This window comes from Schistocerca serialis, chromosome 10, assembly GCF_023864345.2.
Source record: "Schistocerca serialis cubense isolate TAMUIC-IGC-003099 chromosome 10, iqSchSeri2.2, whole genome shotgun sequence".
Taxonomy (NCBI): Eukaryota; Metazoa; Arthropoda; class Insecta; order Orthoptera; family Acrididae; genus Schistocerca; species Schistocerca serialis.
Genome location: NC_064647.1, coordinates 150,938,238 through 151,010,326, shown reverse-complemented (window position 1 = coordinate 151,010,326; position 72,089 = coordinate 150,938,238).

Here is a 72,089-nt window from a genome sequence, read left to right as displayed (position 1 = left end):
GGTGCACGTTTCGAGCCGCCGTTTGCGTGAATGACGGGACTTGTGGAGACGGCCGTCGACCTCGAGTACCAAAAACGTGGTTCATCCGGCGAAGCGAGACGTTTCCGTTCATGCAAGGTCCAATCTCGACGACCCAGCGAGCACTGCAATCTCAATTGACGATATCGTTAGCCCAACATGCGAACACGTAGGGGTCATCTGCTGTGGAGCTCCATGCTCAACAACGTACGATGGACGGTGTGCTCCGAAACACTTGTGCATGCACCAGCACTGTGCTCTTTCGGCAGAGATGCACAGGTTACCATCTATCTTACTTCACAAAGCAGACAAGTCTCCAAACTCGTTTTGTGAAGAGTCGTGGACGTCCAACCATTCAGCGCCTAGTGGTAGTTTCACTGTCCTCCTACCTCTTTCCGTAGATGCTCACGACAGTAGCACGTGAACATTCGACTAGGTTCGCCGCTTTCGAGGTACTCATTCACAGGCCCCGTGTAATAATAACCCTCCCTTTCTCGGGTACATTTCCCAATCTGCAGCCCATATCTTGGCTAGGGTGATCTCCCGTCCGTGTCTGTTCCGCTTATGCACTTTTGCCTCGGCGTCACGTGCCCGAAACGTCACCAAGCGACATCCACTGTCGCGGTGGGCAGTGGTCACAATATTTTGCTTATCAGTGTATAAGAAAAAGCAGCACGACTAATAACAGAATAAGCACAACAAAGCAACTCACACGTGACATGGAATGCTAACATAAATAATAGCACAAGCCAAAGGCCAAAACACATAAAATTGCCAAAATCTGCATCTATTACCAGAAAACTCCAAACAAAGAAAAATGACAGATCTTGGACAAGTGAAATTAGAACCACAAGAGTGATAAGGTGTGACGAGTTCTGTCGTGTAAGACTTCGAATAAAAGTATTTTACAACTGTGGCGGATTTGTTTACAATGAAATTCAGTTTTTCCAGAAATAAAGTTTGTAAGCACCTTTCTCTGGCCTCCAAAATGTAGATGTTTGATGCTCCATAAGGCGATTCCAGGTTGAAGATCGATACAGAGACGTCGGAACGCCAGAATACTGTAGTGAACTAAAGAAATACCTTCAGACGATCTTCGCTTTGTGCAGGAACAGACAAGTGACCTTCAGTTCCCTCTGCACTGCTTCAGACATTGGTCGAGTCCATGCCACGTCTTGTTGTGGCACTTCTGCGTGCTTGCGGGGGTCCTACATGATATTAGGCAGCTGTACCAGTTTCTTTGGATCTCTTGTGTACATTATTGACATAAACGTCTGATCGTCGTTATTCCTTGACATCGTGGGTGTCGCAGAAGACTCATTGTCGCCTTTGGCTACTTTGCCAGTCAGGACTCAGGACTGTCTTGGAACGACACGGAGATCACACGAAATACCTCATGCAAAAAATAAAATACGCAAAACAGTACTTGTACCCTAATAAGTCTTCTTACCTAATAATTAAACCTTTGTATTCTGAACGATTATTGTAGATAAAGAAAAATGCTTATAATGGCACTAACAACGGTTGACAGCCGCGCGGAGTGGCCGCGCGGTTCGTGGCGTAACGTCACGGATTGCGCGGCCCCTCCCGCCGGAGGTTCGAGTCCTCCCTCGCGCGTGGGTGTGTGTATTGTCCTTACAGTAAGTTACTTTAAGTTAGTTTAAGAAGTGTGTAAGTCAGGGACCGATGACCTCAGCAGTTTGGCCCCTTAGGAATTCACACATTTGAATATTTGAACTTTCAACAAATCTAAAATGTTGCGCACAAGTCGTCGCAAACCGCACTTATTGTGGTACTGGCGCAGCATTCGCTGCTTGGTTCGCGTAGACGTATGACGCGCAGAGATTTATTTTTTTATTTAAAAATGTTGTTCGCATACTATAAGACCTTCTAAGCTTTTCATACTAATGAAGTCCATAGACGCACGATTTCTTCCGAATGTACTTTTGACCAAAAAGCGATTCTGGAGTCAAAAGTTTTTTTTAATCATGCCTTTTGCATTCTTGAGGAGATATTTCCCTAGCAACTTTCGTCCCTTAACAAATACATCTTTTATCTAACAGAGAAGTGAAATACCAATTTTCATAGATGTATTTTTAAAAATGCTGTAATAGTTCTTTAGTAACGATTTACTTTCAAAAAAATTTTCACCCACTATTTTACCCCCTTAGTGGTTGAATTTCTAAAAATTTGTGTCTGACTGAGACACTAAATGCCAGTTTCTGTAGTTGTAGCTTAAAAATTGCCTTCATAGCGACATACTTTCAAACAGCCATTCATCCTCTTTTACACCTCTTTAGGAAGGGAATTTCGGATAGTCCTTTCTTAAACGACGTCTAAAGTATAAGATCCACATCCTCTCCAAATTTCAGATTTCAGTTCTTAGCCGTTTCAGCTGGGCAGTGATGAGTCACTGAATCAGTCTGGCCCTATATGAATTTCCAAAAGCAATGAAACACATATTTTTTCATCTCCAAAGTATAAGCCAAACATAAATGTTCATAGATTTAGCTTCAAAATGCATTCATAATAGAATATTTTCATAAAATCTCATCCCCTATTTCACCCCTTAGGTGACGAATTCCCAAAGAGAGTGAAATATGAATTTTTTTATTTGTAGCTGAGAAGTCAAACACCAATGTTCACAGCTGTAGCGTTAAACATACTTTGTTAGTTATAATAATAATGTTGTTGTTGTGGTCTTAATTTCAGAGACTGGTTTGATGCAGCTCTCCATGCCACCCTATCCTGTGCAAGCTTCTTCATCTCCCAGTACCTACTGCAGCCTACATCCTTCTGAATCTCCTTAGTGTATTCATCTCTTGGTCTCCCTCTACGATTTTTACCCTCCACGCTGCCCTCCAGTACTAAATTGGTGATCCCTTAGTTCCTCAGAACATGTCCTACCAACCGGTTCCTCCTTCCAGTCAAGTTGAGCCACAAATTCCTCTTCCCCCCCAATTCTGTTCAATACCTACTCATTAGTTACGTGATCTACCCATCTAATCTTCATTATTCTTCTGCACCACCACATTTCGAAAGCTTCTATTCTCTTCTTGTCAAAATCAGCTATCGTCCATGTTTCACTTTCGTCATGGGTACACTCCATACAAATACTTTCAGAAAAGACTTCCTAACACTTAAATCTATTCTCGATGTCAACAAACTTCTTTTCTTCAGAAACGCTTCCTTGCCATCGCCAGTCTACATTTTATATCCTCTTTACTTCGATCGCCATTGGTTATTTTGCTGCCCAAATAGCAAAACTCAGCTATTACTTTAAGCGTCTCACTTCCTAACCTAATTCCCTCAGCACCACCTGATTTAAATCGACTACATTCCATAATACTCGTTTCGCTTTTGTTGATGTTCATCTTATATCCTCCTTTCAAGACTGTCCATTCCGTTCAACTCTTCTTCCAGGTCCTTTGCTGTCTGTGACAGAATTATGATGTCATCGGCAAACCCCAAAGTTTTTACTTCTACTCCATGGATTTTAATTCCTACTCCAAACTTTTCTTTTGTTTCCTTTACTGCTTGCTCAATATTCAGTATGAATAACATTGGGGATAGGCTAAAACCCTGTCTCACTCCCTTCCCAGCCACTGCTTCCCTTTCATGCCCCTCGACTCAATCGCCATCTGCTTTCTGTAGAAATTGAAAATAGCCTTTCGCTCCCTGTGTTTGACTCCTGCCACCTTCAGAATTTGAAACAGAGTATTCCAATCAACATTTTCAAAAGTTTTCTCTAAGTCTACAAATGAAAGAAAGGAGGGTTTGCCTTTCCTTAATCTATCTACTAAGATAATTCGTAGGGTCAGTATTGTGTCACGTGTTCCAACATTTCAACGTAACCCAAATTCATCTTCCTCAAGGTTGGCTTCCACCAGTTTTTCCATTCGTCTGTAAAGAATTCGTGTTAGTATTTTGCTGCCGTGACTTATTAAACCGATAGTTCGGTAATTTTCACACCTGTCAACACCCGCTTTCTTTGGGATTGGAATTATATATTCTTCTTGAAGTCTGAGGGTAGTTCGCCTGTCTCATATATCTTGCTCACCAGATGGTAAAGTTTTGTCATGGCTGGCTCTCCCAAGACTATCAGTGGTTCTGATGGAACGTTGTCTACTCACGGAGACCTTTTTTGACTTAGGTCCTTCAGTGCTCTGTCAAACTCTTCATAGTCATATCTCCCATCTCATCTTCAACTACGTCCTCTTCCATTTCCATAATATTGCCCTCAAGTACATGACCCTTGTATAGATCCTCCATATACTCCTTCCACCTTTCTGCTTTCCCTTCTTTGTTTAGTACAGGTTTTCCAGCTGAGCTCTTGAGATTCATACAAGTGGTTCTCTTTCCTCCAATGCTCTCTTTAATTTTCCTGTAGGCTGTATCTATCTTATGGCTCTGAGCACTATGGGACTTAACAGCTGTGGTCATCAATCCCCTAGAACTTAGAACTACTTAAACCTAACTAACCTAAGGACATCACACACATCCTTGCTCGAGGCAGGATTCGAACCTGCGACCGTAGCAGTCGCGCGGTTCCGGACTGCGCGCGTAGAACCGCGAGACCACCGCGGCCGGCGTATCTATCTTACCCCTAGTGATATACGCCTCTAAATTCTTACACTTGTCCTCTAGCCATCCTTGCTTAGCCATTTTGCACTTCCTGTACATCTCGTTTTTGAGACATTTCTATTCCTTTTTTGCCTGTTTGATTTACGGCAGTTTACATTTTCTCCTTTCATCAATTAAATTCAATATCTCTTTTGTTTCCCAAGGATTTCTACTAGCCCTCGTCTTTTTACCTACTTGATCCTCTACTGCCTTCACTATTTAATCTCTCAAAGCTGCCCATTCTTCTTCTACTGTATTTCTTTCCCCCGTTCTTGTTAACTGTTCCCCAATGCTCTCACTGAAACTCTCTACAACCTCTGGCTCTTTCAGTTTATCCATGTCCCCTCTCCTTAAATTCCCAACTTTTTGCTGTTTCTTCAGCATTAATCGACAGGTCATAACCAACAGATTGTGGTCCGAGTCCATACTGCCCCTGAAAATGTGTTACAATTTAAAACCTGGTTCCTAAATCTCTGTCTTACCATTATATAATCTATCTGAAACGTTCCAGTGTCTCCAGGCCTCTTCCACGTATACAACCTTCTTTCATGATTCTTTACAATGTATTGTCTAAAAGAGCTTTTACCCACTATTTCACTGCATGGGGTCAAATTTCGAAAATGCTGAAACCCATATTTCTTTATTTCTGACCGAGAAACCAAATTGCCAGTTTCGTAGGTCTAGCTTTAAAATTGTCGTAATAGCGACATATTTTGGAAAAGCCTTTCATTCCTATTACACACTCTTAGAGGTGTAATTTCGTAAAATCCCTTCGTAAACCACGCTTACGGTATAAGATCAGCACCTTATCCAAGTTTCAAATTTCTGTCCTTAGCGGTTTGGGCTGGGCGATGATGAATCAATCAATCAGTCAGTCATTCAGTCAGGACACCGCCTTCTATATTTATTTTATTGTGAGATTACAGTGTAGCCGAACGAGCAATGAAACAAGTGACGTTCATCAAATACCGGGGACTAAGCATCCGAGCGATCTGTAGTTTAATGGCCTCATTAGGCTAATCAGATGTAAGAGACATACCAGACTGACATACGCTGGATGAATCCTTAGGTAGCGTTGTCCTCCCACGATGGAGGTACCTTACTAAAAACTCGCTCCACAGGGACATGAACACCGCTTGTTAATCTGACAGCTGTAACAGAACAGATTGACAGAGGAAGTAGAAAGTTGTCAACAAGAGCTGCATGTTTCATCAGTCTGTTGGTCACAAACAATTTGATATGCATGGCCTCCAAAGCTGCTGAAGGTCATGACCTCTGGCAGCTGGTAGAACTTGCTTTTAATTGACCACAATAGTGGATTCACGGCTTAGAGCCCCACCTACAGGTGCAATTTAAGAATCGAAATATACTTATAAACTGAATAGCAATTATTTGTGCTATTGTAGAAAGAATATTTGAAGACTAGTAGTCACAAGAATTATTATATTAATCCATCATAGGTTAGCCAAGACTTTCAGTCAAGATATTCCTATTCTGAGAAAACTGGTAATATTTGAAAAATTAGAGGAACGAAGGATGATTGAGAAGATGGTCGGTGTAATATCCTCTAATAATGTTGCCAGACAGATCAGATCGATTTATTGACCATTTATTAGATGTGCTATAAGAAAAAGGAAACGGCGGAAATAGTGCAAGACCATGGTTGAGTCTGCGAAGAACATTGTAACTGGCAGATGTGCAGACAGCAGGGAACACCTGGGGAGAGCGGGAGTGGTGGGGGCTATGGGCAGGCACTGTAGGGGAAATGCCGAGCGCTGGAGGGGAAGTCCCACTCTATACGGAAGCCTACATTCACATTTCTGTAAATACGACAGTTCAAAAAAAATTTTCACCTCTGCTTTGGTTAGTATCAAAAAGAAGTCCATCAAAAATGCAGTCATTAATTTTCACCTACCTTCTTAACCATTTGCAACTTTCATAGAAGCGTCATGAGTGGCGAAATTTGAGTGAAACGTACACATTTCTCTTGTTTTATGACAAAATTTGCTTCTTTTGCAGAAACACAGCGCAATTTACGCAGTTTCATGTCACTAACATGTTGTGCAGATGTAGTTGTGTGAGAATTCTGAAAGAGTGGTGTATTAAGTTTATGAAGAACAGAGGAAAATTAAGGTCAGTATCCTACAAAAAATCACATCTTCAGTACAAAATAAATAGATATGTTTTTCACTTATGTTCCAAAACGTTAAGCACTCCTCGATTCACTGGCTATTGACGGCCCTTAAAAATCATGTTGTTTCATCAAGAAAAGTCTCTAGTTACTGTATAACGAGTCAGATAATGAAACTTTGTATAATAACCACGTGAAAAAATACTCTCCTCTTTGCATGCTATCACCTACCAAAATCTCATTTCGATATCTCAAACCGTTTATGACATATCAGGAGCGTTGCAGATATTTCACTCTGGCTTTATCGCTGGCGTCGTGCGATCGGAAATGAGTGTGCCACGTGAGATAAATTTTCTCGAGATCAGTGACAGATAGAGACCTCCACCCAAGTCTAAAGAAGAATTTAACATGTTAGCTAAATGTCACACGCAGCATCATATTATGTAATCTGCACTAAATGCAAACTCATAGCGACCCCTATTTTTCACTGAAAACTTTTTCGAATTTCGAGCAGGGCCTTACTTTCACGTAAACTTCGCAATAATTATGACCATTAACGAAATGATAGGTACGTAATCATGAACCTAAAAGATAAAGAAACAGGTAAAACAGAAATGAATATGAAACTTCCTGGCAGATTAAAACTGTGTGCCGGACCGAGACTCGAGCTTGGGACTTTTGCCTTTCGCAGGCAAGTGCTCTACCAACTGAGCTATCCAAGCACGACTCACGCCCCGTCCTCACAGCTTTACTTCCGCCAGTACCTCACCTCCTACCTTCCAAACTTTACAGAAGCTCTTCTGCGAACCTTGCAGAACTAGCACTCCTGAAAGAAAGGATATTGCGGAGACATGGCTTAGCCACAGCCTGGGGGATGTTTCCAGAATGAGATTTTCACTCTGCAGCGGAGTGTGCGCTGATATGAAATGAATAGTTTCTCTAAATTCGTGTGATTAAGATTGTACGGCGTGAGCCTCGGTCCTGTCATCGCCGACCGATCGAGAGGTGGCAGACACTGCTAACCTCCCGTTCCGAACGAACGAATGAATTCGCCAGCGTATTCGGCGAAAGCTGGTTATTGCGCATCGTCAGCAGTATTCTGCACGGACAAGCACACCTCTTGACAACTGCTAAGGATCAATTGACCCTTGCTAACGAACAACTCCGAAGTGCTACGAAAATACCGGCATCTGCTACAGAACACCAAATCGATGATAAAAAAGAGATATACACGGGTAGCGATGCCTGTGCACGAACGCTATTCGGCAGCTAATGCAGTACAATTTTTGACGAAAGTTGTTGTGGAACCAATTAGTCCGACGTTGTTTATGATACAGCAGCATATATGCAAGACATCATTTGAGTACTTGCGATCGTGTAACAGCAGCTGGAAGGCTTAAAGCCGGTCAAAGTGTCACTAATGTGGCCACAGTAATGGGTGTGTCCAAAAGTGTCACCTCGCAAATAAACAACGCTGCTGAAGGCGTGTAAGTAGGCTGTCTAGGTTTTTATGTTGGTAACGTCACGTAGCGCTCTGTATGAAAATCACTTGCTGTGTTGTGTGCAATCTGTGGCTGGTTGGCATTGTTGCAATATTCTCTATTGTAGTCTTGGGCACTTGGATGTGAACAGCGCATAGCTTTGTGCAGTTGAATGTGAGCCGCCAGCAGTGGTGGATGTGCGGAGAGAGATGGCAGAGTTTTGAAAGCGGCAGATCTGGACGTGTGTCCGTCAGAGAAAGGAAATTTGTAAGACTGGATGTTATGAACTGATATATATATGACTTTTGAACACTATTAAGGTAAATACATTGTTTGTTCTCCATCAAAATCTTTCATTTGCTAAATATGCCTATCAGTAGTTAGTGCCCACAGTAGTTTGAATCTTTTATTTAGCTGGCAGTATTAGTGCTCGCTATATTGCAGTGGTTCGAGTAACCAAGATTTTTGTGAGGTAAGTGATTCATGAAAGGTATAGGTTATTGTTAGTCATGGCCATTCTTTTGTAGGGATTATTGAAAGTCAGATTTCATTGCGCTAAGAATATTGTGTCAGTTTAGTGTTGATCAGAAAATGTAAAGACAGAAATGTCTGAGTACGTTCAGTTTTGCTCAGCTGTTTGAAAATCAAATCACGTAGAGGTTCAAAATGGCTCTGAGCACTATGGGACTTAACTTCTGAGGTCATCGGTCCTCTAGAACTTAGAACTACATAAACCTAACTAACCTAAGGACATCACACACATCTATGCCCGAGGCAGGATTCGAAACTGCGACCGTAGCGGTCGCGCGGTTCCAGACTGTAGCGCCCAGAACCACTCGGCCACTCCGGCCGGCAAATAACGTAGAGGTTTTCCAGTACTGTCATTTATAAATTTTTCTAAGGGGATGTTTCAGGCGGAGGCGGCCGGTGTGGCCGAGCTGTACTAGGCGCTTCAGTCTGGAACCGCGCGACCACTACGGTCGCAGGTTCGAATCCTGCCTCGAGCATGGATGTGTGTGATGTCCTTAGGTTAGTTAGGTTTAAGCAGTTCTAAGTTCCAGCGGACTGATGACCTCAGATGTTAAGTGTCATAGTGCCGAGAACCATTTTTGCTGAAGGCGGAAATACTATGTAAAGCCATGGCGGTGGTCGTAGAAGACAAGATGATCGATACGTAGCCCTAGAGTGAAAAGGAACAGACATCTCAGTTCTAGCAAGATCGCTGCAGATTTTGCAACAGCTATCGATCGATACACTCTCTCTGCCAGAACCATTCAGCAGCGATTAAATCAGGGTCATTTTCTATGCTCCAAAGCTTGTTAAACGTATCCCAGTTCAACGACGCCACCATCGAGAAACAGTTTGTTGATGTGGGGAGCATGTTGCTTTGGATCAGCAACAGTGGTACAGAGCGTTCTCCGATGACTCCCGTTCCACTGTGCCAATTGATTCTGGCCACTCGTTAACGTGTAGAGAGAGGGAAATATGTTACAGACCACGGAGTGTAAATGAACGTTATCAGTATGGCCGAGGCGTTATGATGTGGGCAGGCATTACACACATTGCCTGAACACCGTTCCATATTTTTGCGTGAGGTGCCGTTACAGTACAGCTGTGTTGCAGCGACCTTATTGTGGGTCAAGGCCGTTGTTTAGGGGTGCGATAGGCCCTTGAATTTCCGTTGCTTGCCCACAAGGACCGCTGAGGTATCGGACACTTTGAAATGTGAAGATACTGAAAGTATGAAATGGTCTTCGAACTCCCCGGACCTGAATCCCATAGGGAACGCCTGGAATGCGCTAGGCAGAGATGTTCGAAAATGAACACATCCTCCCCAAACCACGTAAAATCTGAAAACCGCCTTGAGGGAGGAGTGGGACAACATCTTCCAGAGAGTCGAGAGCCGTCGATAAATTGGTATCCAGCATGAATGACGGGTCCAAAATGTGCATTAGTGCCAGAAGAGGGCATATTCCTCACTGAAATTTCGGTATGGACCTTTATGTTGTGAGACTGACCTGTGTCAAGCGTGATCGTTATTTATCAGTGTTATCCTGCTTTTCCATGTGGTGAAATCTGTACCATTTTTCCTTGTAAATATCGCACTACACCTGTATTACGTATGTACCGCGTTTCATGTCGTCCACCATTACCTGTTATTATCCCTGTTAAACTACGTCTCTAATCGTTAGCAAGTGTCAAGCTTTCTTACATATCAAACCAGACACGGAACGTAGAGCTTGCTCAAATTGGTCCTGCCTTCACTGACCATTAGAAAATACTGGTTGGTATGGTAAAAGATAGCTATCAAGTGGACGTGGTGTCACAATGTGGGTGATTAAGATTCTTTCTTGTATATTGTTAACACATTATGTGGTGTCACCGCCAGACACCACACTTGCTAGGTTGTAGCTTAAATCGGCCGCGGTCCATTTAGTACATGTCGGACCCGCGTGTCGCCACTGTGATCGCAGACCTAGCGCCACCACAAGGCAGGTCTCGAGATACGGACGAGCACTCGACCCCAGTTGTACGGACGACATTGCTAGCGACAATACGGACGAAGCCTTCCTCTCATTTGCCGAGAGACAGTTAGAATAGCCTTCTGCTAAGTCCATGGCTACGACCTAGCAAGGCGCCAATTGTAACAGTGCATGTATCTTACGAGTCTCATTTGTATAGTCAAGAGAGATGTACCACAAGGAGTGAATAAAGTTAAGTATATTCCAAACCTACGTATTTTCTTGATAGCAGTCATAACGTATCTTGTTCCAGACTCGACGCCAGTCGGCGTGTGTGTACGCGTGCCTTTCTTTCGGCTCCCTTCTCAGTGTGGCGTAGCTAGCTTGTTACGCCACAACAGATTGGCGACGAGGCTTAAAGGATCGTGTTCTTTCTACTTGCTTTGCTCTGATTTATTTCTGTCATGACTTCGCCACGATCTCCAGATGTACTGTCCGAATTTTATCGCTTGCAGAATCAGCAGACGCAGGCGTTATTGGATGCCCTTGGACAGCTCGTCCAGGGTCAACGTGCCATTCAAACCGATGCGGCAGCCGCCGCTTCACCGCTACCGCAGCCACAACATGCAGTTGCACCGCCGTTTCGCAGTTTTAATGCGGCGCACGAATCGTGGCCAGAATGGTCCCGACAGTTTGGCTTTCATCTAGCCGCCTACAGAATTCAAGGTAATGAGCGGCAGCCGTTTTTGCTTTCTTGTGTCGGTGTGTCCACCTACCGTGTGATAGTGAAATTGTTTCCCCGACGCGACGTAGCAACTCTGTCCTACGAGGAAATTTTGTCGGCATTGGATGCCTATTTCAAAGAAACAGTTAATGTGGTTGCAAAACGGTATACGTTTTTTCGTACAAAACGTACGGCCGGTCAAACTAATAGGGAGTGGGTTGCAACTTTGCAAGGCCTTACTAGGGACTGTGCCTTTGAATGTGACTGTGGCCTTTCTTATTCAGATACAATGGTGCGTGATGCAATTGCACAGAACGTTTCGGATGTTCGCATACGGGAGCAAATTTTGAAACTAGTTAATCCCTCCCTTCAACAAGTGATAGACATATTGGATAGACAAGACACACTTGACTGTGCTCAGGAATCTTTTGAAACTTCGCCAGCCGTGTGTAACATTAACCGGCCCGCTGGACGCGCTGCGCGGCCCGGTAACCGGGCCTCGCGCAATTCGACTCAGCTGCCGCCGCGCTCTAAGCCAGGTGTGCCGCGCCAGCACACAAATGCAGTGAAATCATGCCCGCGGTGTGCTACTAGACATTCGCGTGAACATTGCCCATCACGCCAAGCTATTTGCTTTTTCTGCAATAGGAAAGGACATGTTCAAAGTGTTTGCCAGAAAAAGCTCCGTTCAGACAATCACAACCATTCCAGGCCCTTTGCTTCGCGCCGGACTCGAACCAAGGACACTCAGGCTCGTGGACCTTCGCCCATGGACATTCACGTCGTTACTTCCACCCCGTCCAGTGACACTTTCTCTAACAGTGACTGTGTTCGTCCCGCAAAAACTGTGCGTCGACGTCGCCGGAAATCACGTCAATTAGCAAGTGATTCTGTACCAGTGTCTGTTCAAATTGCACGCGACAGTCGCTCTTGTCGTCAGCAGGACAATAAACTTTTTGTAGATTTGGACTTTCATGGCAAGGTCATACCATTCCAGCTCGATACCGGAGCTGCTATTTCATTGCTCAATCACGACACGTACAAACAACTGGGCAAACCTCCGTTGCGTTCCGCAAATGTTAAGCTAACCACATATTCAGGACAGAACATTCCTGTGTTAGGACAGTGCAGCCTTCTTGCAACATACAAGGGACAAACAAAACTTGTGTCATTTTACGTTCTTCGTTCTTCTACTGCAGTGAACTTGTTTGGTTTAGATTTATTTCAGTTGTTAAACATGTCTATTGTAAATCAGGTCCTCTCAGTGAATCAGACTGTGCCTGCAGACAGTGTTTCTCGGCTATGTGACGAATTTGCAGACATTTTTGCACCGGGCTTAGGCTGCGCTAAAAACTATGAAGCACATTTGGAACTGAAAGTAAACGCGCAACCGAAATTTTTCAGAGCGCGCAATGTTCCCCACGCATTGCGTGATGAGGTCGCAAGAACATTAAACGATCTCGAATCACAGGGTGTAATTGAACGTGTGCAAGCTTCTCTCTGGGCCTCACCCTTAGTCATTTTGCCAAAACCTTCCCGAAAATTGAGACTTTGCGTGGACTTCAAGGCCACAGTGAATCCACAACTAGTGACTGCTACTTTTCCTTTGTCCCGCCCGGAAGATCTTTTTGCTAAACTGTGCCCGGGAATAAATTTTTCAAAGTTGGACCTAGCCGATGCGTACTTGCAAATACCGGTGGACGACGAATCCCAGCGCGTATTGGTGGTTAACACGCATCTTGGATTGTACCGATTCAAAAGACTGCCATTCGGGTGTGCATCCGCCCCTGCATTGTTTCAGCAATATTTACAAACTATTTGTGCGTCGGTACCTACTGCGGCAAACTATCTGGACGATATAGTGATCTCCGGACAGACAGAAGAAGATCATCTTGCGTACCTACGAACATTGTTTCAGGTCTTGCGACGAAATGGTCTTCGCTTGCGGAAGGACAAATGTGTGTTTTTTGCTCGTGACTTACCATACCTGGGACATGTCATTAATGCCCAAGGCATACATCCGAGTCCAGAGCACCTCCGTGCCATACAAGAATTGCCTTCGCCACAAACTATGAAGCAGCTACAGAGTGTGTTGGGTAAAATTAACTATTATCATAAATTTGTGCGCAATACCTCTTCCATTTCAGCTCCGCTTCATCGCTTACGCCGTAAAGCTGTTCCGTTCGTCTGGACGACGGAATGCGAACGCGCCTTTCGCCAGTTGAAATCGGCGTTGCTTTCTCATACTTGCCTTACGCCTTTCGATCCCCAGAAACCCCTTTTGTTGATGGTAGATGCATCGGATTTCGGGATCGGTGCTGTGCTTGCGCACAAAGTTGGCTCCCATGATCGCCCTATTGCCTTTGCGTCCAAATTGCTCTCGTCTGCGCAAAGAAATTATTCCCAGATAGAGAAAGAAGCTTTGGCTCTCGTGTTTGGTGTTACTAAGTTCCATGATTTCTTGTATGGTCGTCACTTCACCATCATCACAGACCACAAACCTTTGACATCGCTTTTTCATCCGACCAAGCCTGTACCTCCACGTACAGTGCAGAAATTCATTCGCTGGTCTATTTTCCTCTCGCAGTACTGCTACGATATCTTGTATCGGTCCACTGCTAGGCACGGAAACGCCGATGCGTTGTCCCGTTGCCTGTTGCTGAGGATAAAGCATTCGATTCTTCCGAACTTGCTTGCATGTTCATTGATTCGGAAACCGATGAAGTGGTCGAATCGTTTCCGATTGATTTTCGTCGTGTAGCTACAGCCACAGCTGCTGACCCTGTCCTTGCTACCGTTTTGCATTTTGTTGCTACGCAATGGCCTTTGTCAAAGTCTCAGATCGAGGATCCGTTAGTTCGCAGATTTTTTGCTCACAGGGAGAGACTTTTTGTTCGACGTGGTGTTTTGTTGTTGCGTTCTGATAATGATCAGTCCAGAGTAGTGGTCCCACGTTCGTTACAGTCCTCTGTTTTACGGCTTCTTCACCAAGGGCATTGGGGTATAGTGCGAACGAAACAACTTGCTCGTCAGCACTGTACTTGGTTCGGAATAGATGCTGCGATTACGAATATGTGTTCTTCTTGCATGGCGTGTGCCGAACAACAATCCGCACCGCCGCGGAAAGTCTTTGCGTGGCCAAAAGCCACTTCTCCTTGGCAACGCTTGCACATTGATTTTGCTGGTCCGTTCTGGAATGCTAGATGGTTGGTTGTGGTAGATGCCTTCAGTAATTTTCCTTTTGTTGTCCGGATGTCTTCCACGACGTCCTCCGCCACCATCCAATTGTTGTCTGCTATCTTTTGCATTGAAGGTCTACCGCAGACTATTGTTTCCGACAATGGCCCACAATTCATGTCCGCAGAATTTCAGTCATTCTGCCAGGCCAATGGTATTCAACATCTGACATCCGCGCCGTTTTCGCCTCAGTCAAACGGTGCCGCTGAACGATTGGTCCGGACTTTCAAGTCACAGATGTTGAAGTTGAAAGAGTCGCATTCTCGGGAGGACGCGTTGTTGCTCTTTTTGTCCTCGTATCGCTCTCAGCCCCGAGATGGTCGCTCGCCGGCTGAGATGCTCCATGGTCGTCCTCATCGAACCTTGATGTCTTTGCTGCATCCGCCGCATCAGGTTCCTGTGCAGCGGCAGACTTCTGCTTTTCCTCCAGGCGACGTTGTATTTTATCGCAACTATCGAGGTTCACGGCGTTGGCTCGCTGGGCGCATTCTTCGCTTCCTCGGCCGCGCGATGTATTTGGTTTTGGGGGCCTCTGGTGAGGTGCGTCGGCATCTCAATCAGCTGCACCTCTGTCGTCGCACGGGTTCTGCCGCTCCCCGTCTGCTTTCAGCGACGGTGCCGTCTGGTCAGCGCCCTGGGGACCCATCTACTGGCTCGCCTCATCCCCAGGTGTTACCGACGATGCCTTCCATTTTGCCCCATGGCGACGTGCCGCCGCAGCCGCCGCCGCCGCCGCCTGTTCTCCCGCCGGCGCCGCCCGCATTCGACGCTTCGCTGCAGCCGCCACGCGCCTCCCCGGGTCACGCGCCGCCGATCGCTTCCCGTGACCAGCTGTCCTCCGCCATGGACCTCTTGCCCGCTCCGGACCACATGGCGTCTTCGCGCGTCGCGTACCCCGACGCAATGGAGGTCGACCCTTCGGCCCCTCCTGTTTCTTTACGGGCGCATACACCGCATGTTGACGTGCACCCTGGACTAGGTTTTCAGGCGTTTCCTCGCTCCCCTCGGACCGAAAGGCCGGGTGCGGGTGACACAGCCTCGCCTGTTGTTAGGCTCCCCACCTCATCGCATACGTCAACATGGGGTCCTCCCCACGGCGGGCGGAAGCCTTATAACACGACCGTTCGCCGATTTGCGGGGGAGGAATGTGGTGTCACCGCCAGACACCACACTTGCTACGTGGTAGCTTAAATCGGCCGCGGTCCATTTAGTACATGTCGGACCTGCGTGTCGCCACTGTGTGATCGCAGACCTAGCGCCACCACAAGGCAGGTCTCGAGATACGGACGAGCACTCGACCCCAGTTGTACGGACGACATTGCTAGCGACAATACGGACGAAGCCTTCCTCTCATTTGCCGAGAGACAGTTAGAATAGCCTTCTGCTAAGTCCATGGCTACGACCTAGCAAGGCGCCAATTGTAACAGTGCATGTATCTTACGAGTCTCATTTGTATAGTCAAGAGAGATGTACCACAAGGAGTGAATAAAGTTAAGTATATTCCAAACCTACGTATTTTCTTGATAGCAGTCATAACGCATCTTGTTCCAGACTTGACGCCAGTCGGCGTGTGTGTATGCGTGCCTTTCTTTCGGCTCCCTTCTCAGTGTGGCGTAGCTAGCTTGTTACGCCACAACACATTAAGCAATCAAAGTTTTTCAAAATATTATGATGCTTTAAGTCCAAGTGACTATTCACGTGCTTTGTTTGCTATCTCTTTGTATGTAAAAAATTCCAATTCGTCAAAAAGATTCAAAACCTAAGATTTTTCTTTTCTATCGAGGATTACGTGATTTTCAACAAGACGTTAATGCAAGTCTCGAATTTGTTAAATTAAATTAAATGTATTCGTCGTTACTAATACGGACAACCGTAAGGTGTACAATGAAATGACGACAATGAAAATTATCCCGGGCCAGGACTCGAACCCGCATTTCTCGTTTGCGCGAGCGATCGCCGTACCATTTTGCAATCCATACACGACTCATAGCCAGACCCAACTGCCAAATGTCGTCAACCTTGCATCTACAATATGTACTGGTACACCCATTGTGTACATTCCCGTATACAGGGGAGACATTTTACTTGAAACTCGCTTGCCCGGAGTCGGTGGATAAATACGATATTTCAGTGCCTGTGTTATTCTGTATTCCATACAAAGCTCCTTTGAACGTACATGCTAGTGGTTGTCCATATTCGCAATTGGAAATATATTCAATGTGTTTCATAGCAGCTGTAGTCGCCGAGGTGCACTTACTTTACATAGTAAGACTGTAACATCTTATTTGCTAAATTAAGATGTGCCCGGGACCTTTCACTCAAGGACCTACCAGTCTGCCCTATATATATTTTTGGGGCAATCTTCATTAGATACAATAAACACCCACTGCATTTGTTACAGGAAGCCCTCTCTTTAAGTTTTCCACTTAGGTTAGAAGAAATCAAATGTATAGGAACATTGTTTCTGGATCTCATATAATAGTCAATTTTCTCCGAGATGGAATCTAAATGTCTGCTAAACAATACCGCTTCATTAGTAGTATAGCACAAACACAACGAACAGCCAAAGAAACTGGTACAACGACCTAATATCGTGTAGGGCCCCCTTGAGCATGCAGAAGTGCAGCAACACGACGTGACATGATCTCAACTAATGTCTGAAGTAGCTCTGGCGGGAACTGACACTGTGAATCCTACATGGCGGTCCATAAATCATTAATAGTATGTGAGGGTGAAAATTTCTTCTAAACAGCACGTTGCAAAGCATCCTAGATATGCTCAATAATGTTTATGTCTGCGGAGTTCGGTGGTCAGCTAAAGTGTTTAAACTCTGAATAGTGTTCGTGGAGCCACTCTGTAGCAATTCTGGACGTGGGGAATGTCCAATTGTCCTGCTGGAATTGCCCATGTGCGTCGGAATGCACAATGGACATGAATGGATGCGGGCAGCATGCTTCCGTACTTGTCACCTATCAGCGTCGTACCTAGACGTATCACTCGTGCCGTATCGCTCCAACTGCACCCGCTCCAAACCGTTACAGAGCTTCGACTAGCTGGAACAGTCCCCTGCTGATATGCAGGATCCTTGGATTCTCTCCATACCCGTACACGTCTATACGCTAAATACAATTTTAAGCGAGACTCGTTCGACCGGGCAACATACTTCCAGTCATCAACAGTCCATTGTCGGTGTTGACGAGCCCAGGCAAGCCATAAAGTTTTGTGTCGTGCAGTCACTAAGTGTACACGAGTGGGCCTTCGGATATGTTTCGTTGACTGGTTCGCACTATCACACTCGTTGATGGCAAAGCCTTGAAATATGCAGCCACTTGCGGAAAGGTTGCACTTCTGTCACGTTCAACGATTCTCGTCAGTTGTCGTTGGTCCAGTTCTTGCAGGATCTTTTTTCGGCCGCGAGGATGTCGGAGATTTGATGTTTTACCGGATTCCCGATATTCACAGTACGTTCGTGAAATGGTCGTACGGGAAAATCCCCACTTCATTGCTACCTCGGAGATGCTGTGTCCCATCGCTCCCGCGCCGACCGTAACACCACGTTCAAACTCACTTAAATCTTGATAACGTGCCATTGTAGCAGAAGTAACCGATCTATCAACTGCGCTGGACACTTGTTGTCTTATACATGGTGTTATAAAAAGGTACGGCCAAACTTTCGGGAAACATTCCTCACACACAAAGAAAGAAAATATGTTATGTCGACATGCGTCCGGAAACGCTTACTTTCCATGTTAGAGCTCATTTTATTACTTCTCTTCAATCACATTAATCATGGAATGGATCACACAGCAACAGAACGTACCAGAGTGACTTCAAACACTTTGTTCCAGGAAATGTTCAAAATGTCCTCCGTTAGCGAGGATACATGCATCCACCCTCCGTCGCATGGAATCCCTGATGCGCTGATGCAGCCCTGGAGAATGGGGTATTGTATCGCAGCCGTCCACAATACGAGCAAGAAGAGTCTCTACGTTTGGTACCAGCGTTGCGTAGACAAGAGCTTTCAAATGCCCCCATAAATGAAAGTCAAGAGGGTAGAGGTCAGGAGACCGTGGAGGCCATGGGATTGGTCCGCCTCTACCAATCCATCGGTCACCGAATCTGTTGTTGAGAAGCGTACGAACCCTTCGACTGAAATGTGTAGAAGCTCCATCGTGCATGAACCACATGTCGTGTCGTACTTGTAAAGGCACATGTTCTAGCAGCACAGGTAGAGTATCCCGTATGAAATCGTGATAACGTGCTCCATTGAGCGTAGGTGGAAGTGAATGGGGCCCAATCAAGACTCACCAACAATGCCTGCCCAAACGTTCACAGAAAATCTGTGTTGATGACGTGATTGCACAATTGCGTGCGGATTCTCGTCAGCCCACACAAGTTGATTGTGAAAATTTACAATTTGATCACGTTGGAATGAAGCCTCATCTGTAAAGAGAACATTTGCACTGAAATGAGGATTGACACATTGTTGGATGAACCATTCGCAGAAGTGTACCCGTGGAGGCCAATCAGCTGCTGATAGTGCCTGCACACGCTGTACATGGTACGGAAACAACTGGTTCTCCCGTAGCACTCTCCATACAGTGACGTGGTCAACGTTACCTTGTACAGCAGCAACTTCTCTGACGCTGACATTAGGGTTACCGTCAACTGCACGAAGAATTGCCTCGTCCACTGCAGGTGTCCTCGTCGTTCTAGGTTTTCCCCAGTCCCGAGTCATAGGCTGGAATGTTCCGCGCTCCCTAAGACGCCTATCAATTGCTTCGAACGTCTTCCTGTCGGGACACCTTCGTTCTGGAAATCTGTCTCGATACAAACGTACCGCGCCACGGCTATTGCCCCGTGCTAATCCGTACATCAAATGGCCATCAGCCAACTCCGCATTTGTAAACATTGCACTGACTGCAAAACCACGTTCGTGATGAACACTAACCTGTTGATGCTACGTACTGATGTACTTGATGCTAGTACTGTAGAGCAATGAGTCGCATGTCAACACAAGCACCGAAGTCAACATAACCTTCCTTCAATTGGGCCAACTGGCGGTGAATCGAGGAAGTACAGTACATTCTGAAGAAACTAAAATGAGCTCTAACATGGAAATTAAGCGTTTCCGGACACATGTCCACATAACATCTTTTCTTTCTTTGTGTGTTAGGAATGTTTCCTGAAAGTTTGGCCGTACCTTTTTGTAACACCCTGTATAGGCGTTGCTGACAGCAGTGCCGATTTCTGCTGTTTACATATCTCTGTATTTGAATACGCATGCCTATACTAGTTTCTTTGGCGCTTCAGTGTGCAGTCAGTCATGTCGATACCCTTACTCCATTTAGAGATTATATTTATTGTTACAGCCCTCGTATCTCTGATACAGTTCACATGTGCCTAAGGTCTTATAATTTTCATCTGCTCACTTTCAGTGCCTGCTTCGACATATTTACGTTAACAACATTCAGGGGAAAAGTTTGTACTGTTGGGCTGTGACGTCACAATACGCAGTATTCAAACTTCGCATGCGAATAAGATTCGATGGTGCATTAATTCGAATACAGACTTCAGTTCGCTGTTCACCAGCAGCACCATTGAAATTTATTGTTTCATCTCATAAGTCATTGTTGTAATTCGCAGCTTAGCCACATTATCGCTGGCATATTACTGCGTAGTCACGAAAGGAAGGTGACCAAAGAAGGGTCCGCAGCTCGTGGTCGTGCGGTAGCTTTCTCGCTTCCCACGTCCGGGTTCCCGGGCTCGATTCCCGGCGGGGTCAGGGATTTTCTCTGCCTCGTGATGACTGGGTGTTGTGTGATGTCCTTAGGTTAGTTAGGTTTAAGTAGTTCTAAATTCTAGGGGACTGATGACCATAGATGTTAAGTCCCATAGTGCTCAGAGCCATTTTTGAACCAAAGAAGGAAATCCTATGAAGCTTATTTATAACTACCGCAAGCAGTAAAGGAAACAAAAGAAAAATTTGGACTAGGAATTAAAATCCATGGAGAAGAAATAAAAACTTTGAAGTTCGCCGATGACATTGCAATTCTGTCAAAGACAGCAAAGGACTTGGAAGAGCAGCTGAACGAAATGGACAGTGTCTTGAAAGGAGGATATAAGATGAACATCAACAAAAGCAAAACGAGGATAATGGAAAGTAGTCGAATTAAGTCGGGTGATGCTGAGGGAATTAGATTAGGAAATGAGACAATATAGTAAAGGAGTTTTTCTATTAGGGGAGCAAAATAACTGATGATGGTCGAAGTAGAGAGGATATAAAATGTAGACTGTCGATGGCAAGGAAAGCGTTTATGAAGAAGAGAAATTTGTTAACATCGAGTATAGATTTAAGTGTCAGGAGGTCGTTTCTGAAAGTATTTGTATGGAGTGTAACCATGTATGGAAGTGAAACGTGGACGATAAATACTTTAGACAAGAAGAGAATAGAAGCTTTCGAAATGTGGTGCTACAGAAGAATGCTGAAGATTAGATGGGTAGATCACATAACTAATGAGGAGGTATTGAATAGAATTGGGGAGAAGAGGAGCTTGTGGCACCACTTGACTAGAAGAAGAGATCGGTTGGTAGGGCAATTTAGTATTGGAGGGCAGCGTGGAGGGTAAAAATCGTAGAGGGAGACCAAGAGATGAATACACTAAGCAGATTCAGAAGGATGTAGGTTGCAGTAGGTACTGGGAGATGAAGAAGCTTGCACAGGATAGAGTAGCATGGAGAGCTGCATCAAACCAGCCTCAGGACTGGAGACCACAACAACAACAACAACAACAACAACAACCGCTATTAGAAAGAAATTCAATAGCGTTCGCTAAGGAAGACATGCTGATGTTGAATGAAAGTTTTTGGAATTTGTCCGTCAAGAGGAAGGAAGGCCAACCTGTGGTTAGTGACACCATATGAAACAAAGAGGTTGCTGTAATTCGTAATACACCGAGTCAAGAGTTTATGGCTACCCGTGGATGGGTTGACCGGTTTATGAAACGGGTGTGCTTATCTCTAGCACGCCGTACAACCGCATGCCAAAAGCTTTCACGGAGTTTAAGGACAAAATTTTAAAAATTTTGAGCGGTTTGTCATCACACTTCGCAAAGAGAAGAATTTTTCGATGGGCTAAAAAGGCAACGTTCACGAGACACGAATCTAGTTTGATATGCCACGTAATAACATGATTGATGAAAAGAGGACGCAAAAAATTACGACCAGAGCATCAGTGTGTAAGAACAGCGCATAACTCTATTGCTGGAAAATACAGCAGATAGCCTCAAACGTCCCCTTCCTCGATCTTCAAGCGGAAAACAAGCCCCGCGACCACCAACAATGAAAAGGTGTTCACTGATGACGTCATTGTTGGAAATGAAGAGCACCGATGGATGTCCGAAACTTGAACCCTTTCGGACTTGAGTTTCTTCTGGAAGAAGGAAGATTTTTGTAATGTGGTAATCCCCTTAGGTGATATTTTAAATGATTCTAGGTGCAAGGTTTATACAAAATGTGACACGTTTATGCATTTGGCTTCATTTTATAGACTAAAATAACTGCTTACTGCTTACCAAACATTCTCTGCTATAATAAATAATAAGATTGTCATTTAGTAATAGCCATGCAAAATAATAATAAAAACAACATTCAGTTATACAGTGGAATAAAGCGAAACAACCATCCGTGTGTTCTGCCGGTCACTGCTACACTGACTGACTGGTATTTTCATAGTGATGCCCAAAGGTTGGCAGCATCTTCGCTTAATGAAGAGACTGAACATTCACAAATGCATGCCTCTGGTTTCCACTGGGAAAAATTACTTCTGTTTCTGCTAAGACGCAGTAAAATTTAATGTACACAGTTTTAGCCAGTGGGTGTGAAATAGTTGATATGTGACTGGCTCCGAAACGTATTGGGACTAAGTACTGATGGGCTTTCCATATTACAATCACCGTTTTATTATACCAAGTAAGAGTGTTATTATTCATAGATGAACGACATCTCTGTTCCAACCGTAGGACGTTATTGTAAATAAACCTTTCGAAGGTAACGTGCAGGGATAGTAGGAAAAATGGGTTTGCAAATCAAACCGTTTACTGACTCCAACAGGAAAAATTAAGCGTCCTACACTGCACATTATTGTACGTTGGGTTTCGGCTACCTGGAAAAGTATCGAAGCACCAATGATAGTACAATTATTTAAGAAATACATTTCTAGTGCTCTGGACTCCAGCGAAGATGATGTGTTCTGGAACGCCACCGAGAACGATGGGGAAAGAGGAATCTGTTTATAATGTAGACTCCTCCGAGAATGACAGTAGTGATGACATTAGTGAATAGTGATGAGTAACTCCTGTAGTTTACGATATTTTTGTTTGCATGTCATGTAGGTAATAAGGTCCGACGTTCGTTTTCAGTAATGACTGTGTGCTTTAATGATGGGTCACTTAAAATTTGTTCTTGTTTTGATACTTCATGTATATATCCATTGTGGTGTAAAATAAATTTACCCTTCCAGTGATGGGCCAACAAACTCTTTTTTTATTGTTTTAATTTTTAAAACTGGAGTGTGCGTAATATGCAATGGCTCATTAGATTCGCGTAAAGACGATATTTCGTGCTCATTACCATCTCGCACGTCATGCCCCAGACCCTATCAGAGTGTGAGTACAGAATTTTGCGGAAATGGGTGATATGGCGCGAAGGAGAGGTGGAAGCTCAAAACGCGTGTCGAAGAATCCTTCAGTCGATGTCCCGGGCGTTCTATACGCATGCGTGTGCTGCAACTTGACATATCATATCGCAGTGTCCGGTGAATATTGCACAATGAGCTGCAATACCACCCATACAAAATTCAAATAGTGCAAAAACTGAATACGGACGACATCCCAAGGAGAGGTTTTGCTGGAACTCGTAAACGACAACGCAGGCCTGTGTGACAGTCTGATCATGAGCAATTGGACCAGTTTTTGTGTGTTAGGCCTTGCTAACAACCAAACCTTTATATACGAGTGCTTCATGAAATGCCACTCCAGTCAGAAAGTGGTATTGCGGTGCGGCGTATCATCGTCCGTAATCATAGGGCCTTAATTTTCTGAAGACTACCGCGCAAACGCCGTTACTGTGAATACAGAACGTTATGTTCATATGCTGCACCATTTCCTAGTGTGACAGCTTACTGACCTTCCTGCAACTGCAAACATGTTCATCTAACAAGACGAGGCCAGGTCCCGTACCTCGCAATATTTCATTAACGCGTTCCAGAACACCTTCCCTCACCATGTCGTCTTCAAGAACGGAGATATTTCCCGGTCTCCAAGATTCTCTGACTGTTTAGCGCGTGATTTCTTCCTATGTGATCATTTGAAATCGTAGTCCTTTGGGTGTGACCCATCCCACACCATCAACCGAAGAATCAAATTCGGGTGGAAGTTAATCGAATTACATTGCAAGTCCTACAAGCTGTGATGTCTACCTTCCGTAAAAGACTTGAAATGTGTGTGAAAGAAGATGGTGGCAACGTACGTCATGTAGTTTTCAAATGATGCACACTTTAAATTGTAAGCATTGTAAATTAATGTTGTATTTCTTTCGTACCGCTGTGATTCAATATATATCGCTGGCAGCAGTTCCAATGTCGCTTGTTTCACTGCCGCACCTGTTTAGAAAACTCTAGCTGCAGGCAGTTGGGGTACACTAATTCCTTCCTAAGGAGGGTGGAGGGGGGATGAAGGGTGAAGGTTGAACGCCTCAGACGTTTAGTTTTTTGAAAATCATAGCCATACGTATTAACACATTACGTCATCCAAATTTTAGATACTTTTCTTGAAGGGTAAAGTATTAAATAATTATATAAGAGCATTTGCTTACCTTCTGAATACAATGAATAGTCAGCAAGACACAGAATATGGATTGCAAGTAATTCACGTAAAGGTGAAATTACTGAGGAACAGCAGAAAAGGAATTCCCTACTTTGGAATAAAACTGACGGTTGACCATGCGTGGATGAAATAAAAAGCAGGCTACAACAGCAGTGAGGGCATTTCTAACCAAAATAAGTGTAATGGTCTGTCAGTTCTTTGCAGAAACGGTAAGTATTAAGCAAGAAGGAATATGATGATAAGATATGTGTTAAGTCTTCAGAAGGCTGCTTCCCTGATACTAAACGACCCCATCAACGACAGGGGAAGATGGAGTCTGGAATGTAAGCAGCAAAAAATTAAAGATATAATTGCAGATGTAGAGTGTAACTGCTTCCCTGAAATGAAGAGGCTGACACAGGGCACAGGAGAGGTGGGGGTAGCCGCATCAACTCAGTAAATCACTGATGATTTGGTTGCCTAACTTTCCATTAACATCAGAATGGAGACGTCCACATATGAAAGAGGAGAGAGATATTTGTGCGATTGTAATTGATCGAGAGGTAATTTACTGTCAGCAATACTTCATGAAAGAATGATGAATTAAGGGAACGATGAGTAAAGTTGAGAATGAGAATAACTTTTAGGAGTGGGAGTTCCAGAGTGTATTATTCAATTGTTCATAATTAAGTAACATTTTAGGTCTATGATGAATTTCGACATTCATTTTAAAAATAAGTGACAGTACGATTCCCAAATGTCATTTGTCCCTTGTCTTCCTCCTTCTATTCTCGTACTGTAAGCGACTCATTTATTCTGCTCATAGCCTATTTGATATAACAGTCTATGTTTTATCAAGAATAATGTTACTACCCTTCAGCAATGCAGGGTAAGGTTTTTTTGTTTTGTTTCAGTGCTAATCACGTTTGAAAGCGGTCAGTTGAGGACCAGTCAATTTGTGCGTCACGTGCGCGTCGTTATGTGCAGATTTACTCGAGATAAAATTTTGCTGTCTAAGTCCCGTTCCATCAATACGAAACATATCCACTCGCAAACAAAGATTCTGAACATGTCTGTTGCTAAAGCAGGTAACATAATTAACTTAAATCGACCGTCTGCAGGATACGTTACTAATAACTGAAATTATCTTGGTTCAAATGGTTCAAATGGCTCTGAGCACTATGGGACTCAACTGCTGAGGTCATTAGTCCCCTAGAACTTAGAACTAGTTAAACCTAACTAACCTAAGGACATCACAAACATCCATGCGCGAGGCAGGATTCGAACCTGCGACCGTAGCGGTCTTGCGGTTCCAGACTGCAGCGCCTTTAACCGCACGGCCACTTCGGCCGGCAATTATCTTGTTATGCTTTCCATTTTCGTCCCTTTAGTGGTCACAATGATGTATGTGACTTCTAAATAATTAGACTTCAGAAGAAGGATACGTAATTTCAGTTTAAATTCCAAAATATGTCATCTTTGTTTGGAATATGTCAGAGTGGTTATACCGCGACAATACCACACACATGCAGATATAAATTATATATCTGTGACATGCAGAAAAAACTTTATGTGGTCATATTGTTACCATCTGTGTTAATTGTTTTTCAAAATAATCAATACTGTGTCGTTACAGTGTAGCTTGTATGAAAAGACAACAAATAGAGGTTACTTCTGGTTTCACAGGTCTCCAATTAAAGTGTTAATATTCACCATATCTGATGCAGGCAGAGTACAACCTTCCTGTTAGTGTCACTGGATCTAGCCTTGAGGTAACATCATACATTCTGATAGCACAAGTGTCTGGTACTGCAGGAAACACAAATGAGCTGGTGTGTATGGATGTGAGAAGCTGACATGTACACTTCACAGCCCACCAATGAATGTCACACGTGCAGGCAACAAACTCATGTATGTCTGTTGACAGCATTTCTTTCCACATAGTAATTACTGACTCTTGTCTCCTCATTAGAGAAGCTAAATATGTTTTCGTAGGTAATACACAAATCAGCTTTTTGTACCTGGAATCGTACTCGTAGTATTGAAACTTTCAGCAATATGGCATTTTCTTAATCATGATGAGAAACCAATGTATATTCAAGGATACACGAAGGAATACTTTCGTTGCAAAACTGAAACAACTGTTGTGGTGTCAAAATATGGTTTTCATGAGGTCCATTGAGACTGGCTAATCTCTTTTCAGTCCCTGCAGCCTCATCACAAGATACTTTGCCACATGATGCAGCGAAAGAATGCTAGTGAAAATCTTCCTGGTGGTAGGACAGATTCATGATATTCTTTCTGCTTTTGTATTGTGCAGCACATCCATCCGGAAGTTGTAAATGTGCTTTGGAGTTGGAGAGTGACATTTTAAGAGACTGTCGAGATTCTGCTGGAACTAATGCATATAACTGTATCACACTAAGGCTATCAAATACTTCAACATAAAACACATGGCGTATTTCATTAGTGTTGTAGTAAGTTGCAAATCGGGGAATTGTAACCCGTGAATTATTCTTGTGAAATGCCTGTACTTCATCCTGTGATTAAGGAATAATTCTCTACGAAATAACGCAAATAGGATATTCATTTACTTCGTGTTCACTTTAGTTATTTTAAAGATATGTGACTACTGCTGGGTGATACATGAGTGTGGTAGGACCTGTTTTATACTAGATACAAACATCTCAATGAAAACGTGTGTTGAGTTTGTCATACTCTATAGAAGTACCCTTCACGTAGTTGACCAACACTTGTACGTAATTTCGTCAATGCAGTTCGTATCAATCACTTGAAACTGATAATCAGTCAGGCTTGTCAAACTCCGACAGTAGGACACGTAATTGAGAAACATGCTAAAACTTCGGGAACACGTGTGACAAATGCTACACAGTGTTTGTGTGATACTAGCATATAATCTCGACACTTCGTTAGTTCTTTCAATTTATACCCTTACACTTACAGTTCGAGTGAGAAACACAAACAAACAACCTGGATCCTACTGACATACGTAAGAACACAGTGCTTTAGCCGCCATTCACCAAATTTTGACAATCTAGTATTTACATATTAGTATGTATCTTTGAAATAGTCTTACAAGTCATTAAGAATATGCAACCCCAGCTGGTTCTACTTATATACTCTAATTCTGTTTTCTGTCACAGACACACAGCCTTTTCTTTCTGAAGTCCCATAGCTCACATTATGCAAAATTTTTCTAAAAATCATGTACACACTGAACACCTTTTTCCACAACATGAGGTACTTCGCTTTTGATTTGGTTTCACTAATACACCGGGTGCTGTTTTGCTGTTTCTTCCATAAAATATGAAGTGAAATATTCTTGTATGGTTTTCCTTATACTCTAGCTCGTGGGAAGTACTTTCGGAATTTGTATTTTGTCATATATACATGCTACATTGTGAACCTTATCTTTCAGCTGAGGTTCGATTTCTCTTTCTCCATTTTTTTCTCCGTCTTCTACTTCTTTTTGTGTCACATAAATATGCTCCAACGTTGAGACAACCGGTCCCAGTTTTTGATGTACTTTTTCTCACGCTGAAGCCTCTTTTTTTTCACCGAAAATTTGCCGGAAGTATAGTATTTAAAGAACCGAGTGCCAGATCGGATGTTATTTCATTTTCACTTAACATCTTCTCTGGAAGTATCTAGCACAGCTGAGGCAACACCGGAAGGGGTCGATGGTTTTGTGATATTCGCTTGCTACATTTGCTGTAAATTTTTCCACCTGGCAATACTTTAGGATACTTGTTTACCTCCTATTCCTGAGCATTCTTCAAATATTTCTGTACTCTTGCATCACCTTCTTCTTGGATTGGATGCTACAATACAATTTTGACTTGAAATCCATTTTTTTTTTAAACATCTGCTACACAGCACCTCACATCCACGTACAATGCAGTTTGAGTAAAGACCACACTCTTGAGACAGTCTAATGATAACTGTTTGAAATAAAACCCTCTGTTTGTCTTTTCACAGCAAGAAACTTTCGACAGATTGTCAGAATAATAATGGCTGGTATTGTTCACTGTTCTGTAAAAAAAAAATATAAAACGCTTGCTGCATTTGGTTAGCACAGAGATGTAGGCGAAGGAATTTTTATTTCTAATGCCTTTAGTTTGCCATCTTGATATTTTTGGAAGGAGAGACAGCATTGGTCGTATTTTTTTTGTTTTTTGTTTGTTTTATTAACCGCAAAATCGATTTTCGGTCACTAAGTGAGTTATGTGATCGCTCTAAGCTTGTTGACACCAGTGCCTACCAATTTAAATTGCATATTACAGCACTGAGGATGGTCACTTAGTGACCGAAAATCGATTTTGCGGTTAATAAAACAAAAAAATACGACCAGTGCTGTCTCTTCTTCCAAGTATACCCATTATCTGGTCGTGGTGCACAGGACACTCCATGGAGTCGCGAATCACTCTTGATATTTTCCATGGATACAGTATCATATTGGGATAATGCAATATATTTCTTTCAAAAAATGTAATATGGGGTGTTTTGAGATAGTAAAGGTCGAGATTTAACTCAATGGCTTTGAAAGTGAAAATTCCTAGAAACCCACCAAGTTGCATATCATTTTACCCAAATTAGTGAGAACATTATGACCGCCGGCCGACTATCAATATATATACGTTCAGGCAACAGCAGCGACGCTTGGCGAGGAATGACTACTACTCAGACACACGAGCAACGCATGTAGTATCGGTGAGCGTGCTGTCCATGAGTAAACTAAGGAAGGTGTGCGATCTATCTGAGTTCGTCCGAGGGCAGATTGTGATAGCCTGGAAGCTCGGCACGAGCATTTTGGAAACAGCAAGATTTGTCTCGTATTCGATGAGTGCTTCAACTCTTGGCGAAACCAAGATGAAATCACTTCCAGACGTCGTGAGTTTGGGCGACCACCCCTCATTACAGATGTCGGACGTCGTAGGCTGGGCAGACTGGTGAAAGAGGACAGGCGGGAACTGCGGTGGACTTAACTCAGACTGTAATGCTGGGCGGAGTGCAGCTGCTTCAGAACACAAAGTGCACCGAACACTCCCAAGGATGCGCCTCCGCAGCTTACGACCCATGCATGTGCCAAATGTAACACCACGACATTGGCAACTACGACTGAAATGGGCACGTGACCATCGGCACTGGACGTTGACGCAGTGAGAGAGCGGTGCACGGTCTGATGAATCCCGATACCATCTCTATCATGCCGAAGGGAGGGCGCGAATCCGTCGTCTTCCAGTGGGACAGCTTCTTGACGCTTCTCCTGCCGGACAGAGACAAGCTGGAGGCGGCTCCATTATGCTTTAGAGACCTTGCAAATGGTCATCCACGGGTCCAGTGGAGCTCGTGCAAGGCACCATGACGGCCAAAAAATAGCCTTCACTGGTTACAGACTCCATGACGATCATCTTTCCAGGCGGCAGTGACGTTGTTAGCAAGATTATGCACGAGATCAAGAGTGTGATGGAGTGGTTCAAGGAACACAGTGGCGAGTTACAGTTGATGTTCTGGCCCCTCAACTTGCCAGATTTCCCATCGGTGACATCTGGGATGAGACTGAAGTGGCGTCAGAGTTCATCGCCCCCCCTCCCCGGAATTTACATCAGTTAGGTGACTTGTGTGTGCGGATGTGGTGCCAACTCTTCTTAGTAGGCTCTGTATGAAAATCACTTTCTGTGCTGTGTGCAGTTTGTGGCTGGTTTGCATTGTTGGAAATGTTGCAATTGTAGTGTTGGGCTGTTGGATGTGAACAGTGCGTAGCGTTGCGCAGTTGGAGGTGAGTCGCCACCAGTGGTGGATGTGGGGAGAGAGATGGCAGAATTTTGAGAGCGGACGATGTTGCTGTGTCTATCAGAAAGAGTAAATTTGTAATACTATATATCATGAACTGATATATATATATATATATATATATATATATATATATATATATATATATATATGATGACTTTTGAATATTATTAAGGTAAATACATTGTTTGTTCTCTATCAAAATCTTTCATTTGCTAACAATGCCTATCAGTAGTTAGTGCCTTCAGTAGTTAGAATCTTTTATTTAGCTGGCGGTATTGGCGCTCGCTGTATTGCAGTAGTTCGAGTAACGAAGATTTTTGTGAGGTAAGTGATTCATGAAAGGTATAGGTTATTGTTAGTCAGGGCCATTCTTTTGTAGGGATTATTAAAAGTCAGATTGCGTTGCGCTAAAAATATTGTGTGTCACTTAAGTGTTGATCGAATAAGTAAAGAGAGAAATGTATGAGTACGTTCAGTACTGCTTAGCTGTTTGAAAATCAAATAATGTAAGGTGTTTACCAGCACAGTAATTCATTAATTTTTCTAAGGGGACGTTTCACTCCCTCCAGTGACCTACCAAGGCCTCATTGATTCCATGCCACGACGAGTCGCCGCTGTTAAAATGGTTCAAATGGCTCTAAGCACTATGGGACATCATCTGAAGTCATCAGTCCCCTAGAACTACTTAAACCTAACTAACCTAAGGACATCACACACATCCATGCCCGAGGCAGGATTCGAAACTGCAACCGTAGCGGTCTCGCGGTTCCGGACTCGCTGCTGTTATCCGTGCCAAAAGTGGACATACTTGCTATTAGGTAGGTGGTCATAATATTCTGGCCGATCAGTGCAAATCTCTGGTCATTAGCCTTCCGGTGATACAAGTTTCATTGCTGCATCACTCTTAGCGCCAGAATTACATTCATTTATATTGAGACAGACGCATGTAAATTGTACACAATTTCCAAATTTTGTAGGCCTGTAACTAACTTCCCAGTTGTCATATACCTCTGCAAATTGGTAGGTTCCCATCTCTTACCTGGATCATTGAATCTGAAAGTAATCCGAATAGGTCGGATTGAGTGCTGTTTTGAATATTGACATAGAATTGACCCTATACCTGTATCTCTGCTCTCTGCAAGCAATTTCTGGACCACTCAGTAATGTCACCAACACCCAGCTCATTCACTTAATTATGATAGAATGGTACTGGCAGTTGCGGATGCTCTCTTTATCTTGATATTTCTTGACTTGTTGGTATTGGATAGTGTTGTTAGTATTGGCTTCTATTTGATCTCAGGGCGTGATAATTGTTAAGTTTCTTTACGAGAAGACGCCGCAGTTTACTGTCTAAGATTCGTCGTAAAACAGGGTTCTTTCTGGAAGTTGATATTTCGTAGTATCTTTTTCTCTTTAACGTTGGTAGATTAATCAATGAATACAGACGATAATTAATTTTACATTCTTGGAAGTAATTTAAATTCACGTCAAAAGTTATTTTTGCAAGTTAGTATAAAGTCATTGTTCATTAATGCTGGCAGCTAGAGATCCTATGGTTATGTTAACTTTCGTTCGATTTGATGGAAAAAACGACGATCGCTGCGCTGCGTAATGTAGCGATGAAAAATAATTAAAGTTTTCACACCTTCAGTTTTGAATTTATTCCTATCCTCTGAAACTCCCTATCTCACTTCCCTCAATTCACTTAAAACAATTAATTATTACTTCTTTCTAATAATAAAACTTTTCCCTTTCACAAAGTTATTTACTTTCAGATAAGGTGCAACGTACTTCAGAAATTAAAATTTTTAATATCTTCACACTAAATATTTTCACAAGTAAAAGGCATGAGCGCTCACACGTGGTAACACAATACAGACATCGTGAGACAAGATGAGCTGAGACAAAATATTAAAATGAAAGAATGACAGAAGGCAGAAAATGAGAACGAGACACAATTGTCTCGATTATTTACAGACTTATACAAAAAAACTGACGTAACTATAACTACTTACGCCTACAAGAAAAATATTAAGGGAATTATTTAAAATCATGGCTTCACATCGACAGTGCTACCCACAACCAAAGGTGAAGTTGATTGAACTCAGAACCTTTGTGGCGCAACATATCGACAGTTGAAGAATGCCGTTTGAAAAATGTCCGAAGTACGGACATGAAGTATGACCAATCGAGCTCGTATCACATTGTTTGAATACCAAAAATAAAGTGGAAACCTTGCACGTTTTACGACAAACCACGATGCTCCATCCCTAACAGTTTCTGAGTTACGGTTTTTTGAAATAATATCGGGACTTTATGGTCACCCTTATTTTTCGAAACATTTTTTGTGTATGATACGCTCGTAGGGCGATTTGCAGCTCACATTCTGTACATCGTTTCCGAGTCACTGCGTACACTATTTTAATGTACCACTGGCCGGTATCTGGAAAGTAAACTGGCTTTAGGCGAATGGAACCAACCGTGGCACAGCACGAAGACTTTTTTTCGTCCCTTTCTGCCTGCGGGGCCAGTGTTTCTCTCCGCTATCACGGAGTATCAGCCCTCACTAATCTCCTTACTCTCATATTTTAGCATAACGTGCAGGTGTGCTGGTTGGAGCTCACGAGGAAAAAAAAAGGAGAGATGAAACAAAAAAAAGGAGAAAAAGAAAAGCGTGGCCCGTTTTTCAGGTCGCAGGTAGAGCGCGGGTTGTACATTTCTTCTGCGGGGAAAAAGCTCGGGGTATTTTGCATACGAGGCCGACGCCGCTAAATTTTGCAGTTCTTGTTTGCGCGAGCGTTTCATTACACACGCCGCTATTGTTCCCGTTTAGTGGGCTGCGGAACGAGAGGCGGAGCGAAGTTAATTATATTGAAGCGCGCATTGAGAATTCAGGGTGCATCATGTACTGGTCTGCACTGAATCCGCGGACACGTTCCCTTATTTCGTAGCTGTATTAAGGTTTCCTCGGGACACACAGCGATTTTTCATAATACAAAAGGTCGCGCAAAGCGCATTCGCCTGCAGGTTAGTTATTTCGACGGGATACCTACCTTGCGAGCTCACATGTTGTCTGTCGTGTGTAGAAGGAGGACGCTCACGTCTGCGTGAGAACCTTCATCTCCCTCGCACACTGCCACACAGCCTTCCAACGGGCGACTTATGAGGGCTTGCTGGAAAGTAGTGCCTCCGAATTTTTTGTTCTGTTCTCAGTATCGGTTGAGGTGTTACGGTTCACGCATATTATTCGCTCTAATTTCTCGCTTCGTTGGCGAAAGTTACAACCCTCTTGCCGCTAGACGGCTCCGAATTGTAGCGTCTAACGCAGCAGTATGCAACGTAAATAGAGGCTAACAGTTATTGAAGTATATGAAATAAGATGGTCATAACTTCTGAACGGTTTTCGTTAGGACGTTCAAAATGGTTCAGATGGCTCTGAGCACTATGGGACTTAACGTCTGAAGTCATCAGTCCCCTAGAACTTAGAACTAGTTACCCCTAAATAACCTAAGGACATCACATACATCCATGCCCGAGGCAGGATTCGAACCTACGACGGTAGCGGTCGGGCGGTTCAGACTGAAGCGCCTAGAACCGTTCGGCCACACCGGCCGGCGTTAGCACTTTCAAACTGCACAGTTGGCCGCGGGGCATGATGAGAATTAATACGAGCATGCATGGTTTGGTTTAGCGAAGAAGCCCACTTCGATTTGGATGGGTTCGTCAGTAAGCAAAATTGGCGTATTTGGGGTACTGAGATTCCGCATTTCGAGGCAGAGAAGTCTCTTCACGCTCAACGGGTGATTTTGTGGCGTGCAATGGACTAATCGTTCCGATATTCCCGGATGGCACGGTGACTACCTAACGGTACGTGAAAGTTTTGGAAAATGTTATCCAAAGCGACCCTGATTTCGACAAGATGTGGTTCACATCGATGGAGGACACTGCTTGGTGTCCTGGAGGAGCACTTTGGGCGCCGGATTCTGGCTCTGGGGTATCCAGAGGTCACCATTGGCAATGTCCTCTATTCGCTGCCATATTCCCCGCATTTGAACACATGCGACCCCTTTTTGCGGGGCTATATTAAAGACAAGGTGTACAGAAATAACAACAAAACCAGCCATTCAGGAGGTCTTCGACACCATCAACGTTCCGACACTTGAGGGGGTCATGCAGAATTTCGCTATTCGTCTGCGCCACATCATCGCCAATGACGTCACGCATATCGAACATATCACAACCAAACCCCGAATATCTGTAGTAATGTTTAATATTGAGTAAAGTGTGTACACGCCTTAGTCTGTAACTAATTTACCTTTTTTCATATAGTTCAATAATTGCCATTCTGTTCATCGGTGCGTTAGAAAATTAGTGGTGCAGCCGTGTTTCTAATCGCAGGAAACGTGTTTCTAATTCAGATCCATAGAATAGTAGAAGCTGGATACATTGACGAATATATTGACGTCAGTAACGTGCGATGTTCAGTTGTTAGTGGTCGTAATGAAGGAACGGTGGTGGTAACCTCAACGTGAGTGGCAGTGCTCGGAGTGGACAACCCATACAGCAACCGACGAGTGAGGCATGCGCGGCTCTCGTTGATGCCATTTGTTCTTTGGCATTTTGTCGCAATCGAGTGGCGTTTTGATCCTCCCTGAGTTACTACCATAACGAGTTGTTGACTTGCCTCCATCAGTGGAAGCAGCAGCGCTTATCGATACAAGTACCGCTGTAGCATCTTTGGTGTGACTGCTATATTTGCGTGTTTGCGTGTGTGTGGCAGACGATCGGTTGGGACAGAGAAGCAAGGAAGTCTCCACAGTGAGAGGTCAGGCCGGACCGCTGGCGGCGTGCACGCACGGTCGGATTGTGAGGCGCTTGCGGCGAGAGCGACAACGTTCGTTGCCCACCGAACCTGGTCACTAAAGTTGAGTGATCAGTTAACCTGTTATGAAACCTCAACTGCTGTGACATCTCTTCCTTTCATTGCTGGTTGTTGCTTCCTGGGCTGTTACATCTAGCAGCAACATATGGTGTGTTGGAGTTGGCGAAATTTTGCAGGCGTATTGCTGTATGGTCTTTAATTATTGAATTGGTAGTTACTTATCAAAGAAGTGCACCAGCAGTATTGTCTGCCTTGAGGCCGTTAACGCTTCAGTTACGTTCCCTGGTCGTTAGAATAGTCTTCCGGCAGTGTGTTTTTCCTTGTCATGTTGATGCTGTCCGGCACAGCGTGTAGTTCGACAGCCTTTTAGTTGTTTCTTCATATTTTTTCTCAAGAGTGGTTGTTGTGCCTTGGCTGTTCTTAGACGCCAACTTGGGAGATGTAGTGCTGCTGGTTTCTTCGTCCTCGGCTCATATTTTCCGTTGTTGTACCATTGGTAGGGTGGAAGGGAATTGATAAGATTGTTGATCAGTCCTTCAGCTGTCCCTGCGTCGGGTTGCCATCCGATTATTTAACCTTACCCTTGGCTGCCTATCTCACCCCCCCCCCCCCTTACGTTAGAGCCGGCCGGGGTGGCCGAGCGGTTTTAGGCGCTTCAGTCTGGAACCGCGCGATCGCTACGGTCGCAGGTTCGAATCCTGCCTCGGGCATGGATGTGTGTGATGTCCTTAGGTTAGTTAGATTCAATTAGTTCTAAGTTCTAGGCGACTGATGACCTCAGAAGTTAAGTCGCATAGTGCTCAGAGCCATTTGAACCTTACGTTAGAGCTACCTGCTCAGGCCGACTCTTGGAACACTTCTGAGCACCACTGTTCTGTTGATTTTAGATTGTGATTTTCATTTTAGTCTGATGCACTGTGCCTTCAGCTGTTCTTACTTTTGGTGTGGTTTTGGGCCTTCAGCTCAGGAGGTATGGCAAGTTTTCTTAACTGCGCCTTCAGCAGTACTGTTTTAATTTGACCCTTTTAAGGCAATGTGCAATTAAGTGGTTCTTAGGAAAATAAAAGTTTGTGTGTTTTGTGCAACTAACAGTAATTGATTACTTCCACCTTCACAACCATAATCCACTCAATCCTGTCTAACCAGATTTCAACGAGACTCATCTGAATCGGGTTGATGAACTCAACTTCAAGAAACAAATAGCAATGACACAGCTCTCTGGTTGGCGAGGAATATCACGAGAGCATGTACAGGGCATCATTGCAAACCCATGGTACAGCAAATTGTGTGCACGATAGTTGCCTCAAATTCTCACTCCTGACCTGAAATAGAGGAAGTGGAACACCTCTCAATTTATTTTGCGCTTTGAGAGTCAGGGTGATGGTTTCCTTAACAACTGCCGCACGGAGTAGGCATCTTGTCACAGTCCGTGCAGCTTTCCCTGTCGGTGGTTCGAATCCTCCCTCGGGCATGGTTCTGTGTATCGTCCTTAGCGTAAGTTAGATTAAGTTAGATTAAGTAGTGTGTAAGCTTAGGGACCGATGACCTTAGCAGTTTGGTCCGGTAAGACCTTACCACAAATTACCAATTTTTCTTAACAACTTGTGACAGGTGATGGATGGAGAGTTCACTATTTTGGCCCCCGAAAAAAGAGACCACCAATGAAATATCTTCAGAAAGGATCACCGACCCCAAAAAAGTTTAAGACCGTGCCATCAGTAGGCAAAGTCATGCTCATAGTATTCTGGGATGTTCAAGGTGTGCTGCATTTGGACTTAGTGCCTAAAGACACCACCATAACCTCTGTAAGGTACTGCGAGACCGTCTGAAAATTGAAAGCACGAATTCTAAGAGTTCATCGCTGTTCTTCAGCGTCACAATGCCAGAAGACACTAGAGCGCTGCGACATCTGAAACAGTCAAACGCCTTGGCTTCACTGTAACCGATCATCCTCCATACCGTCTCGACTTGGCCCCATCCGCATTTCATCTGTTTCCAAAACTTACATAATACCTTCGAGGACTTCACTTTGGTAGTGACGAAGCAGGGCAAGCAGAGGTAAGGCTGTGGATCCGCCAACTAAATTAAATATTCGACAGTGGTCTCCTAATGAAAAAAATATGTTCGACGCCAGGGTAACTATGTTGAGAAATACATATGTGGACATGGTGAGTGAAGACGTAGATTGTTAGTGATGTTCGTGTTATTTAAAAAACTTGAAGAGTTTTCACATTAAAAAATTCGGAAGCATTACTTTTCAGCACACCCTTGCAATTATAGACCTGTAGCAAGTCAGCTGGTAATTCTGAAACATTATACAAACAAAGCCGTAGCCCTCGTCTCTTTAAGGAAACTAGTTCCAGCGTATAAAAGAGCTTCAACTAGAATATACTTTACAAATATAGGACAATAATCATGGAAGCGAGAAAAAGTTTCAAAAAGAAGAATTGAAATTACGTTTCAAGTGGACTGCAAGTTGTGGACTGCCAAAAACTGGATGGGTATAAGGAACATTACGTCATAATTCAGAATAACACCGGCACTGCAGTATCGTATTTAGCCGCCGACATCGGGCAATCGATTTAAAATAACATGTCTCCCCTGTACTGGAATATACTTAATGGATGTACGAGTACAGACTGTATATTCCTGGTTGACGACATTTGGAAGTTACATCTGGGCGTGAGTCGTGCACGGATATTCAGTTGGTATGGCGACCGCTAGCGATAAGCGGGAAATACGTGTTCCATTCCCAGGCCGGCACAAATATGCATTGTCGTCATTCAATTCTATATCTGATAGTTTGTGCATAGTCGCAACCGCGAATACATTTAATGTACTTCATAACGGCTCTAGTCGCCGCAGTGGCTTTTCATTTTGTGCATGCGTGTACGTGGAAAGCTACGAGTGTAAGTCAATTATTATTCGCAATTTAGTTATATTTTTGTTTATTTTGATAATACTGTCGTTTTACGTTGATGACGCATGCTTTGTTTATTTGTTGTTATATTTTTGCAATTTTCAAGCTCCTATGTTAGTTGCGTCCTCGCTGCCGTGCTGTTAATCATGGCTTATCTGCTGTCTATTTGGACGAAAGAAGAGCAACGTTCAGTGGTCCGTTTTTTGTGGTCGAAAGGCGTATCAGGTCCCGAAATTCGTAGAAGACTTTCGGTACAGCACGGATACACTGTTTTGCCACAACGGAGTGTCTACGAATGGATTGAAAAATTCCGAAATGGTCTCACAAGTGTTACGCACGACGAAGGAGCCGGAAGACCGCTTATTGCCACAACTGAAGAAAGCATTGAGCGTTCACGTGAAATGGTTCTCTTAGCCAGACGATAAACTATTGACGAAGTGGCATATCGTCTGCAAATTAGTCACAGTTCTGCCAACGAAATCATCCAAAACAGACTTGGGTTTCATAAAGTTTGTGCAAGATGAGTCGCAAAACAACTCACACTGTTGCATAAACAAACGCGCTTGGACATCTGCAAAAACATTTGGATCGCTACGGTAACGAAGGGGACAACTTCTTAGAGAGGATCGTTACTGGTGACGAAACGTGGGTCCATCATTACGAGCTGGAGAGTAAACGGCAAGACCCAACCGTCCGCAGAAAAACTGATGCTTACGAGGATAATGGAATGTAGTCGAATACAGTCGGGTGATGCTGAGGGAATTGGATTAGGAAATGAGACGCATAAAGTAGTAAAGGAGTTTTGCTATTTGGGGAGCGAAATAACTGATGATGGTCGAAGTAGAGAGGATATAAAATGTAGACTGGCAATGGCAAGGAAAGCGTTTATGAAGAAGAAAAATTTGTTAACATCGAGTATAGATTTAAGTGTCAGAAAGTCGTTTCTGAAAGTATTTGTATGGAGTGTAGCCATGTATGGAAGTGAAACATGGACAATAAATAGTTTGGGCAAGAAGAGAATAAAAGTTTTCGAAATGTAGTGCTACAGAAGAATGCTGAAGATTAGATGGGTAGATCACGTAACTAATGGGGAGGTATTGAACAGAATTGGGGAGAAGAGAAGTTTGTGGCACAACTTGACAAGAAGAAGGGATCGGTTGGTAGGACATGTTCTGGGGCATCAAGGGATCACAAATTTAGTACTGGAGGGCAGCGTGGGGAGTAAAAACCGTAGAGGGATACCAAGATATGAATACACTAAGCACATGCAGAAGGATGTAGGCTGCAGTAGGCACTGGGAGATGAAGAAGCTTGCACAGGATAGAGTAGCATGAAGAGCTGCATCAAACCAGTCTCAGAACTGAAGACCACAACAACAACAACGGTTTTTTGGGATGCACAAGATCCAGTACTGGAACATGTAACACCTCCGATTTTATCCCGAGCTGATCTGATCGAATAGCAGTCCAATATTTATTATTAACGTGACCGTGAACCTAATGAGGCTGGTAATCGGAATTGACTGCTACGGAAGTTGTTACTTTCCAGTTCGTTCTGCTCAATACTATAATTCTGAATGCCTGGTAATGAGGAACACCAACACAGTTTTACTAATTACGAACTTATATTCTTCTCAAAACACAAAAAAGAAGACAGCCACTGCCTTCGCCACACATATCTAAGTACGGCTAATCTCAGCACAGGCTTTCTTCATTTTCCATTATCGTCACACGCTAATCCATCACTGCATCCAACACCGCAATCCGAGGTTAGGCCGGCGCGGTAGACGCGAAACCAAATATCGGCACTAGTAACGTCACTGATCACTTTCGTAATGATACTTCTTCACTTTCCCGGGATTAATCTATTACTTAGGGGTCTAACCACGGCGATGGCGACACCCTTCTCCGTTAAAGCCCTGTATTTCAACAATGGCCTTTGTTGTGTCTAGACAAGACAGCCTAGACACAATGAGAGGAAGCCGAAAGGCACGCGCTAAGTTAAAGCAGGAGGGCGTGAGGTCTGAAACAGGAGACGTAATGAATGCTATAAAGAAAAGTACGTAGCTTCTGGAATACTTTAATCCATCCTTTTGGTACATCTGGAGATTGTGGCGATACAAGTGAGCCTCTTTAGATACATGCAATGTTACTAATGGCGCCTTGCTAGGTCGTAGCCATTGACTTATCTGAAGGCTATTCTAACAATTGGCTCGGCTAATGAGCAATGCTTCGTCCATGTAGTCGCTAGCAAAGTCGTCCGTACAACTGGGGCGAGTGCTAGTCCGTATCTCGAGACCTGCCTTGTGGTGGCGCTCGGTCTGCGATCACACAGTGGCGACACGCGGGTCCGACATGTACTAATGGACCGCGGCCGATTTAAAGCTACCACCTAGCAAGTGTGGTGTCTGGCGGTGACACCACATTCCTCCCCCGCAAATCGGCGAACGGTCGTGTGATAAGGCTTCCGCCCGCCGTGGAGAGGACCCCATGTTGACGTATGCGATGAGGTGGGGAGCCTAACAACAGGCGAGGCTGTGCCACCCGCACCTGGCCATTCGGTCCGAGTGGAGCTAGGAAACGCCTGAAAACCTAGTCCAGGGTGCACGTCAACATGCGGTGTATGCGCCCGTAAAGAGACAGGAGGGGCCGAAGGGTCGACCTCCATTGCGTCGGGGTACCCAACGCGCGACGACGCCATGTGGTCCGGAGCGGGCAAGAGTTCCATGGCGGAGGACGGCTGGTCACGGGAAGCGATCGGCGGCGCGTGACCCGGGGAGGCGCTTGGCGGCTGCAGCGAGGCGTCCACTGCGGGCGGCGCCGGCTGGAGGACAAGCGGCGGCGGCGGAGGCGGCGGCGGCGCGTCGCCATGGGGCAAAATGGAAGGCATCGTCGGTAACACCTGGGGATGAGGCGAGCCAGTAGATGGGTCCCCAGGGCGCTGACCGGACGGCACCGTCGCTGAAAGCAGACGGGGAGCGGCAGAACCCGTGCGACGACAGAGGCGCAGCTGATTGAGATGGCGACGCACCTCACCAGAGGCCCCCAAAACCAAATACATCGCGCGGCAGAGGCAGCGAAGAATGCGCCCTGCGAGCCAACGCCGTGAACCTCGATAGTCGCGATAGAATACAACGTTGCCTGGAGCAAAAGCAGGAGTCTGCCGCTGCACAGGAACCTGATGCGGCAGATGCAGCAAAGACATCAAGGTTCGATGAGGACGACCGTGGAGCAACTCAGCCGGCAAGCGACCATCTCGGGGCTGAGAGCGATACGATGACAAAAAGAGCAACAACGCGTCCTCCCGAGAATGCGACTCTTTCAACTTCAACATCTGTGACTTGAAAGTCCGGACCAATCGTTCAGCGGCACCGTTTGACTGAGGCGAAAACGGCGCGGACGTCAGATGTTGACTACCATTGGCCTTGCAGAAAGACTGAAATTCTGCGGACATGAATTGTGGGCCATTGTCAGAAACAATAGTCTGCGGAAGACCTTCAATGCAAAAGATAGCAGACAACGCTTGGATGGTGGCAGTGGACGTCGTGGAAGACATCCGGACAATAAAAGGAAAATTACTGAAGGCATCTACCAGAACCAACCATCGAGCATTCCAGAATGGACCAGCAAAATCGATGTGCAAGCGTTGCCAAGGGGAAGTGGCTTTTGGCCATGCAAAGACTTTCCGCGGTGGAGCGGATTGTTGTTCGGCACACGCCATGCAAGAAGAACACATATTCGTAATCGCAGCATCGATTCCGTACCAAGTACAGTGCTGACGAGCAAGTTGTTTCGTTCGCACTATACCCAAATGTCCTTGGTGAAGAAGCCGTAAAACAGAGGACTGTAACGAACGTGGGACCACGACTCGGGACTGATCATTATCAGAACGCAACAAAAAAACACCACGTCGAAAAAAAAGTCTCTGCTTGTGAGCAAAAAATCGGCGAACCAACGGATCCTCGATCCGAGACTTTGACAAAGGCCATTGCGTAGCAACAAAACGCAAAACGGTATACTTTCTTTCGTACATAACGTACGGCCGGTCAAACTAATAGGGAGTGGGTTGCAACATTGCAAGGCCTTACAAGGGATTGTGCTTTTGAGTGTGAATGTGGACTCCCTTATTCAGATACTATGGTACGTGATGCAATAGCACAGAACGTTTCTGATGTTCGCATACGGGAACAGATTTTGAAACTAGTTAATCCCATCCTCGTCGCCAAAAATTGTTGTGTCTAGACAAGACAGCCTAGACACAATGAGAGGAAGCCGAAAGGCACGCACTAAGTTAAAGCAGGAGGTCGTGAGGTCTGAAACAGGAGACGTAATGAATGCTATAAAGAAAAGTACGTAGCTTCTGGAATACTTAACTTTAATCCATCCTTTTGGTACATCTGGAGATTGTGGCAATACAAGTGAGACTCTTTAGATACATGCTATGTTACTAATGGCGCCTTGCTAGGTCGTAGCCATTGACTTGGCTGAAGGCTATTCTAACTATTGGCTCGGCTAATGAGCAATGCTTCGTCCATGTAGTCGCTAGCAAAGTCGTCCGTACAACTGGGGCGAGTGCTAGTCCGTATCTCGAGACCTGCCTTGTGGTGGCGCTCGGTCTGCGATCACACAGTGGCGACACGCGGGTCCGACATGTACTAATGGACCGCGGCCGATTTAAAGCTACCACCTAGCAAGTGTGGTGTCTGGCGATGACACCACAGCCTTCACACACATATACCCGCCAACCACACTGGCGCATCTCTCGACACTCGCTCTCTCAACACGTCACAATCGATTGTTCGTCCTATCGACCTGTGCTTAGTGCAATGTTATAGTAAGGGCCTATGGACCCCTTACAAACATTATGGGAAAAGGGGCACAACAATAAAGTGACATGCTTACTGCCAGGCTAAACCCTGCAATTCGAAGCAAATTCCGAGGATTGCTGTCAAAAGATGTTGTATTGTTGCACGACAATGCCCGTCCGCATCCTGCTGCGACGCTGCTGAAACGCTCCAGAAACTCAAATTTGAAGTACTGTATCATCCTCCATAGTCCCGATCTTGCCCATTCGATGACTTGTTTGGTCCACTCAAACAGGCATTAAGGGGCCGTAGATTTGCCTCGGACGAGGCAGTGAAACAAGTGGTGCATTCCTGGCTCGCAGTTCAACCGAGAACCTTCTTTTATTAGGTCATCAGGAAGCTTGTACAACGATGGACCAAGTGCGCTGAAACTCAAGGAGACTATGTCGAAAAATTATATTCTTATAAGTTTCCAATTTGATTACAATAAAATTTTATGTCTACTTTGCGGATAATAATTAGCTTACCCTCGTACATTGCATCGTAATTCGGAATTACTCAGGCACTGAGATATCGTATCGTAACGTACGGAAGAGTATAGTCTGGTTAACCTGCGCTTCGTGTTCTGCAGTGTCCTGTTCTTCACGCCTCTCAACGTTGATGACGTTATGTCTCCTGTACTATGTGTCTTGCAACTACATAACATTTGGCTGGTACATTCAGTGGTAAAGAAAAGTGGAGTAAGATTAGGTAGTGTGGTGAAACCGGCTACCATGTTTCTGATGAAACTGTTTATGCCGTCTGCTGGAGACACACAGAATTAGCCTGCAGTAGAAGAACGAGCGAACATACTGGCGTGCTGTTGCTGTTCGGTGCACTATGTCTTTGGAGATGAGTGTGCTTTACAGTGTAAAATGCCAAATGTTTTTTGTTTTTAACCTATCATTATTTTATAATCGTTAGACTTATAAAAACTCTATTTAATCTTGAATAATTATATCATTACCAAGTATTTATACAAGGGCACATATTAGGGACTGGGTTAATATAGCGTGTTTTAGTTTTGTTTTCAGAATCTCTCCATCTGGGGTAAGGTCGGATACGTTGATTGCGGCAAGACAGGGAATGCCAATTATAAGACAAGAAACAATTAAATGAGAAAATGTTATCAAGGAAGAGAAAGTTGTTTTCTAGAGACGGACGGTAGACATAATCAAAGCAAATCAACCAAAAAGAAACGGGTGTGAAGAACCGGCATAAAAAAGTAGTGTATCAAAAAGTTCTCAGTCCAGCAATGATTCTATAAACGACACGATAAAAACAAATCAGACATTAAGTGCTGGTATGACGTATTTTCAAACTCAGAAGAAGGGGAAGGCTGTATTCAATGCGGACATTGTCTGCAGTGGAGTAGATGAGGAGACTGTCACTTTACATGCGAATTTTGTGAAAACTATTGGCATTTCAATAACAATTTCTGATGTTTTTCTAAATTCGCGTAAAGATAGTACATGATCAATTTTATTAGATCTGACGATCTGTAGATTAAATAACTTAGCTCGAAAGGGCGTTGGAGTATTAACCAGCCGATCTTGCCCCCTTTCCCCTATATGTGGATTCTGTGAGCCCAAGGTGTTAGGATTAGATACAGTTGAAAAGAAGTATTTTTTTAAAACGTTAGGCCTGATACGCTGGCTTTTACTGCATGATAAGCGAAAGTGTCGTAAGCGACAGACTTTCCCCCTTCCATCATTTTGTTCGAAGTACCAGAGAGAAAATATTTCGTAAGGGGCGAAGTTTATGTGCAAAGTTTGTTCCAAGTCGGTAAGTTCTTCAATTCTCAAAGACTGCATGAATAAAGTTGGAGCGTTTCCACACCACCTAACCTCCCTCAATTCATTCATATGGATTCTGACCGTAATAGTTATCTTACTGTGAAATCTCCATCATAAAATTGGACATCTTAATGAGAAGAATATGACAGTATTTTAGATTTTTAAGTTCGACCAGTAATTATATGAAATACTGAAAATCTAATCCCTCCTCCTCTGCATGTTAGTAGATCGGTAAAATGCAACTTTGGTTGTGCACCAGAACCATGAACCACAAATAGGCTTAGTCGCCCAGTAATACACACTGTTCAGTCACATTAACGTGGCCATCTCTCACAAGCCTGAACAACCACCTTTAGCGCTGCGAGACTTGCTAGAATAGAGTCACTGAGGTTCTGGAAGGTATCGACAGTGATGTGGAGCCATGCTGACTCTAGTGCCATCGTCAGCTGCACTAGGTTTCTCGGATGAGGATCCACAGTATACAGGGTGAGTCACCTAACATTGCCGCTGGATATACACTCCTGGAAATGGAAAAAAGAACACATTGACACCGGTGTGTCAGACCCACCATACTTGCTCCGGACACTGCGAGAGGGCTGTACAAGCAATGATCACACGCACGGCACAGCGGACACACCAGGAACCGCGGTGTTGGCCGTCGAATGGCGCTAGCTGCGCAGCATTTGTGCACCGCCGCCGTCAGTGTCAGCCAGTTTGCCGTGGCATACGGAGCTCCATCGCAGTCTTTAACACTGGTAGCATGCCGCGACAGCGTGGACGTGAACCGTATGTGCAGTTGACGGACTTTGAGCGATGGCGTATAGTGGGCATGCGGGAGGCCGGGTGGACGTACCGCCGAATTGCTCAACACGTGGGGCGTGAGGTCTCCACAGTACATCGATGTTGTCGCCAGTGGTCGGCGGAAGGTGCACGTGCCCGTCGACCTGGGACCGGACCACAGCGACGCACGGATGCATGCCAAGACCGTAGGATCCTACGCAGTGCCGTAGGGGACCGCACCGCCACTTCCCAGCAAATTAGGGACACTGTTGCTCCTGGGGTATCGGCGAGGACCATTCGCAACCGTCTCCATGAAGCTGGGCTACGGTCCCGCACACCGTTAGGCCGTCTTCCGCTCACGCCCCAACATCGTGCAGCCCGCCTCCAGTGGTGTCGCGACAGGCGTGAATGGAGGGACGAATGGAGACGTGTCGTCTTCAGCGATGAGAGTCGCTTCTGCCTTGGTGCCAATGATGGTCGTATGCGTGTTTGGCGCCGTGCAGGTGAGCGCCACAATCAGGACTGCATACGACCGAGGCACACAGGGCCAACACCCGGCATCATGGTGTGGGGAGCGATCTCCTACACTGGCCGTACACCACTGGTGATCGTCGAGGGGACACTGAATAGTGCTCGGTACATCCAAACCGTCATCGAACCCATCGTTCTACCATTCCTAGACCGGCAAGGGAACTTGCTGTTCCAACAGGACAATGCACGTCCGCATGTATCCCGTGCCACCCAACGTGCTCTAGAAGGTGTAAGTCAACTACCCTGGCCAGCAAGATCTCCGGATCTGTCCCCCATTGAGCATGTTTGGGACTGGATGAAGCGTCGTCTCACGCGGTCTGCACGTCCAGCACGAACGCTGGTCCAACTGAGGCGCCAGGTGGAAATGGCATGGCAAGCCGTTCCAAAGGACTACATCCAGCATCTCTACGATCGTCTCCATGGGAGAATAGCAGCCTGCATTGCTGCGAAAGGTGGATATACACTGTACTAGTGCCGACATTGTGCATGCTCTGTTGCCTGTGTCTATGTGCCTGTGGTTCTGTCAGTGTGATCATGTGATGTATCTGACCCCAGGAATGTGTCAATAAAGTTTCCCCTTCCTGGGACAATGAATTCACGGTGTTCGTATTTCAATTTCCTGGAGTGTATTTCGTAAACCACGTCAAATACTGACGAATCGATTCCACAGACCGAACGTGAGGAGAGGGGCTAGTGTAATTGGTTAATACAAACCATACAAAAATGCACGGAAGTATGTTTTTTAACACAAACCTACGTTTTTTTTACATGGAACCCCGTTAGTTTTGTTAGCACATCTGAACATATAAACAAATACGTAATCAGTGCCGTTTGTTGCATTGTAAAATGTTAATAACATCCGGAGATATTGTAACCTATAGTTGACGCTTGAGTACCACTCCTCCGTTGTTCAATCGTGTGTATCGGAGAGCACCGAATTACGTAGGTATCCAAAGGGAACGGTCACGGACCTTAGGTACAGAAGAGACTGGAACAACACATTACGTCCACATGCTAACACCTTTTTATTGGTCTTTTTCATTGACGCACATGTACATTACCATGAGGGCTGAGGCACACGTACACACGTGGTTTCCGTTTTCAATTACGGAGTGGAATTGTGTGTGTCCCGACATGTCAGGCCAATAGATGTTCAATGTGGTGGCCATCATTTGCTGCACACAATTACAATCTCTGGCGTAATGAATGTTGTACACGCCGCAGTACATCTGGTGTAATGTCGCCGAGGCTGCCACAATACGTTGTTTCATATTCTCTGGGGTTGTAGGCACATCACGGTACACATTCTCCCTTAACGTGCCCCACAGAAAGAAGTCCAGAGGTGTAAGATCAGGAGAACGGCCTGGCCAATTTATGCGTCCTCCACGTCATGGTAATGTACATGTACGTCAGTGAAAAAGACCAATAAAAAGGTGTTTGCATGTGCACGTAATGTGCTGTTCCAGTCTCTTCTGTGCCTAAGGTCCATCACAGTTGCCTTTGGATCCCTACGCAGTTCGGTGCTCTCCGATACACACGATCGAACAGCGGAGGAGTGGTAGTCAAGCGTCAACCTTAGGTTACAATATCTCCGGATGTAATTAACATTTTACAATGCAACAAACGGCACTGATTACGTATTTGTTTATATGTTCAGATGTGCTAATAAAACTAACGGGGTTCCATTTAAAAAAACGTAGGTTTGTGTTAAAAAACATACTTCCGTGCATTTTTGTATGGTTTGTATTAACCAATTACACTAGCCCCTCCCCTCACGTTCGGTCTGTGGAATCGATTAGTCAGAATTTGATGTGGTTTACGAAATACATCGAGGGGTAACGTTAGGTGACTCACCCTGTATACAGCCCGACCGAAGTAGTCCCACAGATTCTCAATTGGGTTTAAATCCTGAGAGCCTGGTGACCAGGGGACTAAGGTAAAGTCACCCTGGAGCCCTTCGAACCACGCATGTACACTTCGAGCTGTGTGACAGCTCCCACCCTCGTGCAGGTAGGTGCCATCATGCCAAGGAACAACCAACTGCAGATAGAGGTGGAAATGGTCCCCAAGTATAGATGCATACTTGTGTTGACCCACTGTGCCTTACACAAAGACGAGATCAACCAGCGCAGGCCCTCCGGCCTGGGTATTTGCGACGATTATCGCAGGGTGTTTGCCTTCAGATGTTTAACACCGTACACGTCAACGGTCAACTGACGGAGCATCAGAAGAGGCCAACTGTCGCAGCATAGTGGACGTCCAATTGCGGTATGGAGTTCAAATTTCAGCATTCGTCACCAGTGAACTCATTCACACCAACGTTCGCTGAACGGTCATTGACAAGACGCAGTTGGTAGTCTCTAGGTTCATCTGGTCGGTCAGTTGCTCAACAGTTACATGTCTCTTCGCCGGTACACATCTCCAACCTCCATTGCCGTCGTTGAATCCAGTGATCTGTAGGCCGTGGTGCACCAGCGTTGGCTCGGCGCCATTTTATCACATGGTGTGTACTATAACCACGACGGCACGTGAACAGTTAACAAACTTAGCCGTTTCGAAAATGCTTCCACCTTTGGCCCAAATGCCGATGATCATGTCATTCTGGACGTCAGAAACAGTTCCATTTTCGCATTATGTCAATGACTGCACCATTGTCCTCGTCGCCGTGAGACACTTCATATACAGGGTGTTTCAAAAATGACCGGTATATTTGAAACGGCAATACAAACTAAACGAGCAGCGATAGAAATACACCGTTTGTTGCAATATGCTTGGGACAACAGGACATTTTCAGGCAGACAAACTTTCGAAATTACAGTAGTTACAATTGTCAACAACAGATGGCGCTGCGGTCTGGTAAACTCTATAGTACGATATTTTCCACATATCCACCATGCGTAGCAATAATATGACGTAGTCTCTGAATGAAATTACCCGAAACCTTTGACAACGTGTCTGGCGGAATGGCTTCACATGCAGATGAGATGTACTGCTTCAGCTGTGCAATTGTTTCTGGATTCTGGCGGTACACCTGGTCTTTCAAGTGTCCCCACAGAAAGAAGTCACAAGGGTTCATGTCTGGCGAATAGGGAGGCCAATCCACGCCGCCTCCTGTATGTTTCGGATAGCCCAAAGCAATCACACGATCATCGAAATATTCATTCAGGAAATTAAAGACGTCGGCCGTGCGATGTGGCTGGGCACCATTTTGCATAAACCACGAGGTGTTCGCAGTGTCGTCTAAGGCAGTTTGTACCGCCACAAATTCACGAAGAATGTCCAGATAGCGTGATGCAGTAATCGTTTCGGATCTGAAAAATGGGCCAATGATTCCTTTGGAAGAAATGGCGGCCCAGACCAGTACTTTTTGAGGATGCAGGGACGATGGGACTGCAACATGGGGCTTTTCGGTTCCCCATATGCGCCAGTTCTGTTTATTGACGAAGCCGTCCAGGTAAAAATAAGCTTCGTCAGTAAACCAAATGCTGCCCACATGCATATCGCCGTCATCAATACTGTGCACTATATCGTTAGCGAATGTCTCTCGTGCAGCAATGGTAGCGGCGCTGAGGGGTTGCCGCGTTTGAATTTTGTATGGATAGAGGTGTAAACTCTGGCACATGAGACGATACGTGGACGTTGGCGTCATTTGGACCGCAGCTGCAACACGGTGAACGGAAACCAGAGGCCGCTGTTAGATCACCTGCTGCACTAGCTGCGCGTTGCCCTCTGTGGTTGCCGTACGTGGTCGCCCTACCTTTCCAGCACGTTCATCCGTCACGTTCCCAGTCCGTTGAAATTTTTCAAACAGATCCTTTATTGTATCGCTTTTCGGTCCTTTGGTTACATTAAACCTCCGTTGAAAACTTCGTCTTGTTGCAACAACACTGTGTTCTATGCGGTGGAATTCCAACACCAGAAAAATCCTCTGTTCTAAGGAATAAACCATGTTGTCCACAGCACACTTGCACGTTGTGAACAGCACACGCTTACAGCAGAAAGACGGCGTACAGAATGGCGCACCCACAGACTGCGTTGTCTTCTATATCTTTCACATCACATGCAGCGCCATCTGTTGTTGAAAATTGTAACTACTGTAATTTCGAAAGTTTGTCCGCCTGAAAATGTACTGTTGTCCCAAGCATATTGCAACAAACGGTGTATTTCTATCGCTGCTCGTTTAGTTTTTATTGCCGTTTGAAATATACCGGTCATTTTTGAAACACCCTGTACTTTCGACTGACAGTGCTGCCACCTGCCATCTGTGAGTGGTTATTGCACGTTGACGCCGAACATAGGGAATAGTCACATTAATGTGACTGGTCTGGCTAGATTAACCACTACATAAGTGTCTCTGTTGATCCGTCGTGGACTTGTGCAAAGTTCCAATGGGACCAAACTGCTGAGGTAATCGGGCCCTAGGCTTACACACTACATAATCCAACTTAAACTCACTTACACTAAGGACAAAACACACACCTATGCCCGAGGGAGGACTCGAACCTCCGACGGGGTGGGGGAGGGGGGGGGGAAGTGGGGAGCCACCGGAACCCTGGCAAGGTGCCTGAGACCTTGCGGCTACCACACACGGCTGGACAATGAGCTGGTCAAATAATGTCAATATCAATAAAATTCTCCAAGAGCCGTCTAACTTAGATGGTATTTTATTTTATTTTGTTCCTACTCTCAGTTTCGGCATTCCACAATGCCGTCTTCAGGCCCCATATGCACCTCTCAGAAACTCATGTTACTATCAAGTCTTCGAATAAAGCACTTGTGGAACGGTTTGAATTCACGACATCCAGGAATATATGGCACTGTAATACAGCATTGTTTGTTTTGAGAGATACATAAAGAGCTTGAAGATGGCATAGTGGAATGCCGAAACTGGCAGTCAAAATTTAAAAAAGTAACATCTCAGTTACACGTCTGTTGGTGAATTTCATTGATACTGGCAATTAAATGAGAGAGTCGCCACTAGCTTATGATATCTCGGCTGGTTTTCCTGCGAAGGTCTGAACAGAGAAGCTTCTCGTCTAATAACGTCTTGTGATGATGATTGTGAAAGGCATGAGTCAAGCCACCTTTCATATAATTTTGTGTTTCTGCAGAGTGCGTACTCTCTATTTGTCTCATCTTTTTTCCATGTCAGGGAGAAAGAACGCTATGGGAACCGATACTGAGTGTGTTTTATTTTCAGTTTCATCACATTTTATGTTCAGTACACCATGTAACTGTAACCACCTGTCCTAAGCATCGGTGATTGCTAGACAGAACGAATGTGAGTGTAACTGCAATCTCTTGTACTGGTAAACTGAGGAGGGCTGGGGCTTTCTTGCTTCAGCTTTGAACCAGAGCCCTGAGGACGGCAGATGAGTTTAGCTTTTAACGCTGGCCCGAGTCGCCCACTCAGGCGAAGCGTCGGGTCGTTAACTGTGCGTGTTTTTGTAACAGGGCCCCCAGAAATTAGTTACTTCAGCCCCCGAGCGAGGGATGTGTTTGTTCAAATTTTAGGCGTTGAACCAATGTAAAATTGTGTGGACGAGGAAATGCGTCGACTATCCTGTCTTCTGACTGGAGTAGATGTCTGGCACCACTGAAAAAATGGCCTTGGTGAGTGGTCACTTCATCCCCTTCGAGAGACGACAAATAGGCCGCACGAAACATACGTGTTACGTTATTTTTTATTATTTCTGTAGAAAATGATTCTTTCAGTTTCTACATCTTCTGTAATCAAGCTTATTCACTCCATATTGTACCCCCTGATTCTACACTTGCGAAACCTCATAAAATAATGTTTCCTCATTCCGCCATACACCGACTTGTAATTATCTTACCGCCTGGCAGTCAGCTAAATGAATTAAAGCTCATTAAATTGATGGCAATCAAAAATGCGTATGACCAGGCCATAGTCGATCACATATTCATAAAGAAAACCTTTCAAAAATTTTCGACGTTTTGCAACGACCTTTCCTCCACAATGAAAAATACATATGTATTCCCTTCCTAGGATGGTTCAAATGGCTCTGAGCACTATGGGACTTAACATCTTAGGTCATCAGTCCCCTAGGACTTAGAACTACTTAAACCTAACTAACCTAAGGACATCACACACATCCATGCCCGAGGCAGGATTCGAACCTGCGACCGTAGCAATCGCGCGGTTCCGGACTGACGCGCCTAGAACCGCTAAGCCCTTCCTAGGAATTGTTTCTTATAGTAATAACGTGTTCTAGAGAATAAATATAACTGGAATGTCTCTTCCTCTAGTGACAAATGTCTGCAGAGGAAACTTTTGCATACAGTGGAAAATACAACTCCTTTTCCAATTCAGGTGTCTACTAGAACCTGCAACAGTTGCCCATGCTATTACGTTCATCAAACAGGCAGAGCTATGAGGACATAATATAATGACCATCTGCTCGGAACGAAAGGAGCACATATACATAACTGTACGTTGGCTGAGCATCTACTGACCACCAGTCACACTCCGAAAAATTTGGAAGACGCAGCTATTCTTCACAGAGAAGTCAAAGGGCGTAGGATGGACCCTTGGGCAGAATTAGTGCTCTATAAACATCTAGAGCTCAGAGATTGGAATTTACTAAATGACCAGCTACAGCTAGCCTGTAGACAATTTTTCGATGGCTTCAAACCCACACTGTTCACAAAAAAATATTCATGCGACTGTTGGTAGCCTATACAAGTGGTTCATTTTCTAAAAATTTTATTATGCAATTTTTTGTGCATGCAGTTTCCCTTGTCGGTTTTTGTTGTGTTAAGACGTTGATGCCAGCCACTATTGTCACGTGTGCCACTATGCAGGGACTTACGAATTTTTACTCTCTATTTTCATTATGTTCAATAGCATGTTTATACATTGGCACTATTACTTTTCATACAATGATATATGAGTACTGGAGGTCATTATAGTCTATTTAATCTCATTATGCTTGTAAGAACCTAACCTACTTATGCTTAGGCATCATTATCTTCGTCCGATGGCCCTATAACGGTCTTAACATATGCTAGTATATTTTATTTTTTACTCGTGTTTTTCTGCACTTTATTCTACACGCGCTGATTCGTGTGATGTATTTCTGTAAATATGTTACTAATTTCAATGTACTGACGCATACGGGCTGTTTATGTCGGCAAACGTACATGTTGACTAGCGCATGCGCCTCAAGTTTTCTTTCCCTGGCATCAATCCTTTCCATTCTCCCTTGGTCGGCATGTAGCCCTTGACATGGTCTGGTATTTTCTGTGGCTGATTTTGCCGATGTGACAAGCCCTTGATTTTAGGGCCTGAACTTTTACAAATGGCTGTACAGACAGTTGCCGACACGTTTCATGTGGAGATGTTAGATCGCTTCGCTAACAGACTGTTCCTAATGTGAAGTTTCTAAGTACCACTTTTCCTGTGTTGGTATATATCGTGCTGCTTGTGACACGCCTACGCTTGCTCTGGTTAGTGGTTCCTCTATGACACGTAATATTGGTCCATGATGTTTTGATTGTAATTTATGCTGTCGCACTGTATGCAGACTTCCTATCCTTCTGAAGAAGACGAGTTTAAATCCATTGAAACCACTGTTAAGGGTAATGGGAAACCACCATGAATTGCCGCTGTTTGGCTGTCTTACTCACCTGCTATTCGGTAACCGTTGCTCAAGTGCAGCCAAGTTCAAAATATTTTTTTTTTATTTTTTTACTAAACGATCACCAATTTGTAAGAAACCAATGTTACAAAATGAGCAGATAACACTAAAAATTAGAAAACGAATATTAATTCTAACTCGCAGGCATACTATATAAAAGCTGTTAAAGAAACTCCTTGCTTCCATTCAATTTTTACGAAAAAACCAGAGATACCGAAGGAAGGACTTTTTCTTCTTGTGAACTTTACTTAAAATATCTGATTTATCGAATAATTATGATTATACCAGGAATTAATAATGTCTGTGTAAATTATTTCCACCCTTTATCTCTACCATATTAATTTTTCTTAACGAAGTCTAATATTTCAGTCGACTGTACCAGGAATTGCACATACATTGTTTGGAAACAGAACGAGCAAATTCCTCATCGTGTCGTGTCGTTCATATATCGTATTCTTAAAAAGTAGAACTTGCAGATCTATTTTTATTAAGTCCTGTCTAATACGCATGACCACTTTTTACGTGGAAGTCAATACAGTATTTACACTGTCAACGCGCAACAATAGCCACCAGGGCCTGAAACATCGAAAAATCATATTACGTTATGGGCTAAATGAAGATGATTCAGTGTAAAGAAAGAATTTGAGTCATCGTGCCTGTGACGTGTCCTCCCCCAGACAAACCTTTACTCATGCATTGCATACTTTCTGCACGACTTACTTTGATATCTGCCAGATAGGAAGGATACACTACGTCAGTCAGTTGTAGAAGAGTCATCGATCTTTTGTGTGGTTAGTATGATGTGCCGATCCATTTAAACGGAAATTTTGGATGGTAATTATTTCAGATTTCTCGTGTTACGAAATTTCTATAATTTTAACGTAATCTGCAAAGAGAGTTAAGCAGTTCCCTTCAGCAATAATTTTGCTAAAATTTAACTGCTGCTCACCCGATCATGATAAACTTCTTGTGACACCGACTGAATTTCGCAATTCTTTCAGTGTGAGATTGAAGCCAGTTTTGACGACTCAGTTTTCGCTAGAAAAGTGTAAACATTATATAAGGTTATTCTGCAAATGTTTGAGTCTTTGCAGGTGAGCACATGGGCGTCTATGTTGCGTCCTTGAGCCAACCTGCTCCTCGCTGAGTAATGATGATTTATAGAGTTTACCCTTACGGAACAATAGTGTTAGTATTTTGTACATGTTCCATGTTAAACGAAATTTAGGTGTACACTCCACTGTGTGAATAAATGTCCCGTAAGGAGCAATACATTCAGTTAAACATTTCCCTGATGTGCATACCAGCATCCTTTCCTCGTCGTACGATCACTGATCTAGAGGTAGTTGTTACAAAGCAGTCAGTAATGTTAAATCCCTGCTCCATTCATTTGAACCTCATTTTCTTTGTGATAGGGCGTGGAGCTAAAATCTTTATATATCTCTGGGGTTTCACATGGCTGCACCCTGGATATTTTATTTCATTATGTTTCACGCAATTAGTTGCATCTAAAGAATAATGTGGATCGTAGTGCAACCAACTGCACAAAAGAAACCTTATTTATGTATCTGTTTCAGGCACCTAATGCTTTCCTTCAGAAAAATGTGGATCACTGTGCATGTTCTATGATCCCCACTCTTCTGAAGAAAGACCCTAGGTACCTGAAACTGGTAAAGAAAGAAAATTTCTTTTGTACAACTGGTTTCCGATTTTGTTTCAACAAGAAGACATACTGTAGCTAACTAACTCAGCTAAATATGAGTCTAGCTGACATGCAATGCATCAGAATTACGTGTCGATTAGTAAAGAAAATATTCAAAGTCCCACACTAGCGAACTGAGAAAGTTCAAACTCTGTCCAACAAATTCAGAATCCAAATCAACTTCACTCATGAAAAAAACGTTTTGCTGAACTACCAGTAGAATTAATAACAGAATCTTGAGTATTACTGAAAAACTCGATGTTCCTAATGAACTCATGCGAAATACTTCGAACTGTCGCAAACAACGAAGCGAAAAAGTTATATCACCGAAAACTTGGGTGGCTGGATCACCGCTCAGATCAGCATAGATCTTCCTTCTTTAACCTCGTTCCAATCTGTGCGAGCTAGCAAGATGACCATTTGGATTTTTAGCATCGGTCCTCCCCTTACGGAAATAACATGCATATACATCATTTTGTGCTTTCGTCAGCCTTATTCACAACTTTTTGTTGATACTTCATATCAAATATCTGAATGCGGCATGAGCTGCACGACAAAGTTGCAAACAAAACTGATAACTTTGCATTTCAGTTTACATGCAATATTTTAGTTAAAATTTAATCGTAATCAGATTCAGAGCCTTACTAATGTTGAAAAGCACTTCATAATCTACGTGCCATTAATTATTACAACAAATGTGAATAAGGAATCTATGTTATCGAAATCAGAACTGTAGTTTTAAGCTATAGGGAAAACCATGCAAATCAACAAACAGTTAATTGAGAAGCACTATAAAAGTTGTAGACAATTAATTAGAAAGCACAGTAACAATCATAAATCTTATGAACTAAATTTTCGTGTAGTGTATAATTTTGTCCGCCAGTGCATGCTGCCTTGCTAATTACGTATCTGTCGTGTATGAGTATGCTGAATTTTAACTAAAAAATTGTTTAAACTTATCTAACACATTAATTAATTGTGATATGATACATGTGAGTAGTCCAATCAATGCTCATTACTTAGAGCTAAAATCTGGGGACCTTACATCGTTTCTACCATAAACATTGTAATAGTTAGTAACGATTTGTAGAACATCGATTACATATGTTTCCTTGGTGCTGTAACTTCTCACATACATTAATTAATATGCATATCCGCATATTAGTAGAACTGACGATACTCTTCTTAATTTCACATATCATACTCTCCTGTATCTATCGTTCGAGGGAACTGACACAACGAAATCCTGCAGGGCTGTCCATAAATCCGTAAGAGTATGATGGAGTGGAGATCTCTTCGGAACAGCACGTTGCAACGCATCCCAGATATGCTCAATAATGTTCATGTCTGGGGAGTTTGGTGGCCAGCGGAAGTGTTTAAACTCAGAAGAGTGTTCCTGGATGTCCGTCAGGATGCACAATGGACATGAATGGATGCAGGTGATCAGACAGGATGCTGACGTACGTGACGCATATCAGAGTCCTGCCTGGACGTATCTGGGGTCCGATTTCACTCCAATTGCACAAGCCCCACACTTTTAGAGCCTCCACCAGTTTGAACTGTCCCCTGCTGACATGCAGGGTCCATGGACTCATGAGGTTGTCTGAATACCCGTACATGTACATCCGATCGATACAGTTTCAAACGAGACTCGTCCGAGCAGGTAGCATGTTTCCAGTCGTCAATAATCCAATGTCGGCGTTGACGCGCCCAGGCATGCTTTGTGTCGTGCAGTCATTAAGGGTCCAGGAGTGGGCCTTCGGATCCGAGATCCCATATCGACGACGTTTCGTTGAATGATTTGCACGCTGACACTTGTTGATGGCCCAACATTTGAATCTGTAGCAATTTGCGGAAGGGTTGCACTTCTGTCACGTTGAACGATTCTCTTCAGTCGTCGTTGGCCCCGTTACTTGAAGGATCTTGTTCCGGCCGTAGTGGTGTGGGAGATTTTATTATTGTCACGGGATTCCTGATATTCACGGTACACTCGTGAAGTGGTCGTACAGGAAAATCGGCACTTCATCGCTACCTCGGAGGTGCTGTATCCCATCGCTCGTGTGCCGACTACAACACCAGGTTCAAACTCACTTAAATCTTGACAACGTGCCATTGTAGCAGCAGTAACTGATCTAGCAACTGCGCCAGACGCTTGTTGTCCTATATAGGCGTTGCCGACCGCATTTTTTTATATCTCTGTATTTGAATACACATGTCTATACCAGTTTCTTTGACGCTTCAAGTTAGTATGTTGTGTTTAAACCGAACTAAAAATTCTTGAAATTAGCAATAGTTTGCGACAAAAAATTAACAATAAAAGATAATTATCACATACAAAAAAGTAGTAGTCCAAGGAAAGAAATGTACTAAGTAAATTCACGTTGTTCTGCATTAAAACACTGTTTTCTACAAGAAAAGACTGTATAAGTAATCACCCCTTTTCCTCTTCCTCTCATACACACACACACACACACACACACACACACACATTAAACATCCTGAATGGTGATAACTGCAATCCAGTCGTCAATAAACTAAATAGTTAAACGGTTTTAGTAATACGCTAGATGACAAACTGAAACCATGAATTTTGACACAGAGTGATAAAAAAAATGCCTGTGCAACCACCAAAATTTCCGTTAATAAAAGAAATAAGTGTGTCAACACGTCCAGTAAAAAGGAGGCTACAAATACAATAGGCTATCATTCTAGATAATGCGATTTTTGATATATTTTAGTAATGATATATGTAAACAAACACATAATTGAGACGTCTATTTATCACATACAAACACGTACACAAACACACACACACACACACACACACACACACACACACACACACACACATGAGTAGATGTCTGTCTAAATATTTACGAGACAGACCGAAAAAATAACTTTTTGGAAAAGAAAAATTATTTTCATTTTCCTTCAATGTCTGTCATAGTTGCTATAATAGTCACTTCTTTGCGGTGACTAGTTTCGAACAGTCACGTCCATTTTCAAACCATGACAGTTCCCATAAAAATGGAGTATAAAAATTAATATGTACGATTTGTCACCATTAACTATAGCACACATACAACATGGTCAGTTTTGTATTAACATACAGTGTGACTTCTTTCTCATCAGCATCTTGGAACTTCATAGAGGAAACTTAAGCACACGGTGTCCGCATAAAGAGCAATATTTCTTCCATTTTTCGCAGCAAGTAGAGAAAACAAGAAGAGGGTCAATGTCCAAAAGATAATAATATAAAAGATAATATAATATAATATAAATAATATAATATAATATAAAAGATAATATAATATAAAAGATAATGATAAGATATTTTATTATATATTCGTTTCGTCTTAACATTTTCGGTTACAGATGTGCCACTATATAAGTAGTGAATTGTTGCGCCGAAGATCAAGGACAGTACGGAGCCCATACTAAGACACAGCATCGTCCAGCATTCTTCAAAAAACCAATCAGCTACAGGGACTTGCGACTGTCTGCAGAGAGACGCCCGTGAATCTCTCAATCTCTTGTGTTTTGCTTGTGCACCAGGGCACACGTATTTAAGTGATCCACCTCTGAGACTCGTGTGTTTTTGCACAGACCCACAGCCCCTGCCTCTCTCATATTTAGAACCTGCCACTGACTCTTACGTTTCGGCTCTGCTGTTTTTAGCATTAAGTTCGCTGCCTCTGTCTATCTCGTGATTTGCACCTCCACTCTGTTTCTCTTGTATTTCAGCTCTTAAGCTTTCAGCCTAAAGTTGTCAGCCTCGGTCTCTCTTGTATTCTGCAGCTATCTCTGTGGCTCTTGTATTTCAGCTCTTGTGTTTTCAGCCCTAATTTCACTGCCTCTGGGTCTCCTGTAATTTGCACATACCTCTACCTCTCTTGTTTTTCAGCACTCGCATTATCTGCCTATGTTTCTCTTGTATTTTGCAGCTCTGTCTGTGGCTCTTGTATTTCAGCTCTTGTGTTTTCAGCCTAAAGTTCTCTGCTTCTGGGTCTCTTGCAGTTTGCAACGCCAATCTGTTTTTCTTGTCTTTCAGCTCTCGTTTTTGTAACTTTGTCTGTCTCTTTTGTATTTTGCACGTATTCCTGTGTCTCCTGTATTTCGGCTCTCGATTTTTCAACCTTAAGTTATCTGCTTCTGTCTATCCTGTATTTTGCACCTGCCTCCGAGTCTCTTGTATTCCAGCTCTTGTGTTTCCAGTCTGAAGTTGTCTGCCATTGTGTCTCTTGTAATCTGAACCTATCTCTGTGTCTCTTGTATTGTAGCTCTTGTGTATTCAGTGTAAAGATGTCTCCCTCTGTCTCTACTGCCATTTGCGCCTATCTCTGTGTCTCTTGCATTTCAACTCATATACTTATCTCTCGTATTTTGTTGCTCTCTTAGTATCCCCTGCAGTTCAGCTTTTGTGTTTACAGCACTAAGTGTCTGCCTCTGTCTCTTTCGTGACTTCCATCTACCCCTATCTCCATTACACTGTATTTGCTCTTGAAATGTAAGTTTCTTACCATATGGCCACCTTACACTGTCCCCCAGGCGAACGGTGTGTTGTATTACGTCCTTCTTGGAGGGTCATTTTTCAAACACTCTTGTAAACGTAGATGTGTTATTCGAATTTATGATTGGCAGTCGCCTCTGCCAGCCACGTCCTCCCTTAGACCATCATCCCACTCGCCGTCCTGGTCAATAATGACTCTACGGTTCATTCTGGATTATAGATAATGAGTATATTGAAGTTTTTAAACTGCTGTTTATCGTTTCTTCAACGCTATAATTGCCGTTTACGGCCGTTAAAATACTTTATTTGTATTGATTCAGATTTATATTATATGTCATTTTGAATCAAGTATCATAAATGCAGTTATGTATAAATACATTTGGTATTCCCAACGTCAGAAGAGCACAAGTCTTTTCCCAGGTCATTCAGTAGACAGGGATAAACAAGACGATGACGGAACCACGACCATGAGCTTTGACTGCTCAATCACAAATGTAAGAACAATGAAATACATTAAAAACAATACAATTACAATCAAAATTACCGTATTAGACAATCACACAAGGACCGTGGTACTGTCCCCTGCGATATGTTGCCTAGAAATAATATTTAATAGTATGAAGGCGTCAGGTATGAAACACAGAGAGTGAAATGTGATGTGCAATTACTGTCATAAAACTCAAAGGACACGACAAGAAAGAAATTGTTGAAAAAGGAGCGAGATAGCCTATATCCGATATTATTCAATCTGTACACAGTGTAAGAAGTAAAGCAACGGAAGGAAACGTGTGAAAAGAGTATTATAGTGCAGGAAGGAGAAGTGAATATTTAATATATGCTGATGTGCACAATGGAAACCCAAAAATAATTGAGTAGCAGAAGACAAAAATATTTCTAATAGTAATAAATGTAAAATTTTATTCACCTTTTCTCTTGAACTATGATATGAAGGTACAATGGTTGTTCAATAAGCCCCACAATATTTTCTTAGTCGTTCTTGTTGTAAGAGTCAGAATTTGTTTAGAAAATTAATACTCTAGAATTCTATGACGCGCCAGCTTGCGCGGAGAATGGGCAACAGCTCCGTCAACCTGCGAGACTAAGTGTAGACCCGACGCCGAAAGACCTCTTTCAGTGGTATCTCATTTCGCAGGAAGTCTCCGTAGTTATGACGATTCGCTAAGACAGCGTTACGAATTGATAGCTTGTGAATGGGGTGGTATCGCATATTTACGACGTTACAGTGTTGGATATCCGTTTACGTAATGGGATGGGGTTGCAGGCCTTGTTGATTGAGCTCCGCGACAATGTAATTAACGTGAATAAAATTAATATATAATGTATTATTGGTCCTAATTATGGTGTTTACATATCTCGAATATCGTTCCAATTAGCCCTGAATAGCTAAGTATTAGATAGATTTGAGATTCCTGAACGTAGGAATGGAAGAAGAATTAACTTTTCATTAAAGACCTGAGACGCATTTAGTCTTCAGATAATATCTGTTTCCCTCTATTGCAGATAAACTTCATTAATGTATGGAGGAACGCAGTAAAGCAAACCGAAAATCTACTCGCACACTTGAAACTGACTTAAACTCGACGCGCCAAAGATTCCGAAACAGAATGTTTTTGGGCTGAGTTGTGGTAGCTGGTAGCGGCAGATACTGCACCATGTGGTGGGGAGTTTCCGGCAACACTCTGCTTCCAGACGGGCGAGGACGTCAAGCAACGGCAAGGCCTTGTGGACATCGGTATTTTTGACGTGGTCCACGACCTCTTTGCTGTGGCCCAGCGGTTCTAGGCGCTTTAGTCTGGAACCGCGCTGCTGCTACGGTCGCAGGTTCGAATCCTGCCTCTGGCATGGATGTGTGTGAAGTGCTTAGGTTAGTCAGGTTTAAGTAGTTCTAAGTCTAGGGGACTGATGACATCAGCTGTTAAGTCCAATAGCGCTTAGAGCCATTTGAACCATTTTTTGAACGACCTCTTCCAGCCTTTGACTTTATGAGACCAAACAGCAAATGCCTCGCCGACGTGAACATAAAGGGAACTGTGCTTAGCAAGAGCCGTGACCAGGGCGATGTCCTCAAAGTGCGCCGTGAAAATGTTGGCTGCTGGGCTTCCCATCGCGATGCCGTCCATCTTGGTTAACTACACTCCACCACATAAAAAAGAGCGATACCACGAAAGTATACTCAAATAATTTCGCGTCAAATTACTGGAAGAGTTCTGAGAGCATCCTCAGTATAGCTGGCTATTTAAAGGTGTGACGATTCGCCTACGATGACCGTAAGAACATTATTTTAATCCTCATGTACATCATACGGACTGGAGCTTTTATCGATCAATATTGCTGAGCGACCAGGCGAAACAACAAGTGGTGGAGGTATTTGTGCTAATGTTGGTGAAGGACCATTGCAGGCAGGAGTTTATTGTAACGAGCCAGGCAGTATCCAGAGGTGCTGGGGAAGATGAAATTACCTGGCATCCGGCTACAAGACAGCAACGAGACTATATCGGCAGGCAAAGCACGACGGAACGCCACTGCTGATGAAGAAGATACACAAAAACGTCTGACGAAATTGCCGGCTGCTGTGGCCGAGTGGTTATAGGCGCTTCAGTCTGGAACCACGCGACCGCTACGTCGCAGATCGAATCCTGCCTCGAGCATGGATGTGTGTGATGTCCTTAGGTTAGTTAGGTTTAAGTAGTTCTAAGTTCTATGGGACTCATGACCTCAGACGTTAAGTCCCATAGTGCTCAGAGCCATCGGAACCATAATCACCTGATGAAATTGGAATTCCGACCTTATCCACAATCGGTCATTGAAATAAATTCCGTGGCGACAGCTGAAAATTTGTGCCGCACAGGGACTCGAAACCGGATTTCCAGCTTTACGCCAGCGGTCGCGATAAAATTTTCGGCTATACGCTCTTGCTTCGCGTTCAACCCAAATTCCCAACTAGCCGCACACTTCTGACGCAACTTGCTCGTAGCTTGACGCTGATTACCACAGCAGCTCGGTCGAAGACTACCATCTGCACTGAATGGTCATTAATTGCCATCGAGGCCCTTATACCCTCATGTGCAAAAGTCATGAGGTAGCAATGTGCTCAAACAAAGATGGCGGTAATATGGCGTACACAAGGTGTGAAAGGCCGTTACTTTGGCGGACCTGTCATTTGTACTCATGTTATTTATGTAGATAGGTTTCCGAAGTTAATGTGGCCACACGATGTGAGTTAACAGACTTACGAACCGGAATTGTAGTTGGAGCTAGACGCATGGGACATTGCATTTCGGAAATCGTTAGGCAATTCAATATCCCAATGATCCACAGTCACAAGGATGTTCCGGGAATACCAAATTTCTGGTATTACCTCTCATCACGGACCATGCAGTTGCCGACGGGCTTCACTTCATGACCGAGAGCAGCGGCATTTGCTAATGTTTTCAATGCAGACACACAACCAACATCACGTGAAAAAACGGCAGAAACCAATGTGAGAAGTACGATGTACGCATCCATTGAGACAGTGAGGCGAAATTTGGAGTTAATGCGCTATGGAAGGGACGACCGACACGAGTGCCTTTGCTAGTGGCATAACAGCATAACCGTATCCGTGGTCTAGGGTAGCCGGCACGGTAGCTCAGCGTGTTCGGTCAGAGAGCCGGTTGGCCTTTGGCCTCTGTAATAAAAAACTGAGTGGAACGATCAACCACCGAACTTAAACAGGCTGTCTTGCGACGTCCGCAACGACCAAACACAACGATCAATAACGAACAAAATGAAACAAAAAAGAAAAAAAAAAGGTGTAGCGTCTTTGATTCATAATGAAAACGTCTTCGGTCCCGGGTTCGATCCCCGCCACTGCCTAAATTTTGACAAATAATCAGCATTGGCGGCCGAAGACTTCCGGCATAAGAAGTCAGCCTCATTCTGCCAACGACCTCGTCAAAGAGGGCGGAGGAGCGGATAGAGGTTCAGGGCACTCTCTTGTCCTAAAGTTCAATTCTTTATCTTGGCGGCTCGCGCAGGCCCGCCTAGACGCGGGAGATTGCTGCGTTGCCAGTTGCACACGACGCACGCGCCAAGAGAAGCAGCGCCATAGTATAGCATAGTTCGCAAGCTTACGTTTAAGGGGGAGCGCGCGGTTCATGAAGTAAAGCCACCACGGCCGCATTAACCCTTTCGCTGCTACAAAGACGTGCTCCCTGCATTCCGCGCTGTGGGCGATTTTGTCACTGTACTGCTCGCCTGTGCAGACACATTGTGTTCCGACTGCTTTGACACTCTTTATCATTCGATTCCACAAAAACTATTTGGCTCAAAAATTAGATTTTTACTATCTTCTTGACTGATACCTTCCCCTCACACATGACTTAATTTTGTTTCGATGTTCAACGCAGTTATTATGCAGCATTAAATATAGTAAACCATTGCACGAAATTTTGAAGAGTTTGCATAGGTAAAGTCCATAGAGTATACGTTCCGGATGGTCGATTTTAGTTGCCACAATGTTGAGAATGAAATGTGGACAAGATACCTATATATTTCATTTCATTTAAGTACCACATAAGTGTTATATGTAATATTGAGAAATATTCCACCTTTCGCGACTGTAACAAAAGTTTTACTTACACTGGGCACGTTTGGCTTTATTTTAAAGCACTTCAATCAATCAAAAGGAAGTAGACAAAATACATTAAACAAAACTGTGGACTTACAAAAACATTAGGACTTGAATATACCGTCTGTCAGTGAAGTGCTCAGAGCTATGTCAAATATAATTTTGTGTGTGGCACACACAAACAGCATTTATTTGCTAAAACACTGGTGAGCCAACACAAACGTTGAATATTGTGCTACCGCAGCACAAAACTACGAAATTTGACTTGGCAATGGAGGACACAAAATACAGTCCACTTATGATGCTTCAAAAGAGAGACACGCGTCTGGTCTAAATAAGTCGCTTATTACAGTTGCAGAAGAGGGATATATTTCAATACCATTGGTAAAACTGCGACTGTGGAACAAAAACAAGAAATAGAACATGAATACCATTGTGTATGTGCCATACCTTTCACAGATGGAAGTGCTTTAAAATAAAGCCAAACGCGCCGTGTGTAAATAAAACTTTTACTACAGTCGCGAAAGACGGAATATTTCTCAATATTACATACGATTCCTATGTGGTACTTAAATTAATTGAGATATTGTTATACAATAAATATTATATGAAATTTATGTATCTTGTCCACATTTCATTCTCAACATTGTGGCAACAAAAATTGACCATACGGAAAGTATACGCTATGGACTTTTACCTCTGCAAACTCTTCAAAATTTCGTGCAATGGTTTACTACATTTAATGCTGCTCATCAAAACAAAATTAGGTCATTTATGGGGGGAAGGTATCAGTCATGAAGACGTGTAAAAATCAAATTTTTTGGCCAAATAAATTTTGTGAAATCGAATTACAAGTGTGTCAAAGCAGTGGGAACACCATGTGTCTGCACAGGCGAGAAGTGCAGTGGTGACAAAATCGCGCACAGCGCGGAATGTGAGAAGCACGTGTCTGCAGCAGCGAAAAAGTTAATGAAGAGGTAAAGCACTAGAAATTTCATTCAAACGAATAAAATTCGTGAAGTAAGGCACTCCAATTTTGTTTTTAAATAAAGAAAATTTTCCGCACCGCACAAAGTTTGAACTCAAAACCTTTCACTTCGCAGCCCAATACCTTAACAGTTCCGCTACCTCAGCTCATAGAATAGTTTAACTGCTTAAGGAGTCTAACACCTCACGCAACTACTTATAAACACTGTTGGTATGACTATGATTTACTCACGCTTCATCGAAGTACAATAGGAAATAAACAATTACCGCTGTTCTTTATTGCGAAAAAGCAGTTCGTGAGATTGAAACAAACACCTTTCCTTGCTATCGCCTGAATTAGGAGTCTTATTGCTTGTTTGGTTTAATTAATTAATAGAATATGAAACAATTGGTATAAAGAATGCTTTTTCCAAACTTTCTATAAAAGAAAGTCTGCTATCAAGACATTGCTTTTGTTCTGTTACTTTATTTATGATGGAACGTTTCTAAAACTGAAGACACTCGTCCGTGATCTGCACTGCAGTCGAGAACTGGCCACGTCGTTCTCTGTTCATGGGCTGACTGTGTTTTGTGACGTCAAATGCGCAGAACGAACCTAAACTCGGCCGCCAAGATACACTCCTAGAAATGGAAAAAAGAACACATTGACACCGGTGTGTCAGACCCACCATACTTGCTCCGGACACAGCGAGAGGGCTGTACAAGCAATGATCACACGCACGGCACAGCGGACACACCAGGAACCGCGGTGTTGGCCGTCGAATGGCGCTAGCTGCGCAGCATTTGTGCACCGCCGCCGTCAGTGTCAGCCAGTTTGCCGTGGCATACGGAGCTCCGTATGTGCAGTAGACGGACTTTGAGCGAGGGCGTATAGTGGGCATGCGGGAGGCCGGGTGGACGTACCGCCGAATTGTTCAACACGTGGGGCGTGAGGTCTCCACAGTACATCGATGTTGTCGCCAGTGGTCGGCGGAAGGTGCACGTGCCCGTCGACCTGGGACCGGACCGCAGCGACGCACGGATGCACGCCAAGACCGTAGGATCCTACGCAGTGCCGTAGGGGACCGCACCGCCACTTCCCAGCAAATTAGGGACACTGTTGCTCCTGGGGTATCGGCGAGGACCATTCGCAACCGTCTCCATGAAGCTGGGCTACGGTCCCGCACACCGTTAGGCCGTCTTCCGCTCACGCCCCAACATCGTGCAGCCCGCCTCCAGTGGTGTCGCAACAGGCGTGAATGGAGGGACGAATGGAGACGTGTCGTCTTCAGCGATGAGAGTCGCTTCTGCCTTGGTGCCAATGATGGTCGTATGCGTGTTTGGCGCCGTGCAGGTGAGCGCCACAATCAGGACTGCATACGACCGAGGCACACAGGGCCAACACCCGGCATCATGGTGTGGGGAGCGATCTCCTACACTGGCCGTACACCACTGGTGATCGTCGAGGGGACACTGAATAGTGCACGGTACATCCAAACCGTCATCGAACCCATCGTTCTACCATTCCTAGACCGGCAAGGGAACTTGCTGTTCCAACAGGACAATGCACGTCCGCATGTATCCCGTGCCACCCAACGTGCTCTAGAAGGTGTACGTCAACTACCCTGGCTAGCAAGATCTCCGGATCTGTCCCCCATTGAGCATGTTTGGGACTGGATGAAGCGTCGTCTCACGCGGTCTGCACGTCCAGCACGAACGCTGGTCCAACTGAGGCGCCAGGTGGAAATGGCATGGCAAGCCGTTCCACAGGACTACATCCAGCATCTCTACGATCGTCTCCATGGGAGAATAGCAGCCTGCATTGCTGCGAAAGGTGGATATACACTGTACTAGTGCCGACATTGTGCATGCTCTGTTGCCTGTGTCTATGTGCCTGTGGTTCTGTCAGTGTGATCATGTGATGTATCTGACCCCAGGAATGTGTCAATAAAGTTTCCCCTTCATGGGACAATGAATTCACGGTGTTCTTATTTCAATTTCCAGGAGTGTATATGACGCGCACTTTAGGGGTGGGAAATTGCCCCTAAAGGCGGAAGAATCAACAATGATCAACGACATGACGATGCAGAAGGGAATGGAAACCACTGCATAGAAGGCGCGTAATGTGTATCCATAGGACATGTTGCCTGTAATTGAAGAAGTGTCATGATGATCTCTCCATTGGCAAAAGATTCCGGAATAGTCCCCCATTCGGATCTCCGGGAGGGGACTGCCAAGGGGGAGGTCACCATGAGAAAAAGATTGAATAATCGACGAAAGGATAACGTTCTACGAGTCGGGGCGTGGAATGTCAGAAGCTTGAACGTGGTAGGGAAACTAGAAAATCTGAAAAGGGAAATGCAAAGGCTCAATCTAGATATAGTAGGGGTCAGTGAAGTGAAGTGGAAGGAAGACAAGGATTTCTGGTCAGATGAGTATCGGGTAATATCAACAGCAGCAGAAAATGGTATAACAGGTGTAAGATTCGTTATGAATAGGAAGATAGGGCAGAGGGTGTGTTACTGTGAACAGTTCAGTGACTGGGTTGTTCTAATCAGAATCGACAGCAGACCAACACCGACAACGATAGTTCAGGTATACATGCCAACGTCGCAAGCTGAAGATGACCAGATAGAGAAAGTGTATGAGGATATTGAAAGGGTAGTGCAGTATGTAAAGGGGGACGAAAATCTAATAGTCATGGGCGACTGGAATGCAGTTGTAGGGGAAGGAGTAGAAGAAAAGGTTACAGGAGAATATGGGCTTGGGACGAGGAATGAAAGAGGAGGAAGACTAATTGAGTTCTGTAACAAGTTTCAGCTAGTAATAGCGAATAGCCTGTTCAAGAATTACAAGAGGAGGAGGTATACTTGGAAAAGGCCGGGAGATACGGGAAGATTTCAATTAGATTACATCATGGTCAGACAGAGATTCCGAAATCAGATACTGGATTGTAAGGCGTACCCAGGAGCAGATATAGACTGAGATCACAATATAGTAGTGATGAAAAGTAGGCTGAAGTTCAAGACATTAGTCTGTAAGAATCAATACGCAAAGAAGTGGGATACGGAAGTACTAAGGAATGACGAGATACGTTTGAAGTTCCCTAACGCTATAGATACAGCAATAAGGAATAGCGCAGTAGGCAGTACAGTTGAAGAGGAATGGACATCTCTAAAAAGAGCCATCACAGAAGTTGGGAAGGAAAATATAGGTACAAAGAAGATAGCTGCGAAGAAACCATGGGTAACAGAAGAAATACTTTAGTTGATTGATGAAAGGAGGAAGTACAAACATGTTCCGGGAAAATCAGGAATACAGAAATACAAGTCGCTGAGGAATGAAATAAATAGGAAGTGCAGGGAAGCTAAGACGAAATGGCTGCAGGAAGAATGTGAAGACATCGAAAAAGATATGATTGTCGGAAGGACAGACTCAGCATACAGGAAAGTCAAAACAACCTTTGGTGACATTAAAAGCAACGGTGGTAACATTAAGAGTGCAACGGCAATTCCACTGTTAAATGCAGAGGAGAGAGCAGATAGATGGAAAGAATACATTGAAAGCCTCTATGAGGGAGAAGATTTGTCTGATGTGATAGAAGAAGAAACAGGAGACGATTTAGAAGAGATAGGGGATCCAGTATTAGAATCGGAATTTAAAAGAGCTTTGGAGGACTTACGGTCAAATAAGGCAGAGGGGATAGATAACATTCCATCAGAATTTCTAAAATCGTTGGGGGAAGTGGCAACAAAACGACTATTCACGTTGGTGTGTAGAATATGTGAGTCTGGCGATATACCATCTGACTTTCGGAAAAGCATCATCCACACAATTCCGAAGACGGCAAGAGCTGACAAGTGCGAGAATTATCGCACAATCAGCTTAACAGCTCATGCATCGAAGCTGCTTACAAGAATAATATACAGAAGAATGGAAAAGAAAATTGAGAATGCACTAGGAGACGATCAGTTTGGCTTTAGGAAAAGTAAAGGGACGAGAGAGGCAATTCTGACGTTACGGCTAATAATGGAAGCAAGGATAAAGAAAAATCAAGACACTTTCATAGGATTTGTCGACCTGGAAAAGGCGTTAGACAATATAAAATGGTGCAAGCTGTTCGAGTTTCTGAAAAAAGTAGGGGTAAGCTATAGGGAGAGACGGGTCATATACAATATGTACAACAACCAACAGAGAATAATAAGAGTGGACGATCAAGAACGAAGTGCTCGTATTAAGAAGGGTGTAAGACAAGGCTGTAGCCTTTCGTCCCTACTCTTCAATCTGTACATCGAGGAAGCAATGATGGAAATAAAGAAAGGTTGAGCAGTGGAATTAAAATACAAGGTGAAAGGATATCAATGATACGATTCGCTGATGACATTGCTATCCTGAGTGAAAGTGAAGAAGAATTAAATGATCTGCTGAACGGAATGAACAGTCTAATGAGTACACAGTACGGTTTGAGAGTAAATCGGAGAAAGACAAAGGTAATGAGAAGTAGTAGAAATGAGAACAGCGAGGAACTTAACATCAGGATTGACGGTCACGAAGTCAATGAAGTTAAAGAATTCTGCTTCCTAATAACCAATGACGGACGGAGCAAGGAGGACATCAAAAGCAGACTTGCTATGGCAAAAAAGGCATTTCTGGCCAAGAGAAGTCTACTAATATCAAATACCGGCCTTAATTTGAGGAAGAAATTTCTGAGGATGTACGTCTGGAGTACAGCATTGTATGATAGTGAAACATGGACTGTGGGAAAACCGGAACAGAAGAGAATCGAAGGATTTGAGATGTGGTGCTATAGACGAATGTTGAAAATTAGGTGGACTGATAAGGTAAGGAATGAGGAGGTTCTACACAGAATCGGAAAGGAAAGGAATATGTGGAAAACACTGATAAGGAGAAGGGACAGGATGATAGGACATCTGCTAAGACATGAGGGAATAAGTTCCATGGTACTAGAGGGAGTTGTAGAGGGCAAAAACTGTGGAGGAAGACAGAGATTGCAATACGTCAAGCAAATAATTGAGGACGTAGGTTGCAAGTGCTACTCTGAGATGAAGAGGTTAGCACACTCAGTAGACCGATGACCAAAATAAAACAGCACAACATCGCCTGCAACACCACTCCTGGGCTTGTTACCATATTGGTTGGATCTTAGATGACCGTAAAATCTTGGCCTGGTCACATGAGTCACAATTTCAGTTGGTAAGAGCTGATGGTAGGGTTCGAGTCGGGCGCAGATTCCACGACGCCATGGACCCAAGTTGTCAACAAGACACTGCGCAATCTCGTAGTGGCTCCATAATGGCGTGGGCTGGGTTTACATGGAATGGACGGATCCTCTGGTCCAGTTTCACCGATCATTGACTGAAAATTTTTATGTTCGCCTACTTGAAGACCATCTGCAGCCATTCATATACCTGATGTTACGAAATAACGATGGGAATATTATGGATGGCAATGCGCGATTTCACCGGGCCACAATTGTTCCCTGCTGCTTTGATGAACATTCTGCACAATCCGAGACTTGGCCCCTCGGATCACCAGACAATAATCCAGTGAACATTTATGAGACATAATGAAGACAGCAGTTCGTGTACAAGACTCTGTGCCGGCAACACCTTCGCAATTATGGATGTCTGTAGGGGCAGCATGGCTCAGTACTGCAAGTGGCTTCCAGAGATTTGTCGGGTCCATGCCACGTCGGATGGCTGCATTATGCGAGTCAAAAGGAGGTCCGATGCGATATTAGGAAGCATGGCTCAAATGGCTCTGAGCACTATGGGACTCAGCATCTGAGGTCATCAGTCCCTTAGAACGTAGAACTACTTAAACCTAAACAAGCTAAGGACATCACACACATCCATGTCCGAGGCAGGATTCGAACCTGCGACCGTAGCAGTCGCGCAGTTCCGGACTGAAGCGTCTAGAACCGCTCGGCCACCGCGGCCGGCTTATTAGGGGGCATTCCACAGCTTTTGTCGTCTCACTGTATACTTCCATTGCTGCGTCACTTGGCCACTACGCCGCCAAGCGGGATTCATCCAGCCATGAGCAGTGTGGTCATAGGGTTTACTTTGATCAGTTTACCTAAAATTTTGTTATGGTTGTAAGTCATTTCGTAAGCTACTGAAGAATAATTTTTCTTACTATTCATCTCGTAATGTTTTCTACCGATTTCTGCTTACGTCCAGATGCGTCGTCAACACACTCATTTTTTGAGTAGTCTCGACTCCGAAAGTCATCTTTATGGTGTACCTTTTTTTACGTTCATATGCAGCGTTTGTGACATTTCTCCTATCGTCGACAGATTTGTGTAACTGTAAATTTTGAACTATCTATCTGCGCACACACATCGAAATGTGTGGTCCGTGACGAATTCCTCTCCTGTACTAGCCTTTTCATCTGAGAGTAACATTTGCAACCTACGTCCTTAACTATTTGCTGGATGTATTCCAATCTCTGTATTGCTCTATAGTTTTTACCCTCTACAGCTCTCTCTA